The 72,089-nt window shown below is 43.1% G+C and overlaps 1 protein-coding gene across 1 annotated transcript; it reads right to left on the reverse strand.

Annotated features, from left to right (window-relative positions):
* Positions 1-1,350: 1,350 nt before the first annotated feature.
* SNCG (synuclein gamma) lies at positions 1,351-23,115 on the reverse strand. Its single transcript, XM_066600453.1, has 5 exons — positions 22,677-23,115; positions 12,374-12,415; positions 11,300-11,427; positions 6,543-6,614; positions 1,351-2,751 (listed from the first exon to the last, which is right to left on the reverse strand). The coding sequence occupies exons 1-5, from the start codon at positions 22,795-22,797 to the stop codon at positions 2,731-2,733; spliced, it is 384 nt and encodes a 127-aa protein (XP_066456550.1). The 5' UTR covers positions 22,798-23,115; the 3' UTR covers positions 1,351-2,730.
* Positions 23,116-72,089: the final 48,974 nt, after the last annotated feature.

The following is a 72,089-nucleotide window of genomic DNA, read 5'->3' on the forward strand; positions in this document are numbered from 1 at the left end:
TGACCGCTTGAAAATTCGAGCGGTAACAAAATCACTGCATCTCCTATTTGTAGATGTGCGAGGCTCACAGAGAAGTATCACCACTGACGCGCTGGCTCTGCTCTGTGCATGTGCGGCTGTGCCCCAGCCAGCACATCGCAGAGCAGAGAGAATACGCTAGAGGAGGTGAGCTGCAGTTCACTGCAGGGGCATGGGTCGCATCCCGCTATGAGAATTCTCGCAGTCGGAATCTGACCCGAGCTGTCTGCATTCACCCTTGCTGGAAGTTTTTGCTTTATTGTTCCTCCAGTTAAGTGGTCCTTTAAGGAAGACAGTACTACATTCCAAAGTGCTTGAACCTGAACTGTAACCACAACCATTTGGCTTGGGGGCTCATCTCCTAGGGTTGCCCACAGTATTATGTGATGTGCACATTGCATGCTAGAAGCTGAGGGAGGCCAGGATCCATGAAAGTTAGTGGTATAGCAATCACAAGAACCCATGGAGGCACAGAACAATTCCCTCACTCACTAAACAGGGAGCTAGATCACAAAATTAACTCTGGCACATTTCACTTTGGAACTGAGGAGAAGTATTAATGCTTTTGAAACTATGACCTTTTGCCGAAACAGTCCACCCACTTTATAAAATAAGAAGGATAAGCCTTGTTGTAGGTTTCGGGATAGCCGGCTATTCTATGCTGATTGGGTAATAGCTCCTTACTTGTCACAGACACGACTCATCTCATGGTGGTTGTAGCTGGCTTGATAACTGGGACAAATACAAATCAATAGAAAAGAACACAAAAATACTAGAAGGGAACAATACACAAGTCTGAAAAGTAGCTTTTATGTCACACTATTATTCTACCAATTTTGGGCCTACATTTGACTGGGAAATATACCTGTTATATTCTACAGCTTATTCTTGTGCTAGCTAGTCTAGATTATTACAGTGCTTTACTATTGCCTCTTGTGTGTCTTGTAATCTAGAATGATGAAATTAGCCTTTGATCTAGAAGATATTTTAGTGCTTTCGGGATATCAAAGCAACTCTGTAAGCAATGTGTTACAATGATAATAGGGCTGAAGAGATACTGGAGAACCCATCACATCAAAGAAGCGAAAGGTAGAGCTTGGAGCCTGAGATAAGTTCTAAAGTTATATACAAGTATAACAAATGTGTCGATGGTGTATGATTTAAGTAGGTAATACTCAACCTAAGGGTTTTCATTTTCCCAAGAGTGTTCATATATGGGGTATCTAATAAGTTTGGGTCTGGATGTCTCCAGTAGATTTTAGTCCGCTTTAGAAGTATGTGAGAAAATGCAGCCTTATGTTATTGATTTACTTTTAATACATTCAGCAAGAATTACATGTTAAACTCATTTTTATTTGTATGATTAAGAAAAATCATTTCCAATATGGGTGTTAAACTACCAATATGCCAAAATTATCATAGTCAAACACAATGGACAGTGTGCAGTATAGTTTCAAGAGTTTCACAGCTAGAGTATTCTAGACATAGATCTGACAAGTAGGACAGATGGAATAGCAAATTCTTTTTACATTCCGCATATTTAATACATGTCAAAGTAAGACTAGACTTAGAAATTAAGTGAAATATTTAATACTTTCTATTGTACAGAGCCAAAGAATAAATAACCAAATGATGTACAAAGGAATTTAATACAGCTGTAGTACAGTTGTGAAAAAAGGGAACCCATTGGACTTTGCTTGATTTCTTCATGAATGGCTCTCAAAATGTGCTCTAGTTGTCATCCAAAATATAATTAAAAAAAATCCTTTTAAAATAACACTTATTTTAGTAGACAAATGCTCAAGGTCAATAATTATAATATATTCAATACTGTACTAAGGTACATTGGAACACTCAATTAGAGTTGAATGTTCTGAAAAACGTAATAGCTGATTTGACACATTTTGATCACTTTTTCTTCAAGATTTATGCTAAAGTGCAATATGAAAAAGAGTTATTAACTCTCATAAGGTAAAGGTTAGATGGCAACAATGGAACTCTGTCTTGAAAGGTATATTTACAAGGAGATTCAGCTAAAGGGAGTCTTTAGGGCGGGGAGCATTGCTCTTAAGACTTGCTAGTAGCTGAATCTTCACAAATAGTCTTCCAAGAGGCAAGTATAACCAGAATCTCACACAGCCAACTTGGTCCCTACTGATGAGGAGCCACAACTATGAGTAGGGGTCCTACAAAGTTCTAATAGATGAGTGCTCTAGAATCCTCATACAATAATTAGCTACATAACAATTTGCAGGCATCTCTAACAATTCACATCAGGTGGTGTCTTGAATTTTCCACATATAAAGAATTGACCAATGGTGGCGTTCATAAAGTTTAACAATGAGGTTCCACTTGTTGCTAAGTTGTTTACATATATTTTACACCAACGACAACCTTAATTGTTTAAACTACTTGTTCAATAGAAATATGGCATTGTTAAATATTGTCACGTAAGACTCTATGATGTAGTCGACATGTTAGGATTTAATCAAGAAATCTAGATCATCCTAGAAGGTTTGCAGACATTTTCTCACAACTGCTATAATACTAGTTTAAGTGAACACATATTAGAAGAAGGTGAATTTGTAAATCTTCATGATAAACAGTGCGATGGATGATGATTGAGTATCTTCAGCTGTGGAATTAATGGCTTTCCTGCTTCTGTATAGCGATAGATCTTTAAGGATTTTGGCAGCACTTAAGATTAAATGACTAATTCTCTGCATCACCAACCTGGGAAAAAAATCATTGAAAAAATTATCATAATATCTGAGATCAATTTCTCAATTTCTGTACATTATTTCATACAGTGTTGCCACAATTTTTCTTTATCTTTTCTGATGTTCCTGGAGGTTACCAGAATTTGTGGCTATGGACAGAGTGACAAGCATAAGACCCCAAAAATGACCATATTGGCTAAAATTCCATTTTGATTTTTTTAATGTCTAAATTACAATTAAGTACACAATTAGTGCGTACCGACCACTATGACTCCCACTGATCACAAGAGCGAGGGTGCTGTGTGTACCCCATATCAATGAAGCAATGGTCAGGCATGTGCAGGCGGTCCATTCATTTCAGTGCACTACCAGAGATGGCTCAGTGCTTGTACTCAGCTGTCTCTGGCTGGCCGATTGAAATGAATGGAGCAGCAGTGTACGTGCTTGACCCTATTCTCATGATCACTGCACATCTCAGTGGTCAGACCCCCACCGATCAGACAGTTTTTCCCTATCCTGTGGATAGGGGACAAGTTTTAGACTTAGCACAACCCCTTTAAATAGAATATACTTTATAAACAGGTTATGAAATATCAAAACATGTTGTTTTAGCTATCAGATAACATACATTTATTAGTTAATATTCATATTATTCACTCTACCTTTATGATTCTTTTAACTAGCAGACGATGTATTGTGAAATATGTCTCATTGCTTACAGTGTTATGTAAAAACTCATCACTTATAATCAGTAAAACTAATTAAGAAATGCTAATTCATCTTTCATAGCTGTCTAATAAATGTCACTACTCAGAGTAAAGTATATTCATTTGTGCAAGCATGTGATACATCTCCTGAGTTTTAACATAAATTAAAGAATAAAACTTGCGATTGAGCACTCCAAGTGGACATTTGTATGAACTACATCCTATAGTAGAGTAATTTTGTGAAGTAATGATATTTGTAAGTTTCAAAGATAGGAAGTCAGATACTGCATTTAATTGTATGTCAGTTGTAATCCGCAGAGCTCTCAGGTTTGCAATCTATATTGTAAAAACTAAAATTTATTTTACTCCGTTACATAGCACATATGTAATGCACAACACTGTACAAAAATTATCACTTACGTTAGGCCTTGTTCTAATTCACCTATTAGTATCTTTTTTGGAGTGTGGGAGGATACAAAAGCAAAACCTCCCAAACATAAGAAGAACAAACAGCCTCTATGCAGCTTTTGCTCTTGGTCAGATTTGAACTCAGGCCCCCACTGCCACAAGAACTAACCACTAAGCCACTATGCATGTAAGTAAATCTTCCTAGTTATTGAGGTGCTACAAATATTGTATGCAATTTTGAAAGAGGACCTAATGCATGCGAAACAGCTGTCTGTTGGCACATAAAGTTCCCTATGGCTCCCTACTATGGAGTTATAGGCATGCTCTGTGTGGCGCTATATTAAGGGGTTCATTTCAGCTAGGAAAAATAGCTCCACGATACGGCTTCCAATGAAACATACCAATATTTTTTTTTATTTACACATAATCTAACAGGAAAAAATACTGCATACCTCTGTAAGATATTGGCATATAAAGGTGCCTGGTAGAACTCCCTATACGTCTATGGTTGCCCTACCACAGCTCCATATATTTATAAGCTGTATTATGTCTATGGGCATAATTCTTCAGGCTGGGTCTACACAGGTTGGAAATGCTGTGGATTCTACATGTGGATTTTTCCTTGTGGAACGTAAAGCCTCATTTACATGGAACGACTGTAAATGGAGAGGGGCGGGGGAGAGCAAGAAGTGAAATCTCCTCCAGCCGCCCAGGTCCCCCTGCTGGTTGATCTGTCAGAGAGTAAGCGATACTCGCTCCTGTGAAGCAGCCTGGGAGCGCGTACATACAGGGACAAGTGTCAGGCATCATTTGCCCGACATTTGTCCCGTGTAGATGGGGCCTAACCTGCAGCAGGTACATTTCTGAAGCAGATTTTCACTGTAAATTTTACCCCTTTCAATATAGTGGGAATCCGCTACCATGAGGCAACTTGAAACTGCCACCTCAGGTGGCATTCTACAGGATCTCAAAGAGGAGGCTTGTTATTTTTTACCATTAATGGCCATTCAAAAATAATTGCCTGCTGCGAGACGGCCAGATAGCAAACCAGCAGGTATTTCACAAGAAGCCACTGCAAGTCTGTGACTGCGGACATCTCTCCCCTGTGTCTATGCTGTATACAGGACAGCGTACTCAGATGCCATGGAGAGAGGTCAGCGGCTACCGGTAGCTGCATGCTGGGTGAGTGAAATGCCTGTTCGGGTTGCTGCCGGGCCGCAGGGGGTGACTACTGCTACTAAGGCCACTATGGGGGACACTATTACTATTGTGACCACTATGGGAGTCACTATTACTACTGGGGCCACTTTGGGGGTCACTATTACCACTGGGGCCACTATGAGAGTCAGTGTTATTATTTGGGCCACTATTACAACTGGGACATCCATGGGAGGTCACTATTACTACTGGGCCCATTAATGGAGTCACTATTATTACTGGGGCCACTAACAGAAACACTATAACTACTAGGGCCATTTAGGCAATCACTATAATTACTGGGGCAATTAAGGCGGTTGCTATTACTGCTAGGGCCACTAACAGAGTCAGTATAACTACTGGTGACATTAGGAAGGTTACTATCGCTACTGGGGCCACTACTGGGGTACTATTACTTTGTTACTTCAGACTAGTCTCAGTGCTTCAAATATTATTGGGTATCTTGAGTATTGGTGCTTTCAAGGTCTGTAAAATGAAGATTTTGGGGGGGGGGGGGTTTTGGGGGGGGTTACCCACTTCACACTTCACCTCAAGCAGCAGAAAGACTTAGGGTTCATCTGTCCGCAGCCTGTAGATTTTGTAGTAGATTTAGAATGGATTTGAGGCACAAATATCAGCCTCATGTGGACTTAGCATAGGATGAATACAAGACAAGGAGATATAAAACTCTTGATCTGATGGTAGCCACTTCACATAAGTTACCAAAAGTTTTAAAGGGATGTTCCCACCACAGTAAATTACTTCTTATTTACAGGATAGCGAATAACTTGCTAATTGGAAAGGGTCCAACCTCTTGGACCTTCACCTCTCCTAATTATACAGCCCCATTATGTCCTGAAGTGTGAACCGCTGAAGACACGCATGTGCACCTCTGCTTCAATAACTTTAATTCGACCCTTGGAGATAGCCGAGTTCAAGTACTTGGCCATCTCCAGCAGTCTCACTGAAGTGAATAGAGCGGAGCTTGCATGAATGTCCTTCACTTCACAGGACGCGACGGGCTCTATTTTCGGGATTAGTGGAGGTCATAGGAGTCAGACCCGCAGCGATGAACACGTTTTCTCCTATCCTGTGGATAGGGGCTAACTCAATGTGATAGAGATCTTTAATCTCTGTTTTCTGTTGATAACAAAGGTATTAGATATTTGTTTGTATATATTTTGATAATACAAGATAGTATTATAGCTTAGCTTAGCTTAATGGTTATTCAGACATTGATGTTTTATTACTAGCAAACATCAGTATGCATGTTACAGATAAGAGCACCAGGAATGGTAATGAGAGGTTTTATGCATACAGATGTTTTTCAGAAATGTGCCATATAGATGCATCATGCCGCTATGGGCTCATACTGTATTGACTCCCTAAGTCATAAAAAGCTGCTATCAATTATGAATATGTTTAATAGCTAGTCAAGAGTGGAAGATCAAAGAGTAAATGAGGACTCTTTGGGGCACTTGTTGTTTCCCACCTGCTCAATGTCTTCTGTGGCCTCCATCGCTGGCTCTTCTGCAGCACCTTCTTCTGGATGTGCAAAGTCCTCCTATGATTTAAAAGCAAAAAAAATTACCTTCAATTACAAATTACCCTTGTATCTTCAAAGCGTATAACTTATATGGATAGGGCCATCTATCTTTTAAAGAAGCAGACCCTTGTGATTCGTGAAGCTGTGATCTTCATCAGACATGGAAATTCAAGACTGTCGTTTATTCCTAGGCACCCCTTTAATATGTGATAAAAGGAATAGATTGGCTACGCAAAGGGAATGCTCTCTGGTGTAGCTCATATAGGGAGGTCCCCCCTAATAGAATCCTAGAATGGTAGAGTAGAAAGGGACCTCCAGGGTCATCGGGTCCAACCCCCTGCTCAGTGCAGGATTCAGATAGGTGTCTGTCCAGCCTCTGTTTGAAGACTTCCATTGAAGGAGAACTCATCACCTCCCATGGCAACATATCTATATGTCCTAAAAATCAGGTTTATTTGTGTCTCGATCAGAAATGCATATATTTTTTTTCCGGGGGGGGGGGGGGGTTCCAGGCAGCACCCACTGTCACAGCTGGGATACACCATGGTCAGAGCGGAAGCCGCGGCTCAGACCCCTGTGGCTGGTGCTCATAATTGCAGGCGCAGCTCCCATTGATTTCAATTTGTGACTTTTTTCAAGCTTTGCAGATTAAAAAATGTGGGTAAAATGTGGTATAGGGAGGACATCATGACTTTCTGATTTAGAATTACTGCAATGTGTTGAGTGAAATAATAATTACCATAGCTCCTTTAATATGTCAGGTATGCCGATAATTACAAGTGTCTTTAATATTATTCATCATGTAGATCTTTCATTCTATACACCCATTTCATCATCATGCTGCACCTTCCTATTATTGAGTATAGCTTCCCTCCCTTACCTGTTTTTCCAGCATAAACTAGTCTAACTGAAACTTAAAGTTCCCATGACATCTAATTAGGACGGGGCAGGGAGTTATCCCATAGGATTTCATCACTATGTATCTTATGATCGTGTGTGAGCAAGACACTCTGTATCCTGTTCCACCTAATATACTAAAATAGATATGATTGCCTATTTTTTTTATAAAGATGAATGTAATATTTTATTTTCTGGTTTCCTTATGGTTTTGGGGACTGGTGTATACACATGATGATTCATAAAGCTGTCTGTATGGCTTTGTTGTATACAGTGGTGTAACTAGAAGTTCTTGGTGCCTTGATGTAAAATCTGTAACAGCCCCCCTTCCTACCATATGCTCTTTATAATACTAGTGTCTTCTTTTGAAATGGAAAGACCTTTGGGACCCCTGAGGCTCCAGGGTCCAGTAGTAACTACAACCCCTGCATCCCCTATAGCAGCAGTGGCGAACGTATGGCACTCGCCGCTGTCAGCCGCGGCTCCCCTGCCGTTATTCACTCAATGGCGCTGATCCCAGCGTGCAGCAAGGATCCTCTTTCCCTCTCTCCTGACATCTCCTACTTGGTTCCGCAAGAGCAGGGGAGGAGGCGTCTGGCAGCACACACTGACCTCACAGTGTGCACCTGGAATCCGCGCCAGCAGCAGCGCCGAACAGAGGAGCAGTGGCACTTCCACGAGGAGCAGGGGGTAAATATATGGGTCTCATGGGGGACACTATTACTACTGGGGCCGCTGTGGGATGTAACTATTACTACTGGGGCTGCTGTGGGATGACACTATTACTATTGGGGCCGCTATGGAGTGTCACCATTACTACTGGGGTCACTGTGGGGTGTCACTATTACTACTGGAGTCGCTGTGGGGTGTCACTATTACTACTGGGGGCCGCTGTGGGATGTCACTATTACTACTGGAGGCCGCTGTGGGATGTCACTATTACTACTGGGGGCCACTGTGGGATGTCACTATTACTACTGGGGCCGCTGTGGAGTGTCACTATTACTACTGGGGCCCGCTGTGGGTTGTTACTATTACTACTGGGGCCGCTGTGGGATGTCACTATTAGTACTGGGGCCGCTGTGGGATGACACTATTACTACTGGGGCCACTGTCAGGTGGCACTATTACTGCTGGGGTACAGTATGTTTACACGTGGTAGAAATGCTCAAAATGTCCTCAACGGAAATTTCCATGGAAAATTCTGTAGCATTTCTGTTTCCAAAAAGCAGTCAAAATCTGCACCCTGTCTATTTTGAAACAGCCCTTTCCTTTTTTAGAAGGACGGGGGTAAAATCATACGTCGTGATAAGACCCACCCCCTGCGATAAATAAGTGGGTTTTGGGTTGCAGTTTGGGCACTTGGTCTCTAAAAGGTTTGCCATCACTGCCCTATAGCTATGCCCTTGGCAGTGTAAATTGAACTATATGCATGCAGTGGGTCCATGCATACTGCTGTAGGAATGTATGTGTAAGGAGAGCACTTATTGTCCATACGGCTTCAAACTGAATCTTTAGCACGTGTACAGAGGGTGGACAAAAATATTGAAACACCATACAAAATGCATGGGATTTAATCATTAGCACAGAGCTGCCCTTTTGACCCCTGCTTGGCTGAGACCTTTCCCGACAAATTTTGTTTACTTCACCTCTTGCCCTGCTCTGGGTGGTTTTGGGAGCCAGCTGGTAACAGTAGCTGAGTGGCTCAAACCTCTGACCAATGGAACCTTCTTGCTCAAGCAGATGTGAACATCTGCCTGGCAGCATCTGTGTCATATTACCTCCACTTAAAATCGGTCTTATTAAAATATGATTTATAATCCCTTGTAATGTAAGGCATGCATTTTGTACAATGTTTCCATTTTTTTGTCCACACCCTGTATATGAGCTGAAACGCTGAACATTTTCATAATTAACAATGCTATGAGCCAACTCTTGGATCAAAATCCTGGTAACTTAAAATATATAATATGGATCCATATTCTGCCTATAGAATTTAATGGTCTAAAGATATACATATATTATACAACTCCACTTTGGGGAGATTACAGATGTGTTATATAGATCTGTATAGTGATCTCCAGGTTTTAGATGCCAATATGTAGAACAGCGATGCATATTTCAATGGGACTATCACATACTGTATAGACGACTTCAAGCACACGTCTGCCCTCCTGTATCAGTAAGTATAAGGCCGTTTTCTGTAATTGTCTATTAAAAATTTTACTCAGTATTTGTAGGTCTAATTTAATTCCAGTGCTGGAAAGGGTTAATATCATTATTATGATTATTATGCTCATTATTTTGATGCAATGTATTGATAGATGTTCTTCCAATTCAGTCAGAAATGAGGAACCCCTATCCGTCCTGAAGCAGTCTTGTCTCAGGACTGCATACTCTATTTAACCCACGATGATGATGATAGTATGACTGTTTACTCCTAATTATACAGCTGGAAGAATGTCAAGCACATGGTTAACAGTATTAGCGTTTGGTGACTAGCACTACCACACTGCCCTCTAGCTGAAGAACAGACACTGTGCACTTGTGATACTACTTTACTGCAAACACACACACCTTGGTGAAGGTAGCTGTACTTTAACAATTCTCTTTTCAAAGGTTATTTCATTTTCAGCAATCATTTAATTATCGCTATCATCAGTTTAACATAATATTAATTGGTAAAATATTCATTTTAATCGAAGAATTATTAACCATTTCAGTTAATAATAAGTCTTACACGTTATAATGATGTATGAGGCTATTTGACTACCTTTCTATATTCCATCAAATGCTAACCAAGATGAAGAATCTATAGAAGAGATTTATTCATAGACAAGAAGCCCAAATATAAAAATCTGCCACAAGCCCACCTCCCCACTTACCATGTATAATGCTGGCTCTTTATATGTGGTCGTGGGGCATTACGTTCCTGAGCTTAGGTGTGACTATTACCTCTGCACCTTCTATAGCAGGGGTGTCAAACTTTTCTTTACTGAGGACCACGTCAGCATTATGGTCACCTTCAAAGGGCCGTTTGTAATTGTAAGACTGCAATTATGCAATTAAAGGATGTATTAAAAAGGAGGTGGGGGGAGGATAGATGGAGCAGAGCAAGGTTCTACTACAGAAAATTGGGGCACAAGTGCCCCAACACAGACATTTGACACTAAACTACCAGTTAGTCGGGAGAAAATGTGAGCTAGCAGAGCCACATAAAAGGTTCCCCAAAAATTCCATGGGGCAGATCCCTTATTCACTGGGTTAAGCAGCAGCATAACACAATGTCCTCCCTGATCCGTGCACAGGATCAGGATATAGACAAGCAGGCTGGAACAGTCTGTCCCCTGCAGGATGGTAGAATGGACCAGACGGGATATACAAACCGCCTCATGGTATGTTCCCCGGCAAGCAGCGCTGTACTACAGGATAGGAGAAGCAGACAGGGGATGCACACCAAAGAGTCCTAGGGCTGCAGTAACAGCCACAGCCCTCAGTCCACGTACACCAGAAGTTGCAGTGTAGAACCAAGATGGTGGTTGCAATCCCAGTAAATGAATCCAAAGAGCACCAGAGGGTCTCCGATCTAGAAGAGGCTCGCCTGCGCCTGGACCTCTTGGGTCACATAAAATGACATGGTAGACCGGATTCAGCCTGCAAGCCTTGCGTTTGACATGTTCTTTATGGCTACACCCCTGCATATTCTTCTATATTGATCTATTAGCCAACATTTCCTATAGCTCCTGTGATTTATCATCTACATATTTGAGTACATTCCTATATTTCAGCTCCAGAGAACAGATCACCTTTTTTACAACTCCGGCTGAAGTTACAACATTTTCTGCTCCTTCTACGGTCTTTGTGGCCACTTGGTTTACACCGGTTACCACTGCTCCTCCCACCACGTTGGCCTGTTCTTTGGTTTTTTCAGCAACTAAAAATGGCAACAAAAGAAATGACAAGTAAATATTTGCACAATAGCTTCCTCCGGCTCGGCATGACCTCTCCTTGAAATCCGTGTTTTGACTATCAACAATTTCCTTTACTTCATTAGAAATGAAGTCACAGAAACACTGTCCATAAATAGTTTGCAAAGGACATCAAAATAGTGACTTGACATTGACGTCTATGTAGAATAATGTCTATTGGGGCAGACTCAAAGAAGTGTATGTGTAAAACATTATGTGTATACTGCAGCGTTTTACCGCTGTGCGAGTTGGCGTTTCGCTGTATATGGCAACGATTTTGGACTGCGCATGGCAGCGTTTCTCACACATGCAGTCATGCGCAGTCTTCCTGGCTTCTTTTTTTTATTTCTCACTCTGTACGTTGTGTATAAACGCTGTACATACGCAATGTAGTTGCGTAAGTACAGCAGTTATTACATGCCTATAGACAACAACAGAGCTCTATTGCACATAATATGCAGTAATATAGAACATGCTAAGTCAATGACGCAAAGTTGCCTGTGAACAGGTTTGGACCTACCCATAGGGGAACATGAATCCCCTGGTAGGCCCTGAGCCAGGATGGACCCCCAGCATAAGATTTGCACATATTGGGTAAAGGAGACTCTAGCAATTTCTACCCGCCACGTTCTTTATATACTTCAATGGAAACAGGCTCTCACACAAATGCAAGCACCTTTCTATTGTAGTACATGGAGAATGTAATAGTGAATGGGGGTCTGGTAATATTCTCATGTGCAGTGGGCCCCCAGAATGAACTTTACTGGTGGACCCCGGGCAATCCAGTCCGACACTGCCTGTGGACAATCTTGACCACCCTGAAAATGTTCTTTGATAAACCTTGTAACAAATACTAGGTCACTTCCATTTTAACTTGTGCTGTGAAAAGTTTGTGTGTGCGACTTGACCTACCTGTATTCACACTCTGCACCACACCCTCCTTGGTTTTGGCACCTACAAAACAAAATTGGAATCAAGTATCACACAGTCATGCAAAACTTGGATTTCTGGTTTTGAGAATATTTTAGATGATAATTAAAAACGAGAGCAGAAGACGTGACATAGGTTTATGCGATCACAGATTTTCATTCCTTGGCTCTTTTAATTATACCTATATGGAAAAGTGTCGGCAATCATGCGGATAACTTACTTTTTCTCCAATTAAATGTAAATCTCACCTAGACCACATGGTTCTTATGTCTATTCACCTTATAGTATAAGGAGGGGCTCCGGTGGGGAGATGAAATAGGCTGTTTCTTTACTTAGCTATCATGCATGGATATAATGTAGATTGAATTAAGGCTACAGACAATCTCTGGAGAGAACAGAACTTAGTTAGATGTCATTGTGGCCCCACTTTCTTTGTAGTATTGCATCTAGGGCAGTATGGTTTTTAATACGGTGCACTATGGAGGCATCAGTGGCATACAGCGTGCCTACTGCTCCGTACTGCCACGGGGTCTTTGTGTGCCTCCACACAGCATTTGCCAAGTGCATGAGGCCCTGATCTACGAGACGGGGCCCCAAAATCAACACTTTGATTTTGATGCTATTTGTGAATCGTTACTAATAAAAAAAAATGGAGCCCGTTTATGGCATTGTAAGAGCTTATTCAGATGAGAGTGGGTGCAACTTCGCTGGACAGCACGGAGAGTAGTTGCGCCTGAATGAGGGGAATCCCTTCCTCTTTGCCGGCTTTTCAAACTCCACGCAAAAATGCATGCAAAAATTATCTGTCTGCAGAAGCCCTAATCGCCATAATTCACATTTGTGCTGCCTCCTGTGGCCTATTCCATCCCGTGTGAAAGTCTTAGGCCTTATTCACACGAGCGTTTTTACGCGGTTAATTTAGTCGTGTGAAAAAAATAAATTTTGCAACCATCTGAATTATTGGTTTCCAATGCATTCATTCAGATGACTGATTCTTAGTCGCGTAAAAACATTGCGCCAAAAATTCTAGGACATTGGCGACCGAGAACGCTATCTTTAGGCCAACATACGCTGGCTGCTCCCATAGACTCCTATGTGAGCTGAACAAAAAGCGTTCAATGCTGCAAAAACATTATAGGTGCCTATTAGAGATGAGCGAACGTGATCGGCTCCGCCCCTTTTCGCCCGAACACCGAACTTTGCGAGCAATTCCGTGCTCGGGCGAAAAAAGTTCGGGGGTCGCCGTGGCAGCGCGGGGGGGGGGGGTGCGGCGGGGAGTGGGGGGGAGAGGGAGAGAGAGAGGGCTCCCCCCTGTTCCCCGCTGCTGCCGCCCGCGCCGCCGCGCCTCTCCCCACCCCCCGGCGCCCCCCGAAGCTTTACGCGCGGACACTGAAGTCCTCGGCAAAGCCGGTGTCCGGGAGCGTAAGTGTTCGTTAAGAACACGTTCGCTCATCTCTAGTGCCTATATTTAGGCATTAGAAGTCATTCTGAGGATTTATGCTGACCAAGGGATTTCCACGCTGCAGCATATATTTTCGTTAAACTGCCGCCCGTGTGAATAGGCGAGAAAACGGAAATTTTGGCCGCGACTCGATCATGGCTTTTTTCTGTTCATGCATTTTTTGGCCATGATGCGGCTTAGGGAGGGGAACAGATCGCCCATGTGAAAGGGGCCTTAGGCCACCTTCACACGATCACGATATCGCCGCAAGACAAATTGCGGCAAAATCACATTTTTGTTTACGCCATTTTTGAGAGTCAGCTATGTTTTTTTCCTGAGAATAATTCCGCATTGCTGTCGCCCGCAATTTTCTTGCCCGAAAGACAATAGGAGTTTCAAATGTAAAAAACGCATCGCACGAACATCGCAAATTCATGCGTTGCGATAAATCGGAGGTTCCATAGAGAAAAATGGGTGAGAAAAAAAGATAGTAAAACACACGAAAGATAGGACAGGCTGCGATTTTTAAAATCTTGCAACATCGCAGGACAGAAAACATCGCAAATGGGAATGAAAACATTGAAAATTATTGGTTTCATAATTCTGCGCTTTCACTCACTCTCGCATCGCTCAAAAATCATGTGATTTTCTCGTGTGAAGGCATCCTTAGGCATTATTCACACAATGTTTCCTCGCGGCTATTTTTCTTCGATAAAACATTGGCTGAAAATTGCGACCGTCTCAAGCATTGGATTCCAAAAAAAAAAAAAAGAAAAGATAGGTCTTGCATTATATTTGGCTGCGATCAGCTGGCAGCTCCCATAGAAGCCTATGGGAGCTTCCGGCAAGGGTAGGAGGAGAGAGGGGGAGGGTGGGATTGTAGCAGCATCTCGCATTGCTAAACTCACTCCCATTTTCCTCCCCCACCCTTTGCCGACGTCTCCCATAGGCTTCTATGAGAGCTTCTATTACCGTGATTAGGATGAGAGAGTTTAGCATCGCCAACCGAATTCTGGGCTATGGCATTTAAACCCGCACCCGGCCGTGTGAATGGTCGCGGCTTTCTCTCTTTCATGCAATTTTTGCCCACAATGCAGGCCGAAAATCGCAATGCTCGTGTGAAAGAGGCCAAATGGTCACAAAGTTAACTAGTCTAAAACTCAATTAAAAAATATACACTTCGTCCCAAACCATTGCACTGAGCGATTTTGATAAATTATATACATTTCTGGAGTGAGCGGAAGCCCGTAATGAAGTGCAGGTATGTTACGCAATCATAATGTTCTATTACAGAAATCTGACGGGAAACTAATTATATAAAGAGGTTTTATTGAGTGATATTGTGTTTCTATGCAATTTTAAAATTATATAGCGGTCAGATTATATGTAGTTAATTATTGTAGTGATGTCACTGGTTTCTGTTCGAAGGGATTGTCTGGTTTAGGGTTTTATATACCTATTGGAGTCATTCTGAGTTACAAGGTTTACGCAACATTAGAAAAAGGTCATTTTTTTTTCAGAATTGGCACCACTTCAAGTAAATGAGGCTGAACTTCAATACCAGACAAAGATCATCGACAAATGTGGCGCAGTTTCTGGGAGGATAAGTCCCACATTCAAGAACCTCATCTATCTGCCAGATCAGAGAGTGGCTTCAAAGATCACCCCTCAGTTTGGAGGACCCGGCGCGTCCATCCATTACAGACACCCCACTTATTACAGACATCCCACTCATTTCGATGGGATTGTATTTTTCCTTGACTAGCACTGCAGGGTAATAAAATACTTGCCACGAGTCGCCACAGATTACGACTGATCGCTGTGGGTCCCAGTCGGAATTCCTTCTGACTGGTTTATTGTTGAAGGACCCCTTTAATAAGAGATCAACCACATTGGAAACCTTCTTTCAGACGAGCGTATAGAAACACATCCGTAATACGGATCCATAATACAGACATGTTTCAAAAGACATTAAATTCGTATGTCGTCAATTTTGCATCCTCCATATTTTTATTATTTTCTATTGGGCAAATAGTCCTCTCAGCACTAATAATATAGCAAAAATATGCTTATCTGAAAGTGGCCATAAGGTATAAAACAAAATATCTATATAGAATTATTACCACTCTGGAAAATTAATCTTATCTGTCCAATGTAAGTGTAATTAAATCATGGGATAATCTAAACTATTAAAGGCCATTTTTTCAAGGTGACTTTTAACATTAGTTGGGCAGTACAGTAAGATGACAACCACGCCAGATCAAAGTCTATCTCACTATAAAATGTATGTAATCTGGTATTCAGAAATCCATCAAGTATGAAAATGCAGAACGCCATTCCAGTATAAAAATGCAATATAATTTCACGGAACTGGAAACACAAGACTATTCAGAGGAAGCAAATCAGTAAATACCAGAAATTAAAGTTACAGTAGCAGATCTTGTCTTAAGGCTCCTGCATGCGAGCATAATCGCAAAATCAACCGCTCCTGCGCAACATATCTGCACTGTGAACGGGTTTATTTTCCGCGTGTAACAGCGTATATCTCTCTTATTTTTTAGTTCACTATACCTGCACTTTTTGTGCTCGCATAAAACTCCGCTAGCAATAAGTCATGCTGTCGTTATTGACCCCATAAATATTCAACATCTGCGGCGAGACGCTATCCAGCTGTGTTTTTGGTACTTTGTGGCTTTGGCAGAGAGTAGTTGAGGTTGGAGACGTCTTCCGATGACGGGGAGGCCCTTTTGCCTTGGTTGATGTCGCGCAGATGTTGGCAGGCATGTGAGATGGCGGAGTTTGTTCCAAAAAGGAGGAGGAGGTTCAGGGTTCATTCTCCAAGGTCCCAGAGTACCGGCCTCTGAACTATGAAATATATGAGCAATTCCATCTCCACCCCATGGAGACGGCTTCCAGAAGAAGACTCTCCTAAATAATCTCCAAAATGTCTGCCATGTATTCCCTGCAATTAGCTGCAAACTTTATAGCGCCCTCACAGGTGGCTGCGGAAAATCAACATTTCCTACGCATGTTTGTTCACAGTTTGTATGCATTTCCCCGCTCCTATAGACTCCTATGGGGCCTTTGGTGCGCAATTCCGCACAAAAATAGACCATATCATATATTTTCTCCCCAATGGAGTTTTATGCGGAAAAATGAGGAATACAAGGGAACTAGACATGAGCGAGCGTACTCGCTAAGGCAAACTACTTGAGCGAGTAGTGCCTTACGCAAGTACCTGCCCGCTCGTCTCTAAAGATTCGGGTGCCGGCGGGGAAGAGCGGTGAGTTGCGGGAGTGAGCAGGGAGGAGCAGGGGTGAGAGAGAGATCTCCCCCCGTTTCTCCCCACTCTCCCCCGCTACTCCCCGCCGGCACCCGAATCTTTAGAGACGAGCGGGCAGGTACTCGCATAAGGCACTACTCGCTCGAGTAGTTTGCCTTAGCGAGTACGCTCGCTCATCTCTAAAGGGAACCCATTGAAATCAATGGACTCTATTGTATGCAATTTATGCAACCATATTTCTGCAAGCAAAAATGGGCGCAAAATTGGCCATGTGCAGGAGCCCAAAGCCTTTTTTTTCCTGGTTGACATGTTTTGTTGGCCATCCCAGAATTCTGAGTATCTGTCTATCAGTTCTTTTACTTCTGGTTTGTGATATTCCAAATTGTTTTGAAGATTTGTGCGAAGAAGCATTATACAATTTGCAAACTTTTTGCTGTATGTTTGTACATATAAAAGGCGCTATGACCGTATTCAATAATGAAATATAGTGTTTTATTCATGTTATCCAACTCAAATACTTTCTCTATACCCATATTGTTCTTCACTTTGTGCATATATTCAGCATTACTGTAATTATGGCTATCGATATCAATAACGCAATGACTGGTTAATTGCAGCATCAGGTCCTGTCAGAGGTGGAACAGGATTGTGAGCATTCATTTCTGTGGGTCCAGCCCTCTTCTACTTTACTTTCCCAGACTAATGAGATTTCCTGTAGGTGTGGGGATAATTGCTTTGAACAGGGCGGACGCACCCAAATGTCTGCAGCTGGTGAATGGCCATTAATACACCAGAGCAGGCTTGTACTATCTTGCAGCACAATGTCAGATAGATTGATTCTAGTTTCTATGGACAAAGTAAATCAAATGAATGCAGAGTCAAACCCTGATTTATAAGACAAGACCTTGTTAGGCTTGCTTCCCATTTATTGTTGACGTGATTTTTTTAAGGTTTATTTTGTATTTCTGTATATTTATATATTAGGTTGTGGCAATATCTACATACACAGAAGTTGCATATACTGTTTTATCCTTTAAACTGGGGCTGCAAACATTACGGGAACGTTCACACGGGATGCAACTGCGGAATTCCACACCAAACTATGTGGGTCTAACTGTGGAATTTGATACAGAATTGCAGGCAGCTATTAAGGCATTTTCAATTTTGCATCACAATCCGCTGGTAGGCAGCAGATTTAGGTGCAGAATTTACTGCAGCTTATGGTGTGGTGTGCGGCCTATTTCATTCCCTGTGAAAGGATTTTAATATTGCGCTACAGCCGTGTACTGCAGCTGCTACTAAATAGTTAGACCTTTTGTTAGCAGGACTTTAAAATGTCATGTGTAGCTCCAGCCCAAAGCTTGTAAATGATAGCAGGTATTGTAATAAAACTCAGTCAAGAAATGCAAAAAGAATCGGCTGGATAGACCCATAACACATAAACATTTTATCAAATATATTAAAGGTCACATAGTCATTTAGAAGGAACGTTAACTATAAAAATTAATGCAATAAACAGTCTTTCAGGAAAAAAGGGAAATATATAACATGTACTACAGTATGTGTAGCATCTATACATATACTACTAAGGGCTCCCACACACTTGCATTTGTGTTTTTTGTTAACGCGATTGTTAATGAGACTTTCTAATGTTAAAAACGCATCGCAACGCAATGCACTAAAAACGCAAGTTGCATTGCGTTGCGTTTTTAACATTAGAAAGTCCCATTGACAATCGCGTTAACAAAAAACGCAAACACAAGTGTGTGGGAGCCCTAAATATTATAGAAAGATAATTGGATAATAGTATATATAGTATGCATTTTACTATGTATGTGGTGTGTATGCATATATATACCACATACATGGTATATATTTTTTTTTTCCTGGATATCTACCTATCACATATCTATCAATCTCATATCTATTTATCTCATATCTATCGATCTATGCATCTGATATCTATCTATATCATATATATCTATCTATTTATCTATCTCCATATATTTATCTAGATATAGATATGAGATAAATATATGGATAAATATATCTATATATATAGATATATATATCAATCTATTATCTCATGTCTATCTACATCTATCTATTTCATATCAATCTATCATATATCTATCTATCTATCTCCATATATTTATCTCATATCTATTTATATCTATCTAATATGTCATATCTAGCTATCTCATATCTATCTATATCTATCTAATATCTCTATCTATTTATCTCATATCTATCTATTTCTATCTATATCTATCTATCTATATCTATCTCACATCTATCTATCTCATATCTATCTATTTCTATCTATATCTATCTAATATCTCATATCTATCTATCTATATCTAATATCTCATCTCTATCTACATCTATCTATCTATTTCATATCAAACTATCATATATCTATTTATCTTATATCTATCTCCATATATTTATCTCATATCTATCTAATACCTCATATCTATCCATATGTATCAATCTATCTCATATTTATCTATTTCTATCTCATATCTATTTATCTATCTATCTCCATATATTTATCTCATATCTATCTATCTATCTATCTATCTATCTATCTATATCTATATCTATCTATCTATCTATCTAATATCTCATATCTATCTATTTCTATCTATATTTATCTATCTATATCTATCTAATATCTCATATCTATCTATCTATATCTAATATCTCATATCTATCTACATCTATCTATCTATTTCATATCGATCTATTATATATCTATTTATCTCATATCTATCTATCTCCATATATTTATCTCATATCTATCTAATACCTCATATCTATCTGTATCAATCTATCTCATATCTACCTATTTCTATCTCATATCTATTTATCTATCTGTTTCCATATATTTATCTCATATCTATCTATCTATATCTAATATCTCATATCTATCTATCTTATATCTATCTATTTCTATCTATATCTATCTAATCTCTCATATCTATCTATATCATATCTATCTATCTATCTATCTCATATCTATCTATCTAACTTGCTATCTATCTCATATCTATCTGCGTATTTATCAGCTATCTGCCTCATATCTATCTATTTCTATCTGTATCTATCTAATATCTCATATCTATCTATCTATCTATCTATCTATCTATCTATCTATCAAATGTCTATCTATTTCCATATCTATCTATCTATCTATCTATCTAATCTCTCATATCTATCTATCTCACATCTATCTATGTCCATATATTTATCTAATATCTATCTATATCAAATCTATCTATCTATATTTATCTATCTATCTCATATTTATCTATCTAGCTTGCTATCTATCTCATATCTATCTGCGTATTTATCAACTATCTGCCTCATATCTATCTATTTATCTATTTCATATCTATCTATCCATCTATCTATCATATGAGATAAATAGATAGATAGATTATATAATATCTATATATCTATCTCATATCTATGTATATCCATATATCTATCTCTTATCTATCTGTCTATCTATCTAATATCTATCTCGTAATTGTCTATCTATATCCATGTATATCTATCTACGTCCATATATTATCTAATATCTATCTATATCATATCTATCTACCATCTATCTATGTATTTATCAACTATCTATCTCATATCTATCTATTTATTTATTTCATATCTATCATGAGATAGATAGATAGATAGATAGATGATTAACCATTCAGTCATTGGATTATGGATTAACTCTCACCATTTTCATCTGTCTTTATATATACATATATAAAGATAGGTAGAGAGACTCAATATGTATAATAGGTGATATTGCCTTCATTGTTAAATCAAGTATGTTGAACTGTGATGCTAAAGGCCCAATGAGTCAGCTATTCTAGTGTTACCCTGATAAACCACCAGGGGCACTGTGATGACACTGATGATGTGGCTATATGCATTTTGTCAGGAGTAAGGCATTAAACCTTAATCCACAATACTCCAATGACTAGACCATTTAGGAATATAATATTCAATATGTTTATAAAACCCTCTTTTTTCAGATTAATGTTTTAGCCCCCAAACTGGACACATAGACAGAATGGTAGAGAGAGGCAGTATAGTCTGGGATAGATAGTAGATTTCTCTGCAGTCTGTCTGGCACCCCGCTCCACCCTCCGCAGAGATTGTTTAATCTGCCACACCCAATAATATAGCAAACAATGTAAATCTTTAAAACTGTTTCAGTAATAATTCCGCAAATTGTTTAAAGTCAACTTACTTTGAAATATCATTTGTGTCTACAGTAACTTTCTTGTGCTTAGACACATAGGTTACCATTCCTATTACGAATTATGCTTAATCTGTGTGCATCTAGTGATATACTGGCCATTTACATATTTCCTTTTACCTATATAGTGCCTACGTAATATTTGTATGTACAGATGTACGAAAGCTGGGTATTAGTACTATATCGGGACTCTAAATGCTGAATCAGTTAAAACACCGGAGGGAGCTACATGTATATGGAATGTTACATTTTGCTGTTATTATTTAATCACTTTTTGGTTCAAATATTTAGTAAACAAAAACTTTACAAAACAGGCCAAAAACTGCAGACAGACCTAAGCAGATACATTGTTTGCAGTGTGAACTGTTGGACACTAGTTTTGCAGTGGTAGAAATGAAGTAGGCACCCCATTTGTAGCCAGCAATCAGCACTTCGGACAGCTCACACATAAATGGCTAAAAGACCCTCTGTTCATCAAAAAAGAGCCATGAGGCATCCCAAATGAGTGCTCTGATATCAATTAGCTCTCCCCAACAAGATGAAATTGAATGTCTGCTCTGCAGTCATCTCAGCATGGCATACAAAGGGTGGATAGGGTTGGGAACTCTACGTCTTCTGCACAGAAGGGCCACATTTTTTCTCATCAATCGAACACACAATATTTTTTTATGTGGAGCTGGAACTAGGCTCACCCATAGTAAAGAGTATTTGCTGTCCTTGCCCAAGACAGAGTGGCACCCCTGGCACCCAGGGCACATGCATATGCTATTAGGTTTTGTCATTGTTTTATCTAGTACACAAACTACTGAACATCACATTCAGTCATCTCAGTGTAATTTATAGTTAACTTGCAGTCCTGTGGAAAATCACAGAACGCATTGTCATACCATGAGGAGGTATGCCAAATGACTAACTCAGTGCTGCTGCATCCCTCTCCCTCCCTCTCAACCCATAGAGCTGCTAATAAGCATAGAGGTGATTTTATGATGCAGTTCATGTATCCTGCTATAGTCAATTAAATTTGATGAATTAAAAGATGCAGAAAACTTTTTGTAATATTCCACAATGATCTCATTCCTTTAATGAATGCTCGGTATGGGCAGTGCTACAATTCAATCATCACTGGAATAACTAAATTGCTGAAATTTACCAGTACTATAATAAGTAATGGGTTTGGCAGGGCAGGGCAGGGCTGAGTGACTGTTAAAGGCAAGGTCAAGTGTGTGAGAAATGACATTCATGCACTACATGTAGTATTGTTTTCTTCATCTGTGTAACTTGTGTCACTCACCTACATACATGACCCCCTCCTTGGTCTTCTCTGCAGCTTCTGTCACACCCTGCTTGGTTTTTTCTGCAGCAGCCACCACACCTTCCTTAGCCATGGAAAAACCTTTCTTGAAGACATCCATTCTGCTTTTATAAATCTAGCAAAGTTTAAGGGACTTCTTAGCTTGATCTGAGTCCTACTTGAGATGCGCTGGTCCTCAGTACAGTGCTGGCAGTGTGATACTTCTCAGTTATTTTTCCAGCTTCTTATCAAATTGCTGCACTGCAGTCTGACCAATGACCACCAGTCTCCAGCTCTGAAATATTAATCTTGGAGTTAGGTGGGACAGGGGGCTAGAGAGGAGGAGTTATAGGTGGAAAAAAAAGGATGGGGAGGAGGGAGAGATGGAAATGCAAAGGACCACTGGATCACTTCCAGCTACTTCTAAGCTAGAGAATTACTGGGCTGCAGTATGATGCACTCCTTCAAGGACAAGCTGCAGATGCAGGCAGAGATGCTGCACAAGCACTATCTGGGCTGGAGATATAATCTGTGTGGTTTATTCAGCCTAAAAGCTTTCTTAACCCTTTCTAGCTATTGTCAAATGTACTGTACGCATGATGGAAGGAAGTAGAGAACTATGGTAACTTATTTCAATAATGAACAGTTATTTAGAGCTAAATAATGGTGTATATAGATTGAGAGAAATGACTGAGAAATAAAGGTCTATAAGGTCCAATGAGCAGCTTTAGTACTACCCATTGCAGCACCATATGTTGTACGGCAATGCAATGGTTATATAGAAACTACTAATCAAGTAAGATATACCATACAGAAAATAAAAACAGAATACAATGTATTCAGTTCATTTCATTTTGGTTTGGCACTACTGATGTAATTTATTGATCTGCTCTAATGTGGATTCATTTGTATATACGTAAATTGTATATCTGATTTACATATTCTGATTGGTTGCGAATATGACGAAAGGTGTACAGTATATCATTATGCGTTATTACTATGACATACCGTCGTCCTGTAGAGCTCTCTGAATATGTAAACATACGATGGAACTGCCACGTCAGATATATTTTGCTGCAAAGTGATGTCACATTTCCATGATGGCAGAGAGCTGATCTTTCCTGTGGCAATAAAGCAATGTTGACTGTAATGGACCCTAAAAGCTTAATGTTTAAAATGAGTGCCTGGCATTGCAGTGTGGATGTTATCTCCCCTCCTCTGAAGCTACACGCAAACAGTGCAGCATAGCGTGATTGCTTCCTACATGAAATGCTACATAGGCCTGATTAATTATCCACTTTACTCATTGCTATCACCTATGTTGTGATGTTATTTTGACTAGAGATGAGTGAGTGTACTCGCTAAGGCAAACTACTCGAGCGAGTAGTGCCTTATGCGAGTACCTGCCCGCTCGTCTCTAAAGATTCGGGTGCCGGCAAGGGGCGGGGAGCGGCACGGGAGCGCGGGGAGGAACGGGGGGGGGGGGAGATTTCTCTCTCACTCTCTCCCCACCGCTCCCCCCTGCTCACTCCCGCAACTCACCGCTCTGCCCCGCTGCCACCCGAATCTTTAGAGACAAGCGGGCAGGTACTCGCATAAGGCACTACTCGCTCGAGTAGTTTGCCTTAGCGAGTACGCTCGCTCATCTCTAATTATGACATATATTTAAAATATTTCCAAAAATGCACAGACCATTTGTCAAATATTTTATAAAAGACTTCAAAATGGTGCCTTTGCTACTTAAAGGGACGCTCTAAGCAGAAGCTCAAAATTGATATGTAAGCCAGTACCAATAAATTATGACTACCTGTTATTTATTTTCCTGAGATATTGCTCTCAGCTTTATGAGGGCAGAGCTGGAAATTGATGCTATAGTTTATCTGCAATGTCTAGTTTAAGGTAGTCTGGGATATGCCCCCTGTCTAATCATTGGCTCAGGCAAGATTTCAGAAAAAATAAATAGCAGGTAAGCATTCCTCATAACTACTAATTACATATCAATTTAAAGCTACTGACCTAAGGGTCACTTTATGTTGGTTTATGACATCACAAGGACCATCACTGAACAGAGGAGTCCCACTTTCTTTTCATCATAGAAGAGAAAGGCTCTGACCATACTATGACTATATCTTCAGCATTGGGCATCCAGGAAGGAAAACAGAATTGGATTTAAAAAACATAGCACTTAATGGGTGCTGTATAGAATAGAGGGAGTGGCAAAATTGCCACAGTTGGTTCCAATAGGAGCCGAAATCGGGCTCACCGATTTGCCTTCCAAAAGGTCCCCAATGTAGTCAAAGCCTCCCAAATTGCATGGAAATACAGCCACAAATCTAGGTCAATTGTGCTGTTTTTAAAAATTGGCCCAAATCGTATACATTGGTATAGAGGTCAATTGTAGCACAGGGGTGTCATTAAAACCAGAAAAAGCCAACATAGGGTCTACTCAGGGGCATAACTATAGAGGATGCAGGGGATGCGGTTGCACCCGGGCCCAGGAGCCTTAGGGGGCCCAGTACTATGAGTAAAGCATTATAGTTGGGGGCCCTGTTACAAGTTATGCATCGGGGCTCGGGAGCTTCAAGTTACGCCTCTGGGTCTACTAGATCAAAAATTGCGCCAAGGAAGACGGCAGGTGTGGTGCCTGTTTTACAAGTAATGTCATACATTTTGCAAGGAGAAATTCTGCAGGTGAACGCAACACTCAAGCACAGAACTACTCAAAAACCTTCCTACACAAGACAGCGGGTGGGCTGCTTGTTTTAACAGCAATGTTATAAAGATTGCAAAATACAAATTCTATCAGGTGAACAGAATAACCAAGCACAGGCCTTCTCCAAGGGAAAGCAGTAGAGCTACAGATGTTTCTTGTGCTTTAGAAAATTTTCATTTTGGGAGAACGAGGAGGAGAAGAAAACCTTGATGAAAGCAGATGAAGAAGAGCAGCAGCAGTTCCACCACCAGCAGCAACAGCACTTTGAGGGCAGAGCTGTATTTCCATATTATCATATTGACTTATTTTTCATTTGGGAGGAAGTACGAGGAAATATGGCGAAAGTAGAAGAAGGGGAGCACACGCTCCACCAGCAGCAGCAACAATACTTTCATGGCAGATTGTGGTCTTTGATATCAATCTGTGTTGTTATATATGAGTAAAAATTGGCAGCACACTAACTAATCAGTGGAATCTGCCATGTGGGTTTAGTAGGTAGGTGAAATCCATGTCTGGTCCATTTTTATAAACATCAGGCGTTTTTTTATGCCAGAGGCACGTTATCACTCACAAGGAGGTACAGGATAGGGACAGCATTTTGGGCAAAGAAATAGTGGCTGAGCATCTGGTACTGTGCATTAGCACAAAGCATTATGTTGCGGAAGGCATGTATGTCCACTAGCCTGAAGGGCAACATTTTCATTGCAAGCAGCTGTGCAATGCTTGCGTTCAGGTTCTGTGCTTATGGATGGTTGGGGTGGTATTTTTTTCCAGCTGGGGAATGGAGGGCTGGCAGTTGACCACAATGGAATATGAGGCAGATGTCAATGTCAATGAAGGTGGTGGTGTTGGTGGTGGCTCAACTTCTGCTCTTCATTTCCCTCTCCTGGCTCTGAAGTCTGCAACCTGATTGTCAATTGCAAAGGAAAGGCCTAAAGTAGGCATACTATTGCCCCTACATAAAACTGCCTCTCTGTGCTCAGAGGCTACTGATTGAACAGGGAGGGAGATAGAGGTAGCAAGAAGAAGCTGACTCTGTGTCCTTTGGCCCAGGTGTGCTTTTCAACCTAGCAGGTACTGGGAGTCCATATGACTGTTTATACATGTTGTATTGAGATTGTTTACATTCTTGCCTTGTTTTAAACGCTTACCGCAGATTTTAAAGATGACCACTTTTCTGTCATCATGTGCGTTTTCAAAGAATGCCAAAGCTGCACAAGTCCTGTAAGCAGAATTAGCTTAGGGCCTAATGTTGCTGCTGCTATGACTACTAGTAGCTGAGGGTGGTGGCACTGCCCTTTTGTTTTTCCCTGTGGTCTTCCTCGTCACTCCAGGCCTCCCACTCTGGCCAGCGCATTACACTATGTCACAGTGAGTACCAGGAGCTGGTACCTACATTTCCACATCCCCCTGAGTACACATTGTAGGGGGGAGGTGCTGACCACATGACTGACCCATCCTCCTGTTCGTGGGTATCAGTGCATTCAATGTCTTGGTCTTCTCCCTCTGGGTGTTTGGACTGCCCAGTTGACATTCATGACTCTAAATAATCAAACAGCTCCTTAGACTGATCCATGTGGCATGCTTCAGAGGGTACAGGAGATTTGCCACAGGGTGAAGTAGAGGGGAAATGCCCATGGCCAACTGCTGCAGACTGACTGCTGTGTACTTGAAACTGAGAGGAAGAGGAAGTGGTGATACATGAGGCATATTGTGTCATCCACTCTATGACCTGTTCTGCGTGCTGTAGATGTAACACATGAGTAGAATCACTTCTAAGGAATGGCAGTGGGCTTGCCTCGTCTCCTGTAGAACATGGAGCTGTTGCTTCATTGGTAGCCAATTGAAGTTCCAACTTTACCCATCATCTACCACCTCCAAGACTGACACATCCCCTGCCACTTCCTTTCTTCATGTTTCCTTTTTATTTATTTATTTTTGTTTAGGTTTTGTTTGTTCTCTTTTTAGTGTAGTTTTATGTAACTCATCTGCTAACTATGTAGTTTGCAGAAAACTACTGTTATGGCTCATTTCCATGGGCATACAGGTAAAATGCTGTGGGTCTCCCCAAAGCATTTAACCTATTTGTTAACATCAGCTCTGCTGGCAGAGACCGCATATGGCTGTGTGTGCGCTGCACATGCCTGCGTATCTCACGCACATGAACATGCGCAGTGTGCCTATTTTTTTTTAAATTCCCCGCTGTTTCAGAGTGGGATTGCGTATGAAAACGTATGTTATATTACTAAAAATAAGCAACGCTAACCAAATAAGTTTCAATCACTGGGAGGCTTGATATTTGAGAAGAGAAGGCCACACTTTTTCCCTTCTCGCTTCATATCCCCGCTCACCTTGCAACAGTTTTCCAGGGCTTGTCTCCACTCCTCCACCCACTACCGATGGGGGAATTCTATGACAAAGGGCGAATCAAGAGCAAGCTGTTGCCAGACAAAATAGGTTTAGCCCTTGAAGTAGAGGAAAGACCGTTTCTCTCTCCCTTGTAATATCCTCTATGTTCCCACAGGAGCACATAGCCAGGTATCTCAGGACTACTGAGTGTGTGACTATCCTGTAGGACCCTTTGGGCAACTACATAGCCCAAAACTCCTTTTACAGAACTAGAAATCCCTTATATTTAAAACATAACTTTTAATAATAAATTATTAAATCTCCAGGACTAAGAAAAAAGCACATATATAATTATAATAGATTAACCCTATATGAGCTTTTGTAGGGAACAATCCCCCTATTGCATGGATAATTTCTACTCCGGAGAAACAGACTAAGGGCTTCTGCACACTTGCGTTTTTCTTGCGCGTTTTTTTTCACGCGATATCGCTGCGTTTTTTTCATACAATTGTCAATGGGACTTTCTAATGCTAAAAACGCATCACACGTTGGTACTTTGCAATTTTTGTGCGATGCGTTTTTAACATTAGAAAGTTCCATTGACAATCGCATTAAAAAAACGCGCAAGAAAAACGCAAGTGTGCAGGAGCCCTAAGGCGATATCTATTAGCCAAGTAAGTCTATCTGTACTTCCATACATACACAGGGCAATTCAAATAGAAGATGGTGGGTCAGCATCCCTCATCTAAGAATAGGACAAGGCTTTATTCCACTAGTCTGTTTAAATTATTTTAAATACAACAGGCATATTAGTATTATATCATTGACCCGAGAAACTAGAACGTCTCAGAATATTAGAGACAGAAGCCTCACTCAAAACAACTTAGGAGTCCGATGCTACCAATATCAATTGCTTGGTCAGGATCGAGACTCAATACATCCAGCCTCTAAGTACAGGACTCCAAAAATAAGGTCCTACAAAGGAGTCACCCAATCTCCAGTCCTGTAACACCTAGCTATATGCTCCTAGGAGACATAGAGGGTGCTGTACGTTTGAAAGACCCTGGCAACAGATGGCTGCTGATTGGCTGCTTGTCATTCTATCTCTGATTGGTAGAGGGGAAAGGGTCAGAGCCAAGAGTGGGAAAGTGAGCAGGGTGAGGCAGGATGTTGAGAAGAGTTTAGAGAAAGTGCTGGAGAGAAGAAAGTAAGTGAAGGAGGAGTTAGAGGGAGCAGTGAGGAGGTTGTTTTCCGGGTAGGACGTGAGAGGAGGTGCTCCTCAGTGTGGGGAGGTTTAACATTGTCCAGAGGAGGAAAGAAACATCTACAAGCTTTCCAAAACAAGCGCAGGGTGATTGAGAAATGAGTGAATGAGTTACACAAGCCCCCGTTGAAAGTAAATTCAAAGAAAGTGAAAGAGCCCCATCTTTAATCTAACTTCATTAACTGCATAATTGTCTTCTAGAAGTCAACCCTCAGATAACTAGAAATGTGGGGATTCTACTGAGTAACCTTTTCAGTGCACAAAAAGACAGAGAGAGCATTGAAGTTTAACTTGTTGTACTAAACTGAAACCTGGTATAATGTTATTTAATGCAAAACAATACCACTACACATTGATGGACTGTACCTGTTGTTTTCTCAAGTGTTACAAAAGCTAAAGTAAACTGAATACCTCCAGTTTGCAAGTCAAAGCTACCAGGACTCATGTCAATTATTTCTTCATTAACCATTTGAGTCCCTTAAGCAAGAGGTACTGGTGTCACGTGACCAACCACCATTGATAATTGCTAACTATAGTAACTCTTTGCCACTGTGCGTGACTGATCCAGGCCCCAGGCCCATTGCAGAGAGAGATCGCAGAGCCAGCTGTGACATCTGTTTTGTTTTCCCCGTGGTCCGCCCCACATTGGCACTCCCCGCTTGGATGCTGCATTTGCTTAATGTCTCTCTTGCATTGATTATGTTTCCCTAATATAGTTGTTCTTTCTCTAAAATAGTTGTTCAACGCATTTACTTGATCATGCAGGTCATCAGGAACCTAAATCATTAGAGAACTAATATCAAAACCAAGATATAGGGAATAAAGAGCTTATCCCACCCTATGTTTAAATGTGCAAATCTGAATATCTGAATCAAATGTAGAATCTACCTACAGCAAAAGGCCAATCCTTGCCCAAGGGTCTGAATAACACTACCTGAAGTCAATACCCCAGATCTCCTTGCCTAGAAATAAGTCCAATCACCCCAAAGCAAATCAAAATGCAAAAAACAGAGAGAAAGTAGTATAGCCATTAGCCCAGCATAACTTTAATTCATATTGGGCCATCTGTATCATGGACCTCTATGTGTTGCTTCTATGTTTTATGTGTATGGTAGCTTTGCTCATTATCTCACTTGGAATTCTACATTTTAGTCTAGATTGGAAAGTAAGGACTTCTGTGATTCTATCTTTCTATTTCTGGATATATGATAAAAAAGATTAACCAAAATGGAGTTAATTACATCAAGCCTTCAATGTGCAGCATCAGTATGAGACTATTGGCTTTTTCAAGGTCAAATCTCCTAAGCTTTCACTTCTCTATACGTTCCTGCAGTATTGATTACCTTCTCATTTAGCAGAAACAGACCATACAGTACAATTTTAGTGCTTTTATGTTGCGTACAGTTTTGAAGGTTGCATCATTAACTGGACAATTGCATCTAGAAAGGATTTTATTTTCCATTCATAGTTATAATGGAAAATATTCCTCTTGAGATGTGTTACTAATGAAGGAGTCATGATGGTCATGGTTCGCGGGCCGACTTCCTGTTTAGAGTTATTATTTTGGATTATGGAATCATACAAGAGTTTATATTATATCAAATAATAAATTACTGTTAAATCACTAGAAGCTTCTAGAAAATGATGTCACCATTGTACTTGCAGTGCATGAAAAACCTAATTATACAGTGTGTACCACTTCCTACATGTCTTACCGCATACGTGCAGGTATAGGGGGGTAGCGCTATTGCGCTTCCACTTACACACCTAACCGGTATGTAGCTGCTGTAATAGGTGCCCGATAGCAACTCTAGTCAAAGATCCAACTAAGCAGAGAGGGAAGCTGTCAGAGGTGTTCATAGCAATGGAATCTCCAAATGGAGGTTTTTTAAGGCAATGCAAAGTGTTTTTGATTAAAAATCACATGTTTTGGGAAAATGTGATCCTCACATGTGTTTCACTCGCGTGAACCATCGCAATTGTTTCCCATTGATTTTAATGAGAAAAATCATATTTCAACCACATGCACATCGTACGACATGTGAGTGTCATGCGATGTCTTACAAGCTCCCATTGAAAACAATGCGCGAGGCGTTCCAAAGCAACATCCTTGAACATGCTGCAACTTTTTTTTTCCTCATGTGAATTAATCCATAGAATGGATTTCATATTCGTGCACGTTATATGTGCATTGCATGCACAAAAATAGCGTGAGAATATCTGTCATATGAATGCACCCTTATTTGGAGATATTCCTGAAATCACCCATTCCAGGTTCTAACAGTTTTGATGAAGTTAACATAAAAATAAAAAATAATCTAGCTAAGATTAAGGACAATACCCTGTGTAACATCCTTTAAGGAGTTGTCCAAAAAATGCCTCAAAATGTCCCCCATCCATGCAACCTGATGAAACCTGTCCTAGAATGGGAGAATGCTGGTGTTGACATGGAAGGGGGCCTAATGCTTTACTGTTCAGAACAATGTCGTGTTAGGCTAGGCCCTGCCTGCAGCCCATTCCTGACCAACCCACATGCCCAACCATTTTATACTTCCATTCTCCCGTCCTAGGATGGGTTTTCACAGGCTGCACATATGGCAGCTATTTTGTGGTATTTGGGTACAACCACTCCATAGAGGATCTGTCATGTCCTCATATCTGCAGGGCCAGCTCTATAATTTTGCATCCATGCCTCATTGACTCCAACAATGACTTCTTTTGTTTATATTATACTCAACCTGTTCCCCCATATGGGATCTTCTTCTTAATTTTGGCCCCTGGTGCTGTGATTGGGTCGAACGTGCCAGTTTTCTGGAGCACATTGTCCCAGAAAACTGTCTTACATGCTTTGCACCACATTTATGATGTCATTCAAACACTTCTACATCCTTCTTTTCCTATAGCCGAAATAGGCGTGTGATTTCACGCAAAGGGGGATGGCTTTGCAGGAAATGGGCATGGCTAAAATACAACATTGTGATCCAAAGATTGTGTCCACATTATGATGCAAAAACTGAGAAAACGATCCATTATATCTACTGATGTGTAGCTACAAATGTTATATACAATTGGTTTACAACAGACCAGTTAGAAAATAGAGAAAGCTGACATATAGTCACAGGTAGCAGAACATTCAGCAACGGTCGTGGCTTGGAGGGTGTGAGGAGGAGGAATAGATGTGTTAGGGCGCCCACCCACTGGCGTTTGTGATTTTCGTGCGTGAAAAACGCAGCGTTTTCGGCGCGTTTTTCGCGGCTTTTTTCGCGGCATTTTCGCGGCTTTTTCCGTTAATTTCCATTGACATTCATGGGTGCATTAAGAGAAAAATAAGGACACATATGCAACTGACAGTTCCTATGTTAAAAATTGCAACGGACTGAAAAAAAAAACGCCAGTGGACAGGAGTACATTCAAAACTAATTGCTCTTGAGAAAAAACGCAAAACGCAAAGGAAAAAAAATCGCCAGTGGGTGGGCGCCCTTAGGAGGATATCAGGCAAAATAATTACTTAATCATGTAATACAAAATGCATAAATACAGGAGCGCCTGAATTTGCAGTGTGGTAGATCCAAGAGTTTATGATATTTAACCCCTTAAAGACTAAGCTTTAATCCTGGCCAATAGCAAAAGTACGGTGCGGAATAAAACCCTCTACTCCTGCAATCAAGCAGGAGCCAGTCAGGTCCTCGGCTGTCAGACACAGCCGAGGACCCAGAAGCTTAGGAATAAGTGGTTTTTAACCACTTCTGCCTTCTCCTTTCCAAGCTACATATCTCTCAACAAGCACTATGTACTAAAGATTGAAAGTGGAAGTATAACTTCCACTATGTGACCCAGTGACCACGTGATCGCTGGGTGCACCCTGTCACAAGAGAGCTGCAGGGTCCCAGTAGACCCTGATCAGCTCTATTAATAACTACTGTACCTACAAGGGGATGTTTTTCCCTGTAACTGGGGCTCCTATGGATGCCCCGCCTACAGTGAAAAGGTATGAATTAAAATAACAGACAATATGAATGACCCCCAGAGGTCTTATATTGCCTCACAGGGGTCATAGATGGAAAAAAAATAGTTGCAAAAGTAAGTTTAAAAAATTACAGAATAAAATAAAAATATATACATAAAAAAGAAAATGACCCATCGCTAACTCCAACCAAAACCATCACCATATGCGCCCTGTAATCCAGAACTATACATGTTATATATCAAAACATCTAAAACAAGATGAGGAACCCATTCCCATTCTTTATTTTAGTATAAATATATTAATTTAAGGGCTTATTTACACAAGCGTATATCACGGCCATCCGATATACGCTTCCATCTAAGAAGTCTCCCCCTTCCCTCCCCCTCACCAGCTCTCTGCCTCTCTCCTCAATTCCAGCGTTTGCAATGGGAGGGAGTGGGGTGGGGGCGGGCTAAGCTCCGCTCTGTTTCGCCCACTCCCATTGCTGGCTATGGACAAGCCACTGATATACACTCGTGTAAACAAGCCCTAAAAAATAAACAACTATAAATTTAAGAAAAAAAATTTCTTTGCTTTTTACCCCTAATAAAACTGAAAAACAGAAAAAAAAACAGTCTGTGAAAAAAATACAAAAAATAACCCTTTATGTCATGGAAAATAAAACGCAGCAATAATAATTTTGGTTGCTGAAGAAAAAAATAGCACAGTAAAAACACCACATGGGTAAAATGCCTAAAAAGTGTCTGGTCCTTTAGTACCAAAACACCCTGCTCCTTAAGGGGTTAAAAAGGGTTGTGCCGAGATCCCTGTCAGAATGCAGGACAAACAGCTGGTCACTCTGTGTGCCGCCTTGGCACTCCCAGCAATCAACTGATTTAACCAAGAGAAGCCCCGGCAAACTACATAATTCCCCTATAGTGGCCACTGCAGGAGAACTGTAGTATTACAGAATGGCCATTCACATAAACAGTCATCCCGTAATATTAGGACAACAGCAGGAGGTCCACCAGAATGGGAACTGCTCTTTTTTTTTTTAAAATTTCAACATTACTTGAATAACAAATTAATATAACGCACTAATAAAGTAATGCGCTAATGCTGCACTTAGTCAGAAAACACTTGAAATATAACCACTGCAACAATCACATCGTTAAGAGATGAAAATACAAAATGATTTCTCTAACAAATAGAAAGCTTTGATCTAAATGGATTGTATTCCGCAGCGGATGACAATGCAACATTTGCTAATTGCTATCATCATTTATAATGTAATACTTCCTTCAGTTAAACTGAGGCAAACTCTACATTGTTCAACTAGCCAAGTTTTTCCTGGAACTAGTAATGCTAAATGATGTCTATTTCTAGGATGGTCACTGTACAAAGCAGACCACTAATGACCCTGCAGACCCCAACCAAGACACTTGGGCAACTATTTTGTCATTGCATGTCATTCTGTTACTTGTTAAGGGCTCCTTCACACGAACGTATTTGCGCGCCTAAAATTTGCCCGTGCAATACGCAGATAATGGAACCCATTGATTTCAATGAGCTTGTTCCTAATTCTCTTTTTTCCATGCACTGAAGAAAAGCAGCATGCTCTATATTTGTGCTCATTTGAACATCAAAGGTACCCATAGAAGTCCATGGAAAGTGCACAAATGTGCAGTCAATACGTGTGCAAATTCGCTATATGCTGTGCAATTCAGTGAAAGAAAGAAACACATATGGACCTGAGTAAGTGAAGTAGGCTTTTAAATCTAAGCAAAGTAGTGTGCCGTGCATAAAAAACCCCGCCCTGCGTATGCAAAAGGTACAGTAAAATGCACCAATATGTGTGCAAATCTACCTCATTCGTAGGGTAAATATATTGCGCAGAGATATGCGTTTTTGCGCATACACTTGTGTGAAGGGGCCCTGACTGTGAGAATCAAATGAACGCATATATCGAAGGAAGGTTCTATTGAAATTGGTGGTTTGCTCACTTAACCCATTAACCCCTTCCTGCTCCAGGGCGTAAGTTTACGTCCTGGCAGCGGGGTACTTCCCACAACAGGGCATAAACTTACGCCCTGGGGATAGCGTGAGATCACTTATGATCTTGCGCTGTCCCGCAGCGGAGCTGGCTGTCAGTCATAGCCGGCCTCCCGCTGCAATCGGAGATGCGCCCCCCGCTGTTAACCCCTTCCCTGCCGCGATCTATGCAGATCGCGGCATGGGAGGGGTTCACAGAGGGAGCGCGATATAATAGCAGAGAGCCCGGCTTGTTGCCATGGCAACAGGATGCCAGACACTGGCATCCTGTATTGCCATAGCCTGTGATCGCTGTATAAGCGATAAGGCACGGCAGGGCTACTGCTCTGCCATGCCTTATCACAGCGATCATCAATGTTGTGCTGTAAGTGCCTCAGAGAGACACAAATTGAGTAAAAAAAAAAAGAAAAGAAAAATGAATAAAAAGGAAAAATGTTAAAAAAACAACCCTTTTTTATGCTTTTTCTCATATTAGCATAAAATGGTAAAAAAATGAAAACCCCACATATTTGGTATTGTCGCATCCATAACAACGCATACAATAAGTCGCACATGCTTTTAACTGTGCACAGAAAAAGTGTAAAAAAAAAAAAGCTAAAAAACGGAGGCAAAATGCCAATTTTAGTATTTTGCCTCCCTAAAAACGCAAAAAAAAATAATCAAAAAAGCCGTATGTACCCCAAAATGGTACCAATTAATACTATAGCTCGTCCCGCAAAAAATAAGCCCTCATAGAGCTCCGTACATAAAAATATAAAAAAGTTACAGGACTTTGAAAGCAGCGATTTGGAAAAAAAAAGACTAGCCTCGGCCAAGCAACACCTCCAGTGGACTACTGAGGAGTGGAAGAAGGTCTCATGGACTGATGAATAAACATTTGACATCTTTCATACTTCACGCAGGGTTTTTTTACACTGTCGCATAGGTGAAAGGATGGTTCCTGTGTCTGTGACACCAACTGTAAAACATTGAGGAGTAAATGTGATTGTCTGGGGCTCGCATTATAGGAAGACAATGATCCAAAACTTCAGGTTATGTCAGAACTACGTAAGAAGACAAAAGGAAGCTGTCAGGCTTCAAAGAAGGGCATGGCCTGTATAGTCTCCAGACTTAAACTCTATTGAGCTTGCTTGGGATGAACTGGACAGAAGGGTAATGAATGGTTTCTGTGTCTGTCGCCAAAAAAAGAGGTTTTTATTGCAGAAAAGTGGAAAAACTTTTTAAAAAATGTAAGAATTTTGGTATCATTGTAACCGTACCGACCCGCAGAAAAATGTATTGTATCATTTATGCTGCATGATTAACGCTGCAAAAAAAAATCTATGGCAGAATTGATGCGTTTTCTCTCCCTGCTATTATAAAAAAAATAATAAAAGTTTTACAATATAGTCAATGTATCCAAAAGTGGCACCGATAAAAACTACAGTTCACCACGAACAAAAAACAAGCCCTTATATGGCTGTGTCGATGGAAAAATAAAAAAGTTATGACTTTTGACAAATGGAGAAGAAAATCCGCCAAAAATCATTGCGTCCTTAAGCCCAAAATAGGCCATGTCCTTAAGGGGTTAAGGACCAAGTACTGTAAATTTACGGCACTTGATCCTGGGCTTTAATCCCAACTGATAGTAAAAATATGGGGGATTGAAGCCCTGTTCTGCAATCAATCAGAAGCAGGACTTGTTGTCAGCTGTTAGCCACAGCTGAGAACCCGAAGAAGAAGGCAGGTGTGGTTTTTAACCCCTTTTGCCTCCTCCTTTCTCTACTACACAGCACTACTCAATGAGCGCTATGTATTAAGAAGTGAAAGTGGAAGTATAACTTCCAATATGCGAGACAGCAGTCACATGACCACGGGGATCCCCTGGCACAGCAAAGCTACAGGGTCCTAGCAGACCCTGACTATTGTCACTACAGGAGAATGCTTTTCCCTGTAACTGGTGTTCCTATGGATGCCCCAGCTACAGGGGAAAAATGTCAAATAAAAAAAACAAAAAACATGTGAATGCCCTCAGAGGTCTTGTATGACGTCACGAGGAACATAGATGGTTAAAAAAAAATAATTGCGTAATTAAGTAAAACAAAATTATGGAATAAAATAAAAAAATACACATAAAAAAGGAAAGAACTCAAAGCCGACGCCAAACAAAACCGTCGCCATATACGCCCTGTAATCCAAAACCACACATATTATATATCAAAACATCCGAAACAAAATGGGGAACCCATTTAAATACTTTATTTTAGCGTAAATATATTAATTTAAAAAAAATAACTAGAAATGTTTAAAAAAATCATTTTTTTTAGCTTTTAACCCAAAATAGTACTAAAAAACAAAAGAAAGAGTCAGTGAAAAAGATATTTAAAAATAGTCTTATATGTCATGGGAAAAAAAACACAGCAAAAATAAGTTTGATAGCCATAGGAAAAAAACTAGGGCAGGTAAAACCCCACATGGGTAAAATCCCTAAAAAGTCCTTAAGGTACAAACAGCCTCGTCCTTATGGGGTTAAAACAGGCACACACTGAGTTGAGCCAAGCATGTGTATATTTTTAAAGGGGAAAGGGGAATGAGCCACAGCTGCACAGCTATGACAGCAGCTTAAATCCTGCAAGAACAAAGCTTTGGGCATGTTGAAACCCAACAGGCCTAATCTTTCTTTTCCTGACATCTGCAGACATGAAAGATACCCAACGCACATTAGGGCTCTTTCACGCGAGCGTATATCGTCCACCATTTTCACAGTCAGCCTATATATGCTACAATCTGATGCACTGGATTTCAATGCAACAGACAAATGGCCGCATTCCCGCAGCATGAAAGCACCCGGCTGGGCCAATATAGTGCCAGGCACTTTCATGCCGGGTCGAAAAGATGGTCCTGGAACTATCTTTCCAGCTGGAATTTGTAGGCCGCTGCATGGGCTCCTATGGGAACCAATGACAGCGGCCAGAGAAGGGAGGTGGGAGGGAGTTTAGCAGTGTAACTGCTAAACTCCCTCTTCCCTCCTCCCCTCTGGCTGTTTGCAATGGGAGGGGGCTCCCCCTGCTCTGCCCCCTCCCATTGCTGGCAGCGGACAAGGGGCGGCGAGGGGGTGGGTGCTTAGCTCCACCCCTGTCCCATCCACTCCCATTGCGAACAGTCGGAGGGAAGGAGAGAGGAGGTGAGCCGGCGAGGGGGAGGGAAGGGGAGGCAACAGCATTGTGGCCTTGGCGTATATGTGCCGGGGCCCGTGCCATCTGAACAGGCGCACAAACATTAGATTTGTGCTCCCGTTCACGCATTTTCATGGCGCCGGTGATTACGCGTAAAAAGCCTATGGCCATGTGATAGAGACCTTAGAGAGACACTGGTCCTGATGAAATCAGTAGGTTGTGCCAATTGACATTTAACCCTCTCCAATCCACTGTCTGACATCTGAAGACAATATGATTTAAGGCTGTACAGCTCTGATGTTGGAAGACGTCCATCGGGGTTCTCTTACTGTATATTGCCAGCCTCTCTGCTGTTGGAGCTTATCCAATGTGTCATCTTACGCAGTACTGGCTTTATCCAGCAGATGGCACCATTGTATAATGTCAAAAAAAGAGTAAGCCCCCTAGGAAAACCAGGATACAAATTGGATTGGAAAGGGTTAATGCTTATGTCCCTCTTCCTGCAGCCACAAGGCTAAAGCTAGATAGAGTTTGAATGAATCCACCAATCTGGCATTTATCACCTATCTAGTAGAGAGCAGATAAATGCTTCTGGCTGGAGTACCCCTTTAATTACTCTTAGGGTGCGGGCAGACGAGCGTAGGCGTATTTACGTTCGCACGAGCGCAACGTATAATCGCCCGAGCGATCGTTTTTCACCGATCACGACCAGAGCTAGAAAGCGTATTTTCGTTTGTTCCTACTTTGCAAACGGTCTTTTCGGCGATCGAATATGCGTTGGCGCGTATTTCGGTCGCATATGTTCCGGTTTTTTTTCGAATTGCCGTTTTTACGCGCCGTAAAATCGCCCATGTGAACGAATACATTCGAAACCATTGCCTCAGATGGTCACGTATATACGTTTGGTCGCAAAAACGTGCCGTTTATGCGCTCGTCTGCCCGCACCCTTAAAGCCATATGTCTAGATGTTTAAGAAATTTGTTCTTGTACACAGAGGTGTAACTTGAAGCTGCTGGGCCCCAGTGCAAAGTCTGGAACTGGGCCCCAACTATAAAGCTTCATTGATAGTATTCGTTTGCAATATAGGAAAGAAAGACTTTATGGGCCCCCTAGGGATCCTGGGCCTTGTGCGACCGCACCCTCTGCAGCCCCTATAGTTATGCCCATGCTTGTACAGTATCGCCATTACTACTGTTTGAGGTAGGACATCGCATAGTTTGACTATTCTAACTGTAAAGAACCCTTTCCTATAGTGATGTCTTAAAGGAAGCTGTCACGATCTTTGAGCTCCAACTAAGTCATGGGGCTCAAAGGTCAGTCAGAGAGCAGGAAGCCCGGGCAGAGCTGGTTTATACTTACCGGTCACCCCATTCCTGCACTGTGTACCCCTGAAGTCTGCGTGTGCTAGCAGCATGACTCTTTTTAGTTCACTTTGGCACACCCATAGCAATAAATAAGAACGCGCACAAAGTGGGCTGAAAAGAATCATGCTGTTGGCACACATGGACTTCAGGGGTACACAGAAACAGGGCGCCCGGTGAGTATTAGACAGCTCTTCCGGGACTGCCTGTTCCCTGACTGAACTTTGAGCCCCATAACTTCGTTTATGAGGCTCAAAGACCATGACATGTTTAGCAGCCAACAGAGGTATTGGGCTTTTAGGGTTTAGTTCTGCAATCTCTAGTTATGCTAAAGTCTAGCATCTGGGTGATATAGTTATTACCACTTTACTCACGTTCAATATTCACTCTGATTTTGCTAAATACTGGAGTTTGTATACTGTTTAGTTATAAAGGAATACTTGCATTGCTTGTTCTATAGCTTGACATACTTCCCTTATCTGGGGCAGATCCCAAATTGGTATTACATTGAGTGCAAATGTTAAATAAATCAAACATTGTCACACAATGAAACAGGAGTGTCTCCACATTCTTCACATTGTGCAATCAATTATTCTGGTATTTGCCAAGATTGTAACATTATCTTGTCACAAACAGATCAGAAGGTGATTTAATGACCTAATTTACTAGAATTATATTAATTTACATCTGCTGTTTCACTAATTCCATGGGTATGCATACGAGATGATGGTAAATCTGGAATTCAGAACAAATTCTCCACGTCAGGGGATAATTGTGCATTTTCGTGGATAAATGTGAATTACACTGGTGAAAAGTATTTGTAAAACAACGGAGAACATATTTGTAAATGTAAAAAAATAATATGTCTACAATGAAAATATAAAATCCACAGTAAAAACCCCAAGGCCTCGTTCACACGAGCATGGTTTAGCGCAGAATAAGCGCGTAAAAATATTGCGCCATGCTCACGCAAAAATCATGTGAACGGGCGATTTCCAGCTATCAAGTCCTCCTGAGCTTAATTAGCAGTGAAATTGCCCTTTCACATGATCAGGAGCTGTGTGTTGCATGTTATCCAGCTCCCATAGGAGTCTATGGAAACTCCTATCTTTTCAGGCAGCACGGACCTTAGGTGCGTGCATTGCAGTAGAATGTCCTATCTTTGTAATGCCTTGTTCACATGAGTGTTGTTTTCACGCTTAAATAGTCACACTAAAAAAATCACATCTCACTCGTGCAAAAGTCGCATGAATGGGTGACTTCCAGCTACTAAGTCTCAGGGTGCATTCACACAAACGTATATCGGCTTGGTTTTCAAGCCGAGCCGATATACGTTGACTTCATCTGCAGGGGGGGGGGGGGGGGAGATGGAAGAGCCAGGAGCAGGAACTGAGCTCCCACCCCTTCTCTGCCTCCTTTACGCCCCTCTGCACTATTTGCAAAGGGGAGAGGTGGGCGGGGCTAATTCTTGCCACTTAGCCCCGTCCCCGCCCACCTCCTTTCATTGCAAATAGTGCAGAGGGGCAGAGAGGAGGCAGAGAGGGGGCGGGAGCTCAGTCCCTGCTTCTGGCTCTTCCATCCTCCCCCCCCCCCTGCACACGAGGACAACATATATCGGCTCGGCGTGAAAACCGAGCCGATATACGTTCATGTGAATTCACCCTCGAGCTTATTTAGCAGTGAAATTGACCATTCACACGATCGGGAGATGTGTGGTGCATGTTATCCAACTCTCATAGGGGTCTATGGAAACTCCCACGCATTACACACCAAAGAGAGGTTGGGTCCTATCTTTTCTCGTACCACAGACCTTACATGCAAGCTTTGCGGTAACATGGTCTATCTTTGATAGGTACAACCTTTGAGCGCGTCTAAAATTCCTTCATCTGAACGGTTCTATAGGAAGCCATTGATTTTATTGGACACAATCTTTTCACGCGCCTAAGCTGCACTAAAAACATGCTTGATTGAACGAGCCCTAAAAGTAAGGAGTGAGGAAATTTGGCTAAAAACCGTCACTCTGTCTTCTCTTTACTTTCCTGTTGCATATTATTCAGTGCTGTAAAGATTCCCAGTTTTCATATTCGTTCTTGTCCCCAATGGAGCTCACTATCCATTTCACTATGCCAGACACACACAAGGGATGCTTCATAAGAAGTTAGTCAAAGAAGAAACGTGCAATCACAGTAAACACGTACAAACTCCATAGAGATTTTGTCCTTTGTTAGTTTCAAATCCACGGCCTGCAGTGGTGCCACCATGCTGACCTGAAAATATCCTGGATGCCATCCTCTAATTCCATTGGGCCCTTGGTGCGCAAATTAACAGGAAAATACAACAGGTCTTTTTTTTGCGTAAGGAGAAAGGAAATGAGAACAAACCCATTTAAATCAATGGGTTCTATTTCCTGTGTTTTGCAAATGCATCTGCCTGAGAACTCCACAGCTGAGGTCTACAAGAACATAGCAGACATGTCTGTATTGGTACTAAGTTTGATTTAAGGATGGCTTCGTATGGGTGTATTTATGCACACCATACGCAGAGAAAAGTACCCATTCATTTCAATGGGTTTATTCACATTTCCTTTTTTTGTGTTCACATTTCTGGCTAGTGTAGTGGGGTATTAGTGTATCTTGACGCAACCGGAAGCTGGGGGTTTGACAGGAGGAACGCCCCTTTCACATCCCTAGCTCCTGATTGGCGGCCAAGTTTAAGGTCATACTTCCTACAATGCAGTGGATGAGGGGCTGAAGCGCCCTTCCATGTGAGTGACCCGCAGTGTGTAAGGGGTCTGCACGCCACTCAACTGGCTCCCTGTCACAGTCCCAGCTGTATTGGCTCCCTGCTTCAGTGTCCCTGCTCCGCCGCCTGTCAGTGTCTTTCCATCTGTCCCACTGTGTCTCCCCCTCTCTAGAGTCCCTGAAGCCGGCGCCGATATGAGCGGTAAAGCCATTTCACAGCTCTGTCACTGTCTCCCCCCCCCCCCCCCCCTTCTGAAGTCCCTGAAGCGGACGGCAATATCATTGTAAGAGGGGTGGAGGGGGGCACTTCTGGAGCCGTGACGTCACAGCAGCTTTACATCTGCTTTCTCTCCCTGTTTTTAACCCCGCGCTGCTAGAGGGGTTGCACTTTATGCTTCAGAGGCCTGGAAGTCCCTTGATGCGATCACCTTCAATTATGGCTGGGACCCAGGACGGCATGATAGTGGGCTGCCAGGACCTGCAGGGGAGCCTTTGCTGCAGCCAATCACACACAGGGGACGTAACCTTCCTGTCACTTTTGACTCTACCAGGAGTTCCTGGTGGCATCAAGATACACTAATACCGTGTAGTGGCCCAGAGTTAGGGACCCTCCGGTTCTGTGCTTGTCCACCCAATATGGATTTATCCTTGTGCATTTATGTGTGTTTGTGTCTACGTGGTCGTTGGTTTTTGCATCAGTTGTGGTGACCTTCGGGGTCAATGTCTTGTGTTAGTGTCACCAATCTTGGTGGTGTCCAGGTGACTGTCTCCCTAACCTGCTCTGTGTGATGTGATTGGTAGAGCGGTTAGGGGGCAGAGTTGTTTGGTGGGAGGAAGAGAAGAAGAGATGTAGTTGGAGAAGAAGGACGTGTGAGCAGGACGCTGAGGCTCCACAGCTTCCATCTGGGTTAGGCCCGGACGCGTCTCATTCAGTTTTGAGATGCATCAACTCAGGAGACCTGAAGTGAGCATCAGTTCTTGGAGCAGGAGTTGGCAGAGAATGCTTAACTATGGAGTAAAGGAACAGTTCTAACTCCAATACTGCAACTCAGAAAATATGTCTAGCATGAGTGTTTTGCCCCAAGAATGTCACTAGGTTAGTGAGGAAAGGCAGTGAGAAGTGACATATTAACATAGTATGTTAGGCTGAATGAAGACATTGTCCATCCTGTTCAGCCTGTTTCAACCCCTCCACTCCCCCCCCCCCCCCCATTGTTGGTCCAAAGGAAGGCAAAAAAAACCCAACCAGCCAATTTAGCTCCATAATGGCAGCCAGAGCAATCCCTGGATTAACATTTGAGATCAACAACCCTGCTGGTCACCTCATGTCTATATCCTGTAATATCATAGTTCTCTAGAAAGACATCTAGACAACTCCTCTATGGATTTTGCCATTACCACATCCTCAGGCAGCGAGTACCACAGTCTCACTGCTCTTACAGTAAAGAACCCCTTTCTATGTTGGTGATGAAACCTACTTTCTTCTAGACATCGCAGTCCTGGGTATAAACAGGTCATGGGAGAGAATAAGAAAGGACTACTTTTGTTTGTCTCTCCATGTCAGGAGCGCTCCCCCCAGAACGTTCCATCAGATAACTGAGACTGATGACACTGGTATCTCTGGAAAAGAGTGTTTTGTCTAATGCAAGTTTGTCTGAGGATGGTGAAAAGCAAAGGGTGACAGTAGTACTGTACTTGATACTGTTGCTGTAATGTACTTGGAAAATCAAAGTTGGAAATATCCAGAAAAAAAGTGTGCCTTCGGTTTTAAAACTACACTTTGACTGTAGACTCTTTATTTGGTTTCTTTGACTCATTGTTACATATTTGGATGTGGAACCACTGTTTCGTCCCTCCAAACTGGGGAAACCACCTTGAAGGACTGTCAGCTGACCCAGAGACCAGATGCTCACTCCTTGGGTTGTAGCTTGGTACGAGACAGGGACTGGGAGTGAGCTAGCCCTGAGCTAAAATAGGGTAATGAAGTCCCTGCCTTACAAAGTGGAGTAATCGTCCCGATAAGGATGGCCCCGAGCTGGAACCTGGGCGCTGAATAACCCTGTCAAGGCCCTAACCAAGACAGGACATACCAAGCAGAAACATGAACCGAGGAAGTGAGCAGGAACAGAAGATCTGAGTAAAGCACAAGTAGCTTACAGCTACAGCAGACTTGAGATCAGTTGTCACAGAGATACTGCAGGAGCAGCAGCCACGAGCCGTTATAGAAGAGTAACAACCCGGAAGCACTGGATACCAGATCTGAGGGAGCTATATAGTGAAGTGATTGGCAAACAGCCTTCAGTTGGGTGCAGGAGTCAGAAGCTGTTAACTCCAGGCATGCTGAGGCAAAATAAATACAAACTCAGATAACAGACAGGGCAGAGCAGCAGACCTGTCTGCTACACCTAATACTCATTACTGGTAAAAGGGGCACTGGCTTCACGTGAACAGTTAAGCTATCATTTCTTTGCTGGCACAACCGCTAGCTTTAACCCTCACTTTCTGCCAGGACAAACTGTGTTTTGGGATGTGATGAGAGGAGATGGTAGAGCCACTGTGACCCACCATTTTGTTCCCTGCTGCCTCCCTCACCAAAAGGTTTGACCCTGGCCGCTGCACATGTGCAAAACAATAGAACCTGGTCTATTTTTGTGCACATTTGAGCAACAAGGGTCTCCATAGAAATCTACAAGAGGTGCGCAAATGTGTGTGCAATATGCATCTGCATGCATGAAACACTGCGCAATTCCATGAAAAATGGAACACATCTGAAACTCATTAAACTAAATAGCCATTTAAATTTGTGTCTGTATGTCTGCTGCTTGCAAATGAACATGCCCAGCGTGCACAAAAATTACAGTAAAATACGCTAATACGCACGTAAAAAAAGTCTTGTACATAGCACTGAGGCGTGCCCAAAAACACATACACACATGTGAAGCCACCCATAACTTTCACTTTAAACATAACTAGAATGTCACATTCACATGTGTTCAATTTGTTGTGGAAAATCCCCAAAGTACAGTTCAATGAATGTACATGGGGGTTCACTGAACACCCATAAAATTATGACTGATGAATCCATATGCATCTGGAAAATTGTGACATGTCCATTTGATGCTGTTGTACCATAGTTGTCAACTGTCTTGGGCAGGGGTGGGCTAAGCCAGGGAGCAGAGTATCAAAAGCCCCCCGGGCCGGAGCCCTAGCTAATACTCGGGGCTGCCCAGCTTCACTCTTGATTTTAGAAGACACTTCCTCTGTTGCTGTCTGGACTTGCACTGTGGCCCTCTCAGAGAAAAATTGGCTGCAGCACAAGTCAGAGTGTGGAAAGCAGTCTAGTAACCTATGGAGGAGTGCAAGGACAGGTGCCGGACCAGAAGAAGACTCTATGCTGGTCATGTTTAGGTAGCTATTTTTTTTTTGCATTTGGGTACAATTATCACCAAAGCAGCAGTATAAATACTATAGGGACAAAATAATCACTAAAGGAGTACTTGGGGGTGCTACTGTTACTAAGGGTCTGTCACTTAGGTGGCATTTGAGGACACTGTTGTCATTTAATATTAAGAGTGCATCTGGCACAATTACTATTAAGTAGATACTTGGGGGACACTATTACCTTTTTGGGAGCACTAGTAATACTCTTAAGGAGACTACTCACAATACTATTACCATTAAGTGGACTCTTCGGAGTGCTATAACCACAAAGAGGGCTTTTATGGGCACTATTGCTATTAAGGGGACTTTTGGGGGCACTATTACTTTGTAAGGGTCACAACAGTAAATATTATTACTATATGGGGGTACAAAAGGGGTATTACTGTTTGAGAGCACAAAGGGGGAAATATTACTTTGTTAGCACAAAAAACGTAACATTTATTGTGTGGTGCACTATTACCACCTGTATAGTAATAAAGGCAAATTTTGCAGCAACAAAAGAAACACATAATTAGGTTAGCGGCATTGTTTCTGTAGGTTGGGAAGCAATTAGTGGGGTGCCGGTAAGGCGAGGACACAAACATATTTGTGTTGAAAATTTTACAGAGACAAGTCATGACTGGACGAATTATTTATGGTACCGGATAGAAAAGACAGGAAGACTGAACTCCAGAAAGGACATCACATGTGATTGACTAAATATAACTCTACTGTAATTACTTATATGGTCTTCAGATTGCTTGTGTAGAACTAGTATCTAACACTATATGGTCACTGTATGGTGGTAATATCAGTCTTTCTGTAACCACTCTGATTAGGATGCCCCTCTGGGATGCTGTGAATTCAGATCACTAGACCCAAGGTTGGACTGGAACACTCATTTATATCAGGAGCGCATAAATAGAGCCTTAATATCTTTGTCTGACATTGGCCATAAAGAGCAGGAATATTTTCTTGGTTTTCGTGCTGTAAGTTAAGAGCTTGGTACTGGTACTGTATGTGTATACAAAAGATTAGTTCTGGTGCTGTATTTATGCTAAAACGATAAATAAGTTAAAGGAGTTGTCCAGGACTCTTTACTTTTTTCCTATTGCTGACCTTTCCTCAGAACAGCTCATCATAAATAGATGTTCGGAAAAGGTTTGCCGTTTGAGATCCCCACCCATCAGCTGATTCCCAGTGCCGCCTTCGCTATGCACAGCCAAAGCAAGCAGATCACACTGAGGATTAAATTCAATGGGATCTGTGTCTGCAATACCGAGCTGGTGTGCTCCGCTATGGTCAGAACAATCTGCTTCCTGCACTATCCGTAGTGACAATGGCACCGGGAATCAGCTGATCTACGGGGATCCAGAGCAGCAGAGCCCTGACAATCATCTATTGGTGACCTGTCTTGAAGTCAGGTCATCAATAGAAAAAAAATCAGAAATTCCTGGACAACTACTTCAAGGCTGGAAACATATGGGATGCTGGCTGTACTCTACCACATTGCATCCACCAACGGTGGTCAATGGCTGCACAAAATTGGCAATAATTTCTGCAACTATTGGCTGCAATAGTTGGGCATGGTTTGGATTTGTGCGGCCATCCGTACCATGTTTTTCTATCTTTAGGATAGCCCTCTACTCATGGGCCAGTGCTATGTGATTGCCCTTCAAGCTAAAACCTAGCCAGCCCCTGGTGCTGAGAACTGACCAGAAAGAGGGCAAGGTTTGTGCAAATATACTCCAAAGTGTCTGATTTGTGGGCATTCCCTAGCTTATTGGGGGCAGCCTCAGGAGATGACGAGTATATTTTAAGTGTCCCGAACTATGTTGGCAACTATGTCTTACTGAGGTATTTTTGTTGAGGACTAAGGGCTTAGGGCTAAGTCACACTAGCGCCGTCTTCTTCCTGCAGTAACGTGGGCGCCGATGCATCCGTGTGACTAAGCCCTAAAACAGAAGAACGTGATTTCATCAGGTTTTGCAGACGTGAAAATCACGCTCATAAAACGTGGCGAAAAAAAAAATTGCTTTTGGTTTCATTTTCACTAGCATGATTTTTGTGCCATTTTCGTCAACACGAGGTTGAACTGTACAGCACAGCACCACACCTTTGAGGCAAAAACACATGAGCGCATGTACTAATATGCTCGCTGCTACAAAGCGTATTAGCGCATTAACCAGGTTTTTTTGACAATTCAATATCTGCGCTGTAGCGTGCAAGTTTGAAAAAAAAGTGTGAACATAGATCCTGCCTTATCTTTCTTGCCCGTAGTATTAACGTGCAAGAATCCTGCTAGTGAAAACGAAACCATTGAAATCAATGGTTTTGTTTCGTCCGGTTATGCAGCCATGATTTTCAGAGCCACATAACTGGAGTAACACATGGCCATGTGTTTAAGCCCTAATGATATATTTATATGCATCAGATTTGTTGCAGAAATTTTGGGACTTTTACACATATTAGACTAAAGTGTATGGAAATCCAAACATATGACATAAAAACAACCCCATTCATAAGTATGGAACAAATACAAAAATGTATGTAATAAATCTGTCAAGTGTGAACATATTCTTACTGCTCTGCAGCAAAACTGTGTATAAATGTCTGCACCTTTTGTATGGTTTCACAATCGCAGTTTCCTAGAACCATTGTTGCTATTACAATAACTGCTGCAAAAGCTGCATGTATTTCCTCCTGTATGTTGAACCAAAGACTTGTGACGCAGCTAATACAACTACTTTCTGTAGGTATTGGTTTCATGATTTAACATTCACTCCTATACGCTTTGTGCCTTGGCCTACTTTGGTGGAAAATTGGCCCCGTCATCAATGGGCTGTTGCCAATCTCGTAGCTATCTTACTGTATATTAGGGTGTTGCAGTATAAAATATGGCAGTTATGCTAAACACAGTTTTATACACGACCTATATATATCTACATGCACCATTCACAAATGATTCACTAAGGCAGAGCACACATAAATCTAAATAACTGAATCTCAAGTATTTAGCTATAAACAAACTACATATTAAATAGTACAAGACTAGAAATACCATTCAGTGAGTCAGTCAAGTCATTACATTCCCACCCTTGTATCCATCCCCTCCCAGGTAATCTGTTAACACTTTAGTGAGGAGCCTATCATTTGTCTTAAGGACCAAGCGATTGTCATTGTCACATTGCAAGAGCCATATCTTGTTGACAGCCCAGTGAAATCCCCAGAAATTCCACTATTGCTTTTGGTTTTGTTTTTACAGCATTCACCATTGAGTACAAAAACATGATTAATTTCTTATCTGATCAGTACGATTACTGCGATACAAAGTTTAAGAAGTTTTTGTTAATTTTTGTACTACTTCTGCACAATAAAAACATGTTTTTAAAGAACAAAAATTGAATTTGCATCACCGCATTCTTTTTTCTAGCAGCGGATCTCTGTCTGTGAGGGCCTGTTTTTTTGCAGGAAGGGTTGTAGTTTTTTGGTACCAATTTGAGGTACATGTGACTTTTGGATTGCTTTTTATTGCATTTTTTTGGGAGGCAATAGAGATGAGCGAACGTACTCGGTAAGGGCGATTTCGCAATCGAGCACCGCGATTTTCGAGTACTTCACTACTCGGATGAAAATTACTCGGGTGCGCTGTGGGTGAGCGGGGGGTTGCAGAGGGGAGTGGGGGGGGGAGAGGGAGAGAGAGAGGGCTCCCCCCTGTTCCCCGCTGCTACCCCCCACTCCCCTCTGCAACCCCCCGCCCCACAGCGCACCCGAGAACTTTTCACCCGAGTAGTGAAGTACTCGAAAATCGCGGTGCTCGACTGCGAAATCGCCCTTACCGAGTACGTTCGCTCATCTCTAGGAGGCAAACAAAAGAAAATTAAGAATTCTGGAGATAATTTTTTTAAAATTATTTTTAACGGCCTTGTCTGGGTCATTATGAATCCGGTGTTACCTATTATGTGTTGCTTTTTAAAAAAAATTCTTTGTTATCTTATCCATTTAAGAAAGGGTTTGATGTTGATAAATGTGTATTTTTTAAAATGGATTTTAAAGTTTATTAACTTTTTTGACAATATTTTTTAGTCTACATGCTGCAGTAGCTATTGATTCTAGCATGTAATGGGTTATACTGACAGGATCTGAAGTTTTTGACTGTTAGAACAGGAGCCTGGCTGTCAGTTGTCACCCAAACCAAAGCACAGGAGCGTGTTTTTGTGCGTGCATACGGGCACACAAAAACATGCGTCTATTAGCCCCAATGCATTTTTCTATGGTGTGTTCACATGTCTGTTCTTTACAAGTGTGTGCCTACAAAGATAGGACATGCGTGCACAATAGTGAATGCATGCATTGTTTTCAATGGAGCTGCGGCTGCCGGCATGTGAAAGGTCCCTAAAGATGGCTTCACACGAGCATGTTTTTGTGCGTACATAGGTGTGTACATATGTGCGCACCTCTGTACAAGCAAAAACACGCGTATATGTAGCTGCATGCATTGTTTTCAATGGAGCCGTGGCTGCTGCTGGCGGCTCCATTGAAGACAATGGTCTGCCGGAACCCCTGAATTGTTTTTCATGGAAGGGCTTTACATATAAGCCCTTCCCTGAAAGACAATAATTTTAGTGTAAAAAAAAAATTGAAAAGAAAAAAAAAACGTACCTGTCCGCCGCTGCTGTGTCCCCCGCGGGGATGTAAATTTTTTTACACTACTTTTACTGGTTTTTCAGGGAAGGGCTTATATTTAAAGCCCTTCTCTGAAATCCAATGACAGGGTGCTGGCAGCAGGATCCTCTACCACAGCTGTCATGTGTGTCAGCTGCGGTAGGGAATTTTGTTTTTTAAACTCAAATTTTTATTGGCATTTTATAAATTTAACAACATTACAATATAGATTCCATACATGGAGATACTCTGTGATTCCTGCTTTTCAGGTACTCAGGCTTAATGTATAATAAGTAGGGGGCAACGCCAGAAGAAGTTACAGATCAGTCTAAAACGCGACATAGTCCTTGTGGGTGGAGTCCCATATATGAGTATCTGTGTGGATGAGACATCTGAGAAAACCTAAAATTATAACGGAAATACAACACTAGGAGGGAGGGGGGGCGGAGGGAAGGGTGAGGGAAGCGGACAAAGACTCTTTCCAGCCTCCGATCAGGAATAGTGTCTAGATCCACGTCAAGAACAATGCTCGGGTCTATTCATACTTTCGGGGGGCAAGTGAGGCGCAGGAGCCTTTCCTTGCCATTTTCACTTGCCCGTCTCCCAGATAGGTCAACTAATTTCTTCCTATCTATCTCACTCAAATCGCATCCGCGTCCAAGGGGCCCAGATCCTGTCAAAGCTGTCGTGAGAACCCTTGTTCCAGCTGGATAATTCCTCCATGTTATAAATTGCGTCTACTTTTATTTTCCACTGAGAGAGTGTCGGAGGTGTCTTCTGCATCCAAAGGACTGGTATCAGCGCTTTAGCAGCGTCTAGAAGAAAAGCTAATAGTCTGTCCTTCAGTGGGTGGAAGGTAGATGAGGGCTTCCACAAAAACAGCATCTCTGCTGTCAATGAAAAGTTAGGTTTTATTTGCTGTTGGGCTCTTCCTATTTCTTCCCAGTAGACGGAGATACTCGGACACTCCCACCATATATGTCTGAAGGATCCTACGCCTGTATCGCATCGCCAACATCTATCGTGTGGCGCTAGTTTATAGGCACACAGCCACTGTGGGGTCTTATACCAGCGGACTAAAAGCTTATAGTGGCTTTCTTGCAGCAGAATGCATGGGGATACACCAAACACCGTCTGGAGGATTAATTTTGTGTCAATGGGGGAGAGAGAAACTTTCAGTTCCTTCTCCCATGCTTTGAGGAAATTGGGTTTATAGATTACTTGGGGTGTTATGATATTTTTCCGGAGTAGAGTTATTGCTTTTTTGTTGAAGGTGTCCTGGTTAAGAAGTTTTTCGAATGGGGTATCTGGTCGAGTGGAGCCATATTTTTTCTTGAATTCCTCGATCGTATGGGATATGTGGGCCCTTTGTAGGAAGGAGAGCGAGGTTTGAGGTAGTAAGGTCGAAATAATGTCAGAGGTTTTTTTGTGTGCTTGAGCTTGTAAGTCTTTTAATTTTAAGGGAGCCATGTCTCTCCAAATGTTTCTGGTCATCTCGTCTGTTGGTCTCCCAAGGATCTTGTTAAGGAGATTGAGTGGAGTCGCTGGGGATGGTGTAGGGGCCAAGTTTGATCTCAACTTATCCCATACTTCCAGGGGTCCCTTCAGCAGAGGATTAATCTTTTTAGACCTATAATGGCCTCTTCTGGGGAACCATAGGTCCTCTTGTAATGTATTTCCGTGTGTTTCTGCTGCTAGGGAATGTAGTACGGTATCTTTAGAGGTGGATACTAGTTCCCACCAGTAATTAAGTTGGGAGGCCAAATAGTAATCATGGACACATGGCATGCCAATCCCGCCCTCCTCCTTTCTCCTCACCATAAGGCTATATGCTAATCGTGGCTTTCTCTGCCTCCAGACGTATCCCGAGAAGGCTGAACGTAGTGTTTTAAAGAAGGCCTGAGGAAGTGCGATCGGAAGCATTCTAAGTTTATACAGGATCGTGGGGAGGACATAGGAGTTTAGCACATTTTTCCTGCCGAACCATGAAATAAACGGCATGTCATATGTGTGGAGGAGGTGTTTGACTTGTGTTAGCAATGGGATGTAGTTATGTTTATAGAGATCTTCAGCTTCTTTGGTGATAGTGATTCCTAGATAGTCAACTGATGAGTTGGACCATTTGAAGGGTGAGCCTGTGCTTAGTGTTTTAAATTTGCTTGGGGGGAGGGAAATATTTAGGATGGTGGAATTGATCTTAAAATTGGAAATATTACCATATTCTTTTAGTAGAGTTAGTAGGTTTGGGATGCTCCTTTCTGGATCGGAAATGATAAACATCACATCGTCTGCGAAAGCGGCCGTGTGAAGTTCCCTAGAACCTATTTTAAGGCCTTTTATGTTAGGGTTTAGTCTCACTCCCTGCAGAAGGGGCTCCATCGATAGGACAAAAAGGGTCAGGAAGAGGGGGCATCCCTGACGGGTGCCGTTCCTAATGTTGAATGGTGGTGATAATAGATTATTTATTTTTAATCTGGCGTAGGGTTCTTGATATAACGAAAAGACCGCTGAAATAAATGGAGGGGGGAAGTTGAAGTGAATTAGTACTCTTTTAATGTATGTCCAGTCCACCCTGTCAAAAGCCTTTTCGGCGTCAGTGCTGATCAGAACTAAGGGAATTTTTTGGGTTTGTGCCAATTTCGTTGCATGGAGAAGTCTATAACAATTGTTTCTGCCTTCCCTACCTTTAACGAAGCCTGTTTGTTCGTTGTTTATTAAGGAAGGGATCAGGTTCTCTAACCTTTTTGCAAGCAGCTTCGCCCACAGTTTAACGTCTACGTTAATCAAGGATATCGGTCTATAACTGCTACATAGTTCAGGATCCTTGCTTTCTTTGTGTATAAGCGTTATGTGCGCTTCTTGCGCCTGTTTAGTTAGCGGGTCTCCAGCCAATAGTGCATCAAAAAGGTTTTTTCGTTTCGGGGTTAGTATCTCTCTAAATGATTTGTAATAGCTACTTGGTAGGCCATCCGGTCCTGGACTTTTCCCGGCGGGGCATTGCATCACAATGTCATCTACCTCTTGTGTGGTTATAGGGGCCAGGAGGGATTTGGCTGCACTTTCCTCTAGTTTTGGTAATTGGACGGAGTTAAGGAATTGGTCAATGTGGTCTCCTCTTTCCGAGTGGCTTTTAAGGGAATTTTGATTTTTAAGGTTATATAGATTTGCGTAGTAGCGTTGGAAGTTTTCTGCGATTTCGTGGGAGCAAGAGGTCGGTTTACCCGTATGATCTTTAATTGTAGCGATAGCATTTCTAGATTTTGCTTTCTTAATTAGGGATGTGAGAAGCTTACTTCCTCTGTTACCGTGAGCATATGTCATATGTTTGAGGTAGAGATGTTTCTTATTGTGTCTGGCTTCCAGGAGGTTTTTAAGTGCGCGTCTAAGCTCTAGTAAGTCTTTTTGTTTGTCTGAAGCTTGCGATACCTTTGCTATTTGTTCTAGCTTTGCTATTTTGGACAAAAGGGAGTCAATTTCGGCTTGGAGCTGTTTTTTGATCCTGGACCTTAAAGGGGTTGTCCCGCGAAAGCAAGTGGGTCTATACACTTCTGTATGGCCATATTAATGCACTTTGTAATGTACATTGTGCATTAATTCTGAGCCATACAGAAGTTATAAGAAATTTTTCACTTACCTGCTCCGTTGCTAGCGTCCTCGTTTCCATGGAGCCGCCTAATTTTCAGCGTCTAAGCTCCAAATTAGACGCGCTTGCGCAGTCCGGGTCTTCTTCTTTTCTCAATGGGGCCGCTCGTGCCGGAGATCAGCTCCGTGTAGCTCCGCCCCGTCACGTGCCGATTCCAGCCAATCAGGAGGCTGGAATCGGCAATGGACCGCACAGAAGCCCTGCGGTCCACCGAGGGAGAAGATCCCGGCGGCCATCTTCAACCGGTAAGTAAGAAGTCACCGGAGCGCGGGGATTCAGGTAAGCGCTGTGCGGCTTTTTTTTAAGTCCCTGCATCGGGGTTGTCTCGCGCCGAACGGGATGGGGGGGGGGGGTTGAAAAAAAAACAAAACGTTTTGGTGCGTGACAACCCCTTTAACGCAAAAAAAAGGCCTCTCATGTAAGCTTTGTGCGCTTCCCACACCACTGGGAATTTCAGGCCTTCCGTGTCGTTTAGTCGGAAATATTCTGACGATTGTTTAGACAGTTGCGCTTTCTCTTTCTCAGAGTCTAGAAGAGAGATGTTTAGCTTCCAGTTCCACTCTCTGGGGCCATCTCCTTTGAATTTAATGTCAGCATGGGTAGGTGCATGATCTGAGATAGTAATAGCTTCCATATGTGCTTTCTCGACTTTTGTTAGCAGGTTCTGGGAAACGAAAATATAATCAAGCCTATGGTATGAGGAGTGTAGTTGGGAGAAGAAAGAGTAGTCTTTTAGGGAGGGGTTGAGGGATCGCCATGTGTCCACGAGGCCCATGTCTGCTAAGGTTTTGTTTAGCTTTTGAATTTGCTTCTGAGGAATCCAGGATCTACCTGTTGAGGAATCTAATAATGGATTTAATACGGTATTTATGTCTCCCCCTAGAATAATAAAACCTTCCACGAACTCTCTCAGTATTTTTAGTTGGTCTATCAGCCAGATGACCTGGTTGGTATTAGGGGAATATAAATTAGCTATTGTTAATTTTACGTTATTGGAGGTGCCTTTGATGAACAATACTCTACCCATTTCGTCTGAGTGCTTAGCCTTGAGATTAAATGTCAGGGATCTATGAAGAAGGATGGATACCCCCTTGGAGGCGGAGGTCGGATGAGAGTTGTGGAAGCTTTGATTGAATTGTCGCCCTGGTAGGTTGGGGCATTTGTTTGATTTAAAGTGTGTTTCTTGTAATAGAAGTACCTTGGATTTGTACTTTTTAATTAGTTGTGAGACACTATATCTTTTTTGAGGTGTATTGAGACCCCGAACATTAAATGACGTGAATCTTACCGCTTCCATGATTCCTTCGCTGGAGCTGGGCTTAGGATCCTGCCTGGATGATTGTTCGGACGGGTGGAGGTACAGCCGAGACAAGATAGGTACTGCAATGTAAAGGATCAATAGGAGTTAGATAACACGTTTATATCAATCAGCCCGTCAACGGATTGGAGTCTGGGTGTCCGCGTGGATAAGGATAGGCGGGAGGTCAGGTGGGGTAGGTGGGGGGAAGGGAAGTTAGGAAGGATAAGAACAAGAGGGGGAGACGGGAAAAAGGAAAACACAGTCAAAAATGAAAAATCAACAATGGACTACGTAAGTGAAGAAAATGGTTATGCAAGCTGTATGGTTATGCGAGTCCACAAACAGTCCTCTTTTCGGAGGAACGGCTAGTTTCTTTCACGTAGAGTACTCTAGCCGTCTGATCGAGGCGGTTGTAACGGTAAACTAGTGTACTTTAAACTGTAACTTTGAGTAGGCTCAAAAAAAAGGAAAAAGTAGAAAAAGAAATTGCCTGGTCGGAAGGGCACGGCCGGTCTCCTTCTTTAGGTGGGGGGGGGGGGTCCAACAGGTGGACGTCTTGGTATCCTAATGAAACGAGGGTGGTTTAAGGTGGGATATTCAAAGAGGACTATGTCCTTGTAGAGAAGGTAATTGCGGTATGTCCTGTAAATCAGGTGTCTCCCAGGGTGTTATCCTCTCTGTCTTTCTTTTTTTGTTTGCTTCTGGGAGACTTGGCGTAATTGACTGTGCGACAATTCTCTGGAGCGGGGAGAGGCGGGAGACCAGGGAACTCTGGTAAAGGGAGACAGTTAGGTAGCTCGATGGGTTCCAGGTCCAAGTGTTTTCAGCTGTTCTGGAGGTCTTCCGGGGTACGTATATTTAATCTCTTCCCCTTGTGAGTGATGCCTAAGCCGAACGGGAATAGTCATGCGTAGCAGATATTTTTCGCTTTAAGGGCCTCTAATAAGGGTTTGAGCATCCTGCGTTTAGCCAGGGTCGAGGGTGAGAGATCTTGGAATAGTTGAATCGATTCGCCGTCATATGTTATGTTCCTGGTGCTTCTAGCGGCGTTCAGAATTGCTGCTGTATCTGGGAAAGCCAGGAGTCTGCAGATAATGTCTCTGGGGGGGTCACTAATTGTGGGTTGTGGCCTTAGAGCTCTGTGGATCCTCTCTATGGTTATGGATGCAGCTCTATCCCCCCCCCCCCCCCCCCCCCAATAGGTCTGTAAAGATCTCTCGGGCGATTTTTTCAAGAGTGTCTTGTGCCCATGACTCTGACAAGCCCTTTATGCGAATATTTTTACGCCGGCTCCTGTTCTCCATATCTTCCTGTGTGTGGAGTATTCTATTAATATGGAGGTGTTGATCTTTAACTACTGTGGCAAGCTCATTTGAATGCATGGTTATAGTGGTGGCAGAATTCTCTAGGTCTTCTACCCTCCTTCCCATGCTCCTCACCTCTTCCTTAATCTCTGAAAGTTCAGACATTACTGGCTTGATGGTTTTAAGCAGGAGGTCCTTCATAAAACCTTTTGAGAGGGGTTCATCTTCTTCTCCTTCTGAAGAGCTCTCTCTCTCCCTTGCCGAGGACGGTACTGCAGCTGCTGCCAGCGCCATCTTGCCCGTTCCGTGCGGGGAGTGGGAGCTCCGGTCTTTTAGAAACCTCTGCATATCCGTCTGGCTCCGGGCAGGGCGAGGTGTCCCCTGCTGTTCTCCTCCTCTTTCCCTCGTAATCTTCCCCATTTTGCTGCAGATCGCTGCTGTTTGGAGCCGGGTTCTGTGCCTTAGCGATGGAGCACTATTCTCATGCGGCCATCACAGTCCGCGGCCAGCTGCAGTAGGGAATTGAAGAATTTCTTTGCTGCATCTGTCACAGATGTGGCAGATGCAGCAGCAGGGAATTCTTTTTACAAGCGGGGATGAAGGAAACATGTGCCGCATTTGCATATGTGTTCTTCATCCCCATGGGGGACACAGTAGCAGCGGAGAGGTACTTTTTTTTTTTTTTTTTTTTTTTTTACACTAAAATTATTGTTTGTCAGGGAAGGGCTTTTATGTAAAGCCCTTCCATGAAAAACAATTCAGGGGTGCCAGCAGACCATTGTCTTCAATGGAGCCGCCAGCAGCAGCCACAGCTCCATTGAAAACAATGCATGCAGCTACATATACGCGTATTTTTGCTTGTACAGAGGTGCGCACATATGTACACACTAGAGATGAGCGAACGTACTCGTCCGAGCTTGATATTCGTGCGAATATTAGGGTGTTCGGGATGCTCGTTACTCTTAACGAGTACCACGCGATGTTCGGGTGACTTTCACTTTCATCTCTGAGACGTTAGCGCGCTTTTCTGGCCAATTGAAAGACAGAGAAGGCATTACAACTTCCCCCTGTGACGTTCAAGCCCTATACCACCCCCCTGCTGTGAGTGGCTGGGGAGATCAGATGTCACCCGAGTATAAAAGTCGGCCCCTCCCGCGGCTCGCCTCAGATGCCTTGTGAGTTAGCTGAGGGACAGTGCTGCTGGTGCCGGAGCTGCTGTAGGGAGAGTGTTAGTAGTGAGTGTAGGCTTCAAGAACCCCAACGGTCCTTCTTAGGGCCACATCTATCCGTGTGGAGGCTGCTGTTAGCAGTGTTGCTCATTTTGTTGTTTTTCAAAATCGGCTGTCTGCAGAGCATTGCGCCCTGCAGTAATAGTCCAGGGACAGAAGTGGTGGTTAGGCAGGGAGAGTGTTAGGAGTGAGTGTAGGCTTCAAGAACCCCAACGGTCCTTCTTAGGGCCACATTTAACCGTGTGCAGAACTGTGCAGGCTGCTGTTAGCAGTGTTGCATTTTTTTTTTTTTTTTTTTAAATCGGCTGTGCAGAGCATTGCGCCCTGCAGTAATACTACAGGGACAGAATTGTGTAGGCAGGGCCAGAAGACATATATTATTGATTGAATATAGTCAGTGGGCCTTTTCTTTACCAAAAAAAGGGAAACATTCTATTTGGCCTGCCTCTGACAGTCCTCAGCGTTCTGGGTACGTCTGTGGTGGGTGCAGAACGTAAACAGAAATCATACGCAGCCAGCTACGTTTAACAGCAGGCTTGCGCATATTTCTTTCCTGCCTGGGAAAAATCACCGCTCTGCTGTAGTTAATAACTCTGCAACCCTGCAGTTCTGTGACACATTTGCAGGGCCAGAAGACATATATTATTGATTGAATATACGCAGTGGGCCTTTTCTTTACCAAAAAAAGGGAAACATTCTATTTGGCCTGCCTCTGACAGTCCTCAGCGTTCTGGGTACGTGTGTGGTGGGTGCAGAACGTAAACAGAAATCATACGCAGCCATCTACGTTTAACAGCAGGCTTGCGCATATTTCTTTCCTGCCTGGGAAAAATCACCGCTCTGCTGTAGTTAATAACTCTGCAACCCTGCAGTTCTGTGACACATTTGCAGGGCCAGAAGACATATATTATTGATTGAATATACGCAGTGGGCCTTTTCTTTACCAAAAAAAGGGAAACATTCTATTTGGCCTGCCTCTGACAGTCCTCAGCGTTCTGGGTACGTGTGTGGTGGGTGCAGAACGTAAACAGAAATCATACGCAGCCAGCTACGTTTAACAGCAGGCTTGCGCATATTTCTTTCCTGCCTGGGAAAAATCACCGCTCTGCTGTAGTTAATAACTCTGCAACCCTGCAGTTCTGTGACACATTTGCAGGGCCAGAAGACATATATTATTGATTGAATATACGCAGTGGGCCTTTTCTTTACCAAAAAAAGGGAAACATTCTATTTGGCCTGCCTCTGACAGTCCTCAGCGTTCTGGGTACGTGTGTGGTGGGTGCAGAACGTAAACAGAAATCATACGCAGCCAGCTACGTTTAACAGCAGGCTTGCGCATATTTCTTTCCTGCCTGGGAAAAATCACCGCTCTGCTGTAGTTAATAACTCTGCAACCCTGCAGTTCTGTGACACATTTGCAGGGCCAGAAGACATATATTATTGATTGAATATACGCAGTGGGCCTTTTCTTTACCAAAAAAAGGGAAACATTCTATTTGGCCTGCCTCTGACAGTCCTCAGCGTTCTGGGTACGTGTGTGGTGGGTGCAGAACGTAAACAGAAATCATACGCAGCCAGCTACGTTTAACAGCAGGCTTGCGCATATTTCTTTCCTGCCTGGGAAATCAAATCACTGGTAATACACCATGCTGAGGGGTAGGGGTAGGCCTATAGGATGTGGACGCGGGCGAGGACGCGGAGGCCCAAGTCAGGGTGTGGGCACAGGCCGAGCCAGTGCGGTGGCCAGGGGTAGAGGCAGGGCCAGACCGAAAAAACCACCAACTGTTTCCCAAAGCGCCCCCTCGCGCCATGCCACCCTGCAGAGGTCAAGGTGCTCTACGGTGTGGCAGTTTTTCACAGAGACGCCTGACGACCGACGAACAGTGCTGTGCAACCTTTGTCGCGCCAAGATCAGCTGGGGAGGCACCACCAACAGCATGCGCAGGCATATGATGGCCAAGCACCCCACAAGGTGGGACGATGCCCGTTCACCACCTCCGGTTTGCACCACTGCCTCTCCCCCTGTGCCCCAACCTGCCACTGAGATCCAACCCCCCTCTGAGGACACAGGCACTACCGTCTCCTGGCCTGCACCCACACCCTCACCTCCGCTGTCCTCGGCCCCATCCAGCAATGTCTCTCAGCGTAGCGTCCAGACGTCGCTAGCGCCACAGTTTGAGCTCAAGCGCAAGTACGACGCCACGCACCCGCACGCTCAAGCGTTAAACGTGCACATTGCAAAATTGATCAGCCTAGAGATGCTGCCGTATAGGCTTGTGGAAACGGAGGCTTTCAAAAGCATGATGGCGGCGGCGGCCCCGCGCTACTCGGTTCCCAGTCGCCACTACTTTTCCCGATGTGCCGTCCCAGGCCTGCACGACCACGTCTCCCGCAACATTGTACGCGCCCTCACCAACGCGGTTACTGCCAAGGTCCACTTAACAACAGACACGTGGACAAGCACAGGCGGGCAGGGCCACTATATCTCCCTGACGGCACATTGGGTGAATTTAGTGGAGGCTGGGACAGAGTCAGAGCCTGGGACCGCTCACGTCCTACCCACCCCCCGAATTGCGTGCCCCAGCTCGGTGGTGGTATCTGCGGGGGTGTATGCTTCCTCCATTAACCACCCTCCTCCTCCTCCTACGCAACCTCTGTCTCGCAATCAAGATGTGTCAGCAGCAGCACGTCGCCAGCAGTCGGTGTCACGCGGCGTGGCAGCACAGCGGTGGGCAAGCGTCAGCAGGCCGTGCTGAAACTACTCAGCTTAGGAGATAAGAGGCACACGGCCCACGAACTGCTGCAGGGTCTGACAGAGCAGACCGACCGCTGGCTTGCGCCGCTGAGCCTCCAACCGGGCATGGTCATGTGTGACAACGGCCGTAAGCTGGTGGCAGCTCTGCAGCTCGGCAGCCTCACGCACGTGCCATGCCTGGCCCATGTGTTTAATTTGGTGGTTCAGCGCTTTCTGAAAAGCTACCCCCACTTGTCATACCTGCTCGGAAAGGTGCGCCAGCTCTGCGCACATTTCCGCAAATCACACACGCACGCTGCCACCCTGCGGACCCTGCAACATCGGTTTAATCTACCAGTGCACCGACTGCTGTGCGACGTGCCCACACAGTGGAACTCTACGCTCCACATGTTGGCCAGACTCTATGAGCAGCGTAGAGCTATAGTGGAATACCAACTCCAACTTGCGCGGCGCAGTGGGAGTCAGCCTCCTCAATTATTTACAGAAGAGTGGGCCTGGTTGGCAGCCATCTGCCAGGTCCTTGGAAAATTTGAGGAGTCTACCCAGATGGCGAGCGGCGATGCTGCAATCATTAGCGTCACCATTCCTCTGCTATGCATCTTGAGAAGTTCCCTGCAAAGCATAAAGGCAGACGCTTTGCGCTCGGAAACAGAGGCGGGGGAAGACAGTATGTCGCTGGATAGTCAGAGCACCCTCCTGTCTATATCTCAGCGCGTTCAGGAGGAGGAGTAGGAGCATGAGGAGGATGAGGGGGAAGAGACAGCTTGGCCCACTGCTGACGGTACCCATGCTGCTTGCCTGTCATCCTTTCAGCGTGTATGGCCTGAGGAGGAGGAGGAGGATCCTGAAAGTGATCTTCCTAGTGAAGACAGCCATGTGTTGCGTACAGGTACCCTGGCACACATGGCTGACTTCATGTTAGGATGCCTTTCTCGTGACCCTCGCGTTACACGCATTCTGGCCACTACGGATTACTGGGTGTACACACTGCTCGATCCACGGTATAAGGAGAGCCTTTGCACTCTCATTCCCGAAGAGGAAAGGGGTTCCAGAATGATGCTATACCACAGGGCGCTGGTGGACAAACTGATGGTAAACTTCCCATCCGACAGCGCTAGTGGCAGAAGGCGCAGTTCCGAGGGCCAGGTAGCAGGGGAGGCGCAGAGATCAGGCAGCATGTACAGCGCAGGCAGGGGAACATTCTCCAAGGCCTTTGCCAGCTTTATGGCTCCCCAGCAAGACTGTGTCACCGCTCCCCAGTCAAGGCTGAGTTGGCGGGAGCACTGTAAAAGGATGGTGAGGGAGTACGTAGCCGATTGCAGCACCGTCCTCGGTGACGCCTCTGCCCCCTACAACTACTGGGTGTTGAAGCTGGACACGTGGCCTGAACTCGCGCTGTATGCCCTGGAGGTGCTTGCTTGTCCTGCGGCTAGCGTCTTGTCAGAGAGTGTGTTTAGTGTGGCTGGGGGAATCATCACGGATAAGCGTACCCACCTGTCAACCGACAGTGCCGACAGGCTTACACTCATCAAGATGAACAAAGCCTGGATTTCCCCAGACTTCTCTTCTCCACCAGCGGACAGCAGCGATACGTAAGCAATACGTAGGCTGCACCCGCAGATGGAAGCATCGTTCTCTCTCACCATCCAAAACGGGGACATTTCTGCTTCATCAATCTGTGTATAATATTCCTCCTCCTCCTGCTCCTCCTCCTGAAACCTCACGTAATGACGCCGAACGGGCAATTTTTCTTAGGGCCACAAGGCTCACTCATATAATTTTTCTTAAAAATTTTTATACGTTTCAATGCTCTTAAAAGCGTTGAAACTTTAACTTGAACCAATTTTTCGTTAAACTGGGCTGCCTCCAGGCCTAGTTACCACTTAAGCCACATTAACCAAAGCGATTAATGGGTTTCACCTGCCCTCTTGGTTGGCCATGGCCAATTTTTCTGATGTACATTAGTACTGTTGATACAGCAATTTTTGTGGGCCCTCGCCTACAGTGTAATCAAATTAATTTTTAGCCCACCTGCATTACAGCTGACGTTACATCCGCTGTGTTGGGCTATGCAATGGGATATTTTTATGTACCGCCGGTGGCTTCCTGGCACCCACCCATGCTGTGGGTCCACAGGGAATTCTAAATGCATCTGTTTCCACTTCTAAAGAACCCCAGTCTGACTGGGGCATGCAGTGTGGGCCGAAGCCCACCTGCATTAAGCACGACATTACTACCTCAGCTGTGTTGGGCACTGCAATGGGATATATTTATGTACCGCCGGTGGGTTCCAGGGAGCCACCCATGCTGTCGGTCCACAGGGACTTCACAATACGGAGTTGTACCTGCCTGTGTCTATGAATTAAAAACCGCGGTCTGACTGGGGCATGCAGACACCTTGACAGAATGAATAGTGTGTGGCACATAGGTTCCCCATTGCTATGCCCACGTGTGCAGCTCCTGATGGCGGTGGCACAGGATTATATTTCTCATTGCTTCTGTACAGCATTGTGGGCTATCGCCCCCCCCCCCCTTTTAAAGAGGGTCGCTGCCTAGCCGTGCCAACCCTCTGCAGTGTGTGCCTGCGGTTCCTCGTCATGGCAGACGCACTTATAAATAGACATGAGGGTGGTGTGGCATGAGGGCAGCTGAAGGCTGCGCAGGGACACTTTGGTGTGCGCTGTGGGGGGGGGGGGGTTGGTCAGCATGTAACCCTGGAGAAGTGGCAGCGGAGTGTCATGCAGGCAGTGATTGTGCTTTGTTGGAGGTAGTGTGGTGCTTAGCTAAGGTATGCATTGCTAATGAGGGCTTTTCAGAAGTAAAAGTTGTTGGGAGGGGGGGGGGCCCACTCTTGCCGGTATTGTGGCTTAATAGTGGGACCTGTGAACTTGAGATGCAGCCCAACATGTAGCCCCTCGCCTGCCCTATCCGTTGCTGTGTCGTTCCCATCACTTTCTTGAATTGCCCAGATTTTCACACATGAAAACCTTAGCGAGCATCGGCGAAATACAAAAATGCTCCGGTCGCCCATTGACTTCAATGGGGTTCGTTACTGGAAACGAACCCTCGAGCATCGCGATAATTTCGTCCCGAGTAACGAGCACCCGAGCATTTTGGTGCTCGCTCATCTCTAGTACACACCTATGTACGCACAAAAACATGCTCGTGTGAAGCCATCTTTAGGGACCTTTCACATGGGGGAATTCACGCAGATAACTTACATGCCCAAAAAAGTGACTATTAGAACCAATGGTTTCCTATGAAAATGTTCAGATGAAGAAATATTTGCTATTTATCATGCGGGGTAAATAATGCATTAGTTTGATAGATCGAACTTTTATGGATGCAGCGATACCAAATATGTATTTTTTGTTTTACTATTTAGATTATTTTATTATAACTATTTTTTTAACCTTTATTACTTTTTTTAAATAAATGGTAAACCTTAACAATCTTATTTTTACTTTATTTTTTAGTCCCCAGAGGGGACGACAACTTGCGATAATTTGATCGCTCTTGCAGTATGATGTAATGCCAAGCACAATGATGGCGAATCTTTTAGAAACTGCCAGCCAAAACTCACTTATGTATCGCAAAGTGCCAACACGTCAGGGGGCGGGGCTTATCACAACATATGATTTTACCCCCGTTGCTCTAAAAAGGACAGGGCCATTTCAAAACAGACAGAATGCAGATTTTGATTGCTTTTTGGATGCGGAAATACTGCACAATGTCCTCAGCGGAAATTTCTTTGTAAAATTCCGCAGCATTTCCGCATCCAAAAGCAGTCAAAATCTGTACGCTGGCTATTTTGAAACAGCCCTGCCCATTTCCGCCACATGTAAATTTACCCCAGCGGTAATAGTGACCTCCCCAGCGGCCCCAGTGATAAATGTGTCTCCCCCAGCAGCCCCAGTGATAATAGTGAACCCCTCCAGTGCCCCCAGCAGTAATAGTGACCCCCCCTAGCAGTAATAGTGACCCCCACAGCAGCCCCAGCGGTAATAGTGACACCCCACAGCAGCCCCCAGTATAATAGTGACCCCCCTTCCCTAGCGGTAATAGTGACCTTCCCTAGCAGTTATAGTGATCCCCCCACAGCGGCCCCAGTGGTAATACTGAAAACCCACAACTGTCCCCAGTATCATAGTGACACCCCACAGCCGCCCCCAGTATAATAGTGACATCCCACAGCAGCCCCAGTAGTAGTAGTGACAACCCACAGCGGCCCCTGGTATCATAGAGACACCCCACAGCAGCCCCCAGTATCATAGTGACATCCCACAGCGACCCCCAGTAGTAATAGTGACACCCCACAGTGGCCCCCAGTATCATAGTGACATTCCACAGTGGCCCCCATCCCCTTTTCCCTGACCCCCACATACTTACCCACTCTTCCTCGTGGAAGCTCCGTTGCTCCTCTGCTCAGCGATGCTGCTTGGCGCTGATCACGGGTGCACACTGTGACGTCAGTGTGCTGCCGGACACTTCTTCCCCTGCTCTCGTGGAACCAAGTAGGAGATGTCAGGTGAGGGGGGGGGGGGAGGATCCCGGCTACACACTGAAGTCACAATGTGGGATCAGTGCAGCTAGCAGCACAGCTGAATGAATACCAGCAGAAGAGCCGCGGCCCCTGCCGGTATTCACTAACGTGGTGAGCGGCCGATGGTGACGTGTGGCAGCAGGGAGGGCTCTGTGTGCCGCCTCTAGCAAGCGTGCCATAGATTCGCCACCACTGCCATAGCATTACGCTGAGCCACATCCTCTATATCTGATAACAGTGCCTTTCAGTGATCCCCTCACAGTAGTAGTGTTCCTCAGTGACCCCAACACAGCAATAGTGAACCCGTTAATGGCCTCAGTAGTAATAATAATCCCCATAGTGGCCCAGTAGTAATAGTCATCCCTATAGTGACCACAGTAGTAACAGTGCCCCCTTTAGTGGCCCCAGTAGTAACAGTGACCCCTTTAGTAGCCCTAGTAATAATAGTGCTCCTCATGGTGGTTCCAGTAGCAATAGTGACCCAATAGTAGTCTTACTAGCAATGATGACACTTATAGTATCCCTAGTAGTAATAGTGCCCCCCATAATAGCCCCAGTAGTAATTGTTTTCCCAAAATAGCCCCAGTAGTAATAATGATCCACATAGTGACCACAGTAATAATAGTGACTGCCATAGTGGTCCCAGTAGCAATAGTGACCCCCATAGTGATCTTAGTAGTAATGATGACCCCTATAGTGTCTCTAGTAGTAATAGTGCCCCCCAAAATATCCCCAGTAGTAATAGTGCCCCCAAAATGGCCCCAGTAGTAATAATGATCGCCATAGTGACCCCAGTAATAATAGTGACTCTCATAATGGCCCCAGTACTAATAATGATCCCATAGTAGCCCCAGTAGTAATAATGACCCCCATTAGTAGCCCCAGTAGTAAGTGACCCCCATTAGTGGCAGTAGTGTTAATAGTGACTCCCATAGTGAACTTCCATCCACCCAACAAGCATTTAACTCATTTATAGTTCCAATCTGGCAGCAGCGATGCCACTGCTGTAACCAGTGCGACCTCTCAGCTGGCATCTGTATGCGGGAACTCAGACCCTGAGGGAGAGGTCAGGGGTTGCACGGATTATAGCAACAGCACCCTCCGCTGCTGGGCCAAAACAATATATTAGTTAAATGCCTGTCCTAGGGTGGAGGGAGGACATGCCCCCATGCCTCCTGCTACCCGGGACTGCAACACAGTGTCCCAAATATGGGACTGTCCCGCATAATCCGGTTAGGCATGGTTTATACAGTGAATGCTTGTATAAGCAGTGAAAGCTATAAAAAAGGCATTCATGTGAGTATATCATGTGACCACTACTTCTATAATACAAAATGCGTGCCATTTAGTGCAGCTGTGACTTTTTTACATATGTCTAAATCAAAAACCTCCAAGTGTACATTGTTAAAACATAGAAAAAGATTTTATGCTCCATCCAGGCTGCCCTTATAGTATATTTCCTTTTTATTTCTCTTAGGATAGACAGATAGATGGATAAGGAAAAATTTCGGCAAAGATAATATTAGTAAGTGCTATGACGTTTTATTTCATAACATCTGAATCCCATTTATTAGAAGGCACTTAGAATGTGTAAATCCTCTTTGAGTATGAATTCATTACTCTCAGAAAATCTGGCTTCCTTCCACAATCCATAAACATACTAATGAATATGTTGACTTCCTAAGTTGGCCTGTCCCAAATGACAGGACATTGTACCAGATGTTGAACAAATATAACAAGTTCTCATGTGTGCTTTGAAGTTTTCCTTAAGGGGGCTGTCCCAAGAGGAGAACCTATGTCTATATACCTTATTAGGGCATATAACCAATATAGAAAGGGTTTCCACCGCCAAAGCAGAGAGCTGCCGTGTAGTGTATAGCTTGCCACATCTTTAACAGAAAAATCAGCTGTTTGTTGGGCTCTCAGAGCTGGTGGCTGTAGGGGCTTTTACGTGAGAGGATTTTCAATGGTGAACCAACCCCATTGAATTGCTACAGAATCATATAGACTTTATGCAAGAGAGATTTGGTCCTATGTTAGGGCAAAAATACCCAGCCATATGCGCTAATACGCTCGCCAATGTAAAGCGTAGTTGCATATGAAAGGGTTTTTTCCCCCTTTTTGGGCTTCTCAATCTCCGCGCTAGTGTGTGAGAGTTTGAAAAGGGAATAGTTGGAAGACAGGTCCTGCCATATGTTTGTCACACATAGTATGTGGAATTGAACCGAGGACCTCATATACTACAGCCGTCAGCACTCCCTGTTGAGCTATCCAGCCTTTGGACAGTATCCCTGTATAACTTAATCTTGTTCCCAGATCCTGCTATCCAGTCTTTGTTCTGGCTTCTCCCTGTCCTTGATTAGGCTTGCTATATAAACCTGGCCCTGATCCCTCCTTCCTTGCGAGATTATTCTGCTCTATTGACTTGAGCAAGCATCTTCTCCTAAGTCTGCTCCTCTCCTGCAAACCGTGATTATCCGTTACCAACTTCTGGCTTCCCTCCTGACTACGTTACCTGCCTTATCCGTTGTACTGCATACTAAGACTTCCCGTTGCTGGCTCCTGGCTTTCCCTCTGACTACTCGCCAGACTTACGGCTGCTACACCTGAGGCTCGACCCTAGTTCCTGAACGGCTACATAGTATTAACTACATGTGGGAAAGATAAAGCAAGTCCTATCTTTTGTTGTCCGTACTATTAACGGGCAAGAATAGTGCTAATGATAATGAAATCATTGAAATCATGGCCTTATGAGGCCATGATTATCACGGCCACATAACGGGACTAAAACATGCCCATGTGAAGAAGCCGTTAGGATTAACTTTTGTCCGGATGCACACATTCATAGTGGATTCTTATTTTTCTTTTTTTAAATCCTCATGCTTTTCTTCTGATCTCCTCCAATTTTCAACTTCAGACTTCCACATCCTTTCCTGAGTGTCTCTCAAAAACTAGGATATTGAGCAGCGTTTTCCTGCGAGAGTTGTAGGTTTTGTCTCCAGTCAGCCCCCTGTGAGTTTTTATTGGCGCAATCCAATGCTGTAGATTTCCTTTTAAGTACATAATAATAAGTTCCTCTTCCTGTGACTCATATATTTTCTTTACATTATGAAGTCATACCTCCAACTGTTTTACTATATGTTGTCATTTTATACCATAGCATACTGAATATATTATATTCCTTCTTCTCATCCAGTTTAAAATTATTTTGAAGGAGATTTCCACCTAAATCTTCAAATGGCCATATAGTAGCAAATCAGAAGTTATATCCAACTCTACATCAGAAAAGCAAAGATCTGACTACCAGAGCAGTAGCTTCCTTCACCTGGAGCAAAGATTTACAAAGTTTTAGTTTGCCTCTTTCATGGTAGGGGCAGGTGACACAGGAATCGGGGTATAATGGGGATACCAAGCTTACAAAAATTTATAGTCTTTTTTATTTTAACAAATAAAATTGTAGATGAAGTTGCCATAGAAGCTTCTGTTAATGGATAAGCAATATGCAGTTATTCAGGAACGTTAGACAATGTAACTGACTCTAAGAATTTGCTTTACCATGGGGGACGGTAACAATCTATTATAAATCACAAAGATCAGCAACATACCTGGTAGTAGCACCGAACCTTTCAACCCAGGAATGGCGGTCACCTGTACACAGTCCAACAGTAATGCAAGTATTGTCCAATAACTTGTTCACAACTGACATATTGATGTGTGTTCCTTTGGTGTCCACTCGAGCTTGTGTATTTAACTGGCAGGTCTACTTTTAAGTCACTACCCATGCACACGTTGGCCTTTTCCCGAGGGCCTACCTCACTTACATATCTCCAGAGTGTCTGTATAGTAATGTAGGTGACGTGTCTTTGGATGTCTGTTGGCGGTACCCCGATTCTCAAACAATAGCTGCCTTCTTTTATGTGCCACTGTCCTTCTCTAACGGGCACAGATTCTCCAGGACACGTCTCACACAACTCCCCAAGCTGACTCCTCACTCCTTTGACCACTCTCTCTCCAAGTAATGCAGTCTCTCTTACAGCTCAGTACCGCTGGAATTGCTCTTTAGGTTGCAGCTTGCTATGATCTGTAGTTGTCAAGATCTCCCAACTGATGTCTGTAGCTAATGAGAAGTCATATACAACACTCCATAGAGAAATACACAAATTGCAGCAATGTAGGACGACCAGTAGAAGTCATGTTTATGTCATCCCAATTACATAACTATAGGAACAATAACAGGACTCATTACAGCACAAACTGAAACCTGGACTCCCTTCTAACACCTCCACCACCACTACCAAGTACGCACACACACTTGGAACTTAAAGCAATTCTGTCAGATTATATGAGCCCCTTAAACTAAAGTTATGGGCTCAAAGTAGCTGGGGTACCGAGTCCGGGGGTGTCACTCTCATACTTACCCTCCTCAATGTTCCTCCACCGTACGCCCACAAAACTGCCATTCCTTGGTTATAGTGGAGTACTTATGTACACACTTATAAGGAAGAGGACTAGATCTGTTGTTACCCCATTTCCCCGAAAATAAGACAGTGTTTTTATTAATGTTTGCTTAAAAAGATTTCACTTTTTTACATGTATAGCTGCCTAGACACTATTTAAATTGATTTTTTTATTAACTGTAGGCAAGGCTTAATTTTGGAGTAGGGCATATATTTCAAGCATCCTCAAAAATCACGAAAAATGATTTTGCATCCTCAAAAATCCTGGAGAATCATGCTTGGGCTTATTTTCAGGTTATGTCTTATTTTCAGGAAAACAGGGTATGTAGTAAGTAGTCCTCTGCATACAAGGACTGACAGCTTTGTGGGCAGACATTGAGGAAAAATACAGTAGAGTAAGTATGAGATTGACACTCCTGGATGCAGCCCCCCTCTTTTGAGACCCTAACTTTGCTTTGCACGGCTTATAGGAGCTAACAGTCTCTTTAAAGGGATTGCCCAAGGCATAAAAAAAGTTTTTTTTCTTAGAAAGGGGTCTTGCCATCAAAAAACATAATAAAGAGTTAATAGAGCTCATACTCACCTCTCCTTGCTTGTCTGCTGCCGGCAGCTCCGGTCTCCTTGCTGCTGTCATCTTTGCAGGCCACAGTCAGCCTAGCCCTTCTCCAAACAAGCTGCTGTAGCCAATGACAGCACTCGGTGAGCATCATTGGCTGCAAAGGCTGGTTTACAGATTCAGCAACAACCGAACAAATGTTACAATTTTGTTATGCTTCATAAATTAAAACATTTGTCAGGAAGGGAGCAGAAGGGAAAATATAATTTACATTAAATGATGGTTCATGTCATGAAAGCTATCACTCATATCTACTACCTCTATACATTTATCAGGAGATCGTAGACTAAATGTATTGGAGGAGATTTATTAAGCTGAATTGCTCCAGCATTTTGTCTAAACTTTTGCCAAAACACTCACTTACTGTGCATGCCCTTACTAAGGGTTTTATACACTTTCAGCACCTTAAGACATGGTTTAGTGGAAAATAGGTCTGTCTATGATTAAAAAGTGGTATGGTTGAAATGCAAAACTATGTGTCAAAATCATCGTGAATCTATGCTGCAAAGTCAACTATAGTATAAAAAATGTCTAAGAATTCACCAAATTTATTATCATCCATAGACTGTAGAAAGAATATTTGTAAATCTGTCTTATTGCAGTGTTTATAACTACCCAGCAGGAAAAAAGATGAAACAAGAATCACATTAAATAAAGTACCAATACTTCAGTCAGATAGATGATCTTTGTTTCATTAGGCCCACCTAGATAGTAACATAGTATGTAAGCCTGAAAGAAGACTTGTGTCCACCCAGTACAGGTTATTATTTGCATGGTGCTATATGTATTAGGCTGCTATCACAACTGCATTGGGGGTTCTGTTTTACTGCTCCATTCGGGAAGCAGGAAAGGTGAATCCTCTGGCGCTTAGAATTGAATAATCGAGTTGGGACCCATTAGCTTTTCCTATTTTTGACATAATCAATGCTCGTGCCAAATTTCAAGTTTCTATGACATTGGGAAGTGAGAAAATTAGATTCCGTACGTAAAATTTGGACGCTAATTCTTTGGCGCTTAGAATTGAATAATCAAGTTGGGACCCATTAGCTTTTCCTATTTATGACATAATCAAAGCTCGTGCGATATTTCATGTTTCTACGACATCGGGAAGTGAGAGAATTAGTGGCAATGATGGAAATCGAATGATCTACGTGGGGGGGGGGGCGTAACTGTCGATGACGCTCGCACGCGCGCCACTTATCATAGGATAGTTGTACTATGCCTATAATCTTCCCAAGAGTGTACTCAACAACTTCCCAAAGTTTCATGGCGATCGGATTAATGGTGTAGTAGCGCATAAAGGACAAACAGACAGACACGCATACATACAGACATGCATACATTCAATTTTATATATATAGACTAGCTTACCCGTCGCGCGTTGCTGCGAAGACAGACAGACATACATACATACATTCGTTTTTATATATCTAGATAACAACCAATCACAGCACAGGTTTCATGTTACCTCAGTGGTATAATATATAACAATCAATCGCAGCGCAGCTTACATGTTACCTCAGCAGTATAATATATAACACCCAATCACAGCGCAGCTTTCATGTTATCTCAGCAGTAAGAGAAATAACAACCAATCACAGCGCAACTTTTATTCTGCCTCAGCAAAATAAAAAATAGCAACCAATCACAGCGCAGCATTCATTTTACCTCAGCGGTATAATATATAGCAACCAATCACAGCACAGCTTTCATATAGCCTCAGTAGTATAAGAAGTAGCAACCAATCACAGCACAGCTTTCATGTTGCCTCAGCAGTAGATTATATAGCAACCAATCACAGCACAGCTTTCATGTTACCTCAGCAGTATCAGAAATAGCAACCAATCACAGCACAGCTTTCATTTTACCTCAGCATTCTCCATATCCAGCAATTGTCTTG

This window comes from Eleutherodactylus coqui, chromosome 4, assembly GCF_035609145.1.
Source record: "Eleutherodactylus coqui strain aEleCoq1 chromosome 4, aEleCoq1.hap1, whole genome shotgun sequence".
Lineage (NCBI taxonomy): Eukaryota > Metazoa > Chordata > Amphibia > Anura > Eleutherodactylidae > Eleutherodactylus > Eleutherodactylus coqui.

Excerpts from the sequence above, each read along its gene's own strand:
- SNCG (XM_066600453.1), bottom strand. The coding sequence starts at position 22,797 with ATGGATGTCTTCAAGAAAGGTTTTTCCATGGCTAAGGAAGGTGTGGTG. Across the intron at positions 12,416-22,676 it reads GGAGGGGGTCATGTATGTAG|GTGCCAAAACCAAGGAGGGT; the intron begins GTGAGTGACACA and ends TTTGTTTTGTAG. Across the intron at positions 2,752-6,542 it reads CCACAGAAGACATTGAGCAG|GTTGGTGATGCAGAGAATTA; the intron begins GTGGGAAACAAC and ends TTTTTTTCCCAG.